At 45.1% G+C, this 72089-nt stretch overlaps 2 pseudogenes across 2 annotated transcripts; both read left to right on the top strand.

Annotated features, from left to right (window-relative positions):
- Positions 1–4896: 4896 nt before the first annotated feature.
- Positions 4897–58052, top strand: LOC308268462 (cytochrome P450 2A13-like; annotated as a pseudogene). The gene is made up of 14 exons: positions 4897–4935; positions 5268–5450; positions 20479–20585; positions 24864–24948; positions 44793–44958; positions 47023–47233; positions 47506–47668; positions 53139–53290; positions 53542–53701; positions 54737–54913; positions 55780–55915; positions 56305–56482; positions 57096–57237; positions 57871–58052. The product of its transcript is annotated as a cytochrome P450 2A13-like (transcript).
- On the top strand, positions 48705–49319 carry LOC308269332 (rRNA-processing protein FCF1 homolog; annotated as a pseudogene). The gene has a single exon. The product of its transcript is annotated as an rRNA-processing protein FCF1 homolog (transcript).
- Positions 58053–72089: the final 14037 nt, after the last annotated feature.

Below are 72089 nucleotides of genomic sequence, written 5' to 3' on the forward strand. Positions count from 1 at the left end.
TGATAATGGAACTCGAAGACAAGCATGAGTAGCAACTATGATATCAGACAAGTTAGACTTCAAACCCAAACTTATTAGAAGAGACAAAGAAGGTCACATTTTACTTGTAAAAGGAATAATCCAGCAAAAGGAAATAACAATAATCAACATCTATGCCCGAAACATAGGGCCAGCTACTTTCATAAATCAAACTCTTTGTGACATGAAGTCACACATAAATCCCAACACAATAATACTGGGAGACTTCAACACACCTCTCACAACACTAGACCGATCTTCTAGACAAAGGGTCAGTAAAGATGCCTCAGAACTAAAGAACACCATTAACCAAATGGACCTGTTGGACACACATAGAATATTTCACCCAACTACAGCGGAGTTTACATTTTTCTCAGCTGCTCATTGAACCTTCTCCAAAATAGTTCACATCCTGGGACACAAAATGAGCACTAGCAAATTCAAAAAATGTTACATACTTCCCTGTGTCATTTCAGACTATAATGGAATGAAACTAGAAATCAACTCTAAGAAGACCCAGAGAAACAACATAAACATGTGGAGACTGAACACCACACTTCTGAATAAAGAATGGGTATCATAGAAGATGTTAGAGGATAAATCAAGACATTTCTAGAAACAAATGAAAATAAAGATACAACATATCAAGACCTCTGGGACACTTTGAAGGCAGTATTAAGAGGAAAATTTATAGCACTGAGTGCTCATATAAGAAAAACAAAAAAATCTACAAATAAAGAACCTATCGACACACCTCAAAGCCCTTGAAAAGCAGGAACAATTGAACCCCAAAGCCAGCAGAAGACAGGAAATTATTAAAATTAGAGCAGAAATTAATGAAATAGAGAATAAAAAACAATACAGAAAATCAACAAAACCAAAAGCTGGTTTCATGAAAAAAATTAACAAGATAGATAAACCACTAGCCAACCAAACTTGAAAAAAGAGAGAGAATCAATCCAAATTATGAATATAAGGGATGAAAAAGGAGAAATTACTACTGAGTGTAGAAATTCAGAGGATTATCAGAAACTACTTTAAAAAACTATACTCCAACAAAATGGAAAATCTGGAAGAAATTGACAACTTCCTACATAAATACAACCTTCCTAAATTGAGTCAAGAAGATATAGAACACTTAAACCAACCAATAACAATCAAAGAAATTGAAATAGCAATAAAGAGCTTACCATCAGAGAAAAGCCCAGGACCAGATGGTTTCCCATGTGAATTCTATAAAATCTTTATAGAAGAGCTAACACCAATACTCCTCAAACATTTTCACGAAATAGAAAAAACTGGGACTCTCCCAAATACATTCTATGAAGCCAACATCACACTAATACCCAACCCAAATAAAGACAGTTCAAGGAAGGAAAACTACAGGCCTATATCTCTGATGAACTTGGAGGAAGCAAAACTATTAAACAAAATAATAGCAACACACATTCAAAACCACATCAAGAAAATCATACACCATGACTAGGTAGGGTTCATCCCAGAGATGCAAGGCTTGTTCAATATACAAAAAAAAACATGTAATTCATCATATAAACAGAATCAAAGATAAAAATCACATGATCATTTCAATAGATGCTGAAAAAGCATTTGATAAAATTCAACATCCGTTTATGATAAAAAAAAACACTGCAGAGAATTGGAATAGAAGGAACATATCTCAATATTATTAAGGCAATCTACAATAGGCCTACCACCAACATCATATTAAATGGGGAAAATCTTCAAGAATTCCCCCTAAATATGGGAATAAGACAAGGATGTCCATTATCACCACTTCTCTTCAATATAGTACTAGAGACTCTAGCCAGAGCAATAAGGCAAAAAAAAGGAAATCAAAGGAGTACAAATAGGAAAAGAAGTCAAACTTTCACTATTTGCAGATGACATGATACTATATTGAGAAAACCCAACAAATTCAACCAAAAGGCTTATAGAACTGATCAACAAATTCAGCAAAGTATCTGGATACAAAATCAATCTTAAAAAATCAGAAGCTTTCCTGTACACCAACCATAAATCCACTGAAAAAGAAATTCAGAAGACACGTCCACTCAGGATCTCCCACCAAAAAATAAAATACTTAGGAATAAACTTGACCAAGGAGGTAAAAGATCTCAACAAAGAAAATTATATAACACTGAAAAAAGAAATCGAAGAAGATCTTAGAAGATGGAAGGATCTTCCATGTTCATGGATTGGCAGAATAAATATCATTAAAATGACCATCCTTCCAAAAGTGATCTACAGATTTAACGCAATGCCCATTAAACTACCAAGATCATTCTTCACAAACAGAAAAATCAGTCCTTAAATTTATCTGGAATAACAAAAAGCCCAGAATAGCTAAGGTAGTTCTCAGCAACAAAAACCATGCAGGAGGAATCACAATACCTGACTTTAAACTATACTACAAAGCCATTGTAATAAAAACAACATGGTACTGGAAAAAAAACAGATACTTAGACCAATGGAGCAGAATAGAAGACCCAAAAACAAGTTCACACACTTTCAGCCAATTGATTTTTGACAAAGGGGCCAAAAACACATACTGGAAAAAAGATAGCCTCTTCAACAAATGCTGTTGGCAAAACTGGTTAACCATATGCAGAAAATTGGAAATTAATCCCACTTTCTCACCCTGTACAAAAGTCAACTCAAGATGGATCAAAGACTTGGAAATCAAACCAGAGACCTTGAAGCTCCTTGAAGAGGTCATAGGTCCAACACTGCAACACATAGGCACAGAAAAACACTTTCTCAACAAGACCCCAAAGGCACAACAAATTAAAAGGTGACTCAATACATGGGATTGCATGAAACTGAAGAGCTTCTGTTCAGCCAAGGAAACTGTCAAGAACCTCAATCAAGAGCCAACAGAATGTGAGAAGATTTTTGCCACCTACCCCTCCGATAGAGGACTAATATCTAGAATATACAGAGAACTCAGGAAACTCAACACTAAGAAGACAAAGCATCCAATAACAAAATGGTCAAGTGAACTAAATAGACACTTCACAAAAGAAGAAATTCAAATGGCCAATAAATGCATGAAAAAATGCTCAACATCATTGGCAATCAGAGAGATGCAAATCAAAACTACCCTGAGATTTCACCTAACTCCAACTAGAATGGCAATCATTCAAAACACAAACAACAACAGATGCTGGCGAGGATATGGAGAAGTGGAACTCTAAGACATTGTTGGTGGGATTGCAAATTAGTGCAACCACTTTGGAAAACAGTATGGAGAATCCTCAGAGGAATGGGAACAAATCTACCATTGATCCAGCAATACCACTTCTGGGTATCTATCCAAAAGAAAAGAAACCAAACTACCAAACTAATGCATGTGTATCTATCTTCATAGCTGCACGATTCACCATAGCCAAACTGTGGAACCAGCCAAGATGTCCATCAACAACTGAATGGATTACAAAACCGTGGGATATGTACACAATGGAATTTTACTCAGCCATTGAAAAAACTCAATTACATCATTTTCAGGGAAATGGATGGAACTGGAAGACATTATGCTAAGTGAGATTAGTCAGTCACAAAAATAAGAAAGCAGATGCTTTCCCTAATATGTGAGAGTTAGGGAGAAATAGGTCATAGCAGGAACTCTAGATAAAAAAGTAAATCCTACAGAGCAGCAAACAAGGCAACCTAAATGAGGAGAAAGAAGGGGGGAAGAGGAAAATCTCTAAAACACACAAAGTACTTAAACATATCTAAGTCAACCACTAAGCCAAGCAAGGGAAGGAGGGACAGGGAGGGAATGGGGTAAGAATGGGTAGGGGTTAAATCAGCGATGTGTACATGTTTGTACACACAAGTGTTTCACCACAATATGATGTATGAATATAATGCACCAATAAAAAATAAAAAATAAAAATAAACAGAAAAAATAAAGAATTTTATTAAAAAGATAGATATACAGAAGACATTAAAGCCCCATGCCATTCAGAAATGGCACAGGGGGCTATTCGAGCAAATTCACCAAAGGGACAAAACATGGACCCAGCTTAATAATCAGATAATTAATAATAATTATTAATATATAATATTTATATATAATATTAATATATAATAATCATCAGAGCTTTCTCAAATCTTCCTAAGCTATTACCAATACTAGTACACTTAGTCCTTTTTATTTTGAACCAGAGTCTTGCTGAGTTTTTGAGGCCTTTCTCAGTCTCTGAAATACTAGGATTATAGGCACCACACCTGGCTGTGAACATTTCATTTTCCTTTTTTGTTTTTTCTTGTAGTGCTTTCGCCTGGTCTGTGCTTTTTTGTGTGTTTTTGTGCGTGGTCATATGGCACATTTCTCAATAATTTTACTCTTGTTCCTCATTTTTGGAAGTTATCTGGCCTCTGATATCCCAGTTTGGTTAGCGACAAGACTCCTCCATCCAGTCCAGGACCTGGGATGAGCCAGCAGGGATCCCACTCCACCGCAGCCTACAGGATCAGGGAAGTGGGTTCCTTCCTAGTTCCTACCAGCTTCTCCTGTCCAGTTTTTCTCCTGCCTGATCTCCACCTTCCACAACTCCGGATTGGCTGTGGTGTCAATGCTTGACACCTGATCCCTCCAATCAGAGACTCGACAGTGCAGCCACGTTCCTATTGGTGGAGATTCAAATAAAACACACTAGTTGCCAAGAGCAACATTTGTGATAGCTGCTTTGACTCTGATTGGTCAAGGCCAAAACAGAGCCAACTGCAGAAGTTGTTTTTAGGAAGTCTTTTGAGAGAAAAAACGTCTGTATTTGAGCCAGAGAAAGCACAATAGTGCGATTGGGTGATAGTCTTAGGTCCCTGCCCAGGACTAGGCCACCTCCAGGAGCAAGTATGCTCCAGCGGCTTTGGAAAGGCAGCCGGAGGCTGTTGGTAAGTAGATCCCACCGGTCCTGCCCTAGGCTGGTGGTGCCTGGACTAAGGGTAAGAAGTTGGGGCGGGTTTGGGGTTTGTTCTGAGACTGAGAGGAGGCAGGGCATGAGAAGGCGTGGTTTTCAGTTTGACCTGACCTGAGTTTTCCTGTTGTACAGAATCTCTGTCCTGGGTCCTCTGTAGACAGACAGGAATCACTCTGTCTGTTTATCAGCTTTTGCTCTGTGTCAGGGAGTGCGCTCCTGCCAGGCACAGACTGGCTCCACTGCTGGAACCCCCATAGGGAATCTTCTTGACTTCTCCCATTGCCCCCCACCCCGTCCACCCATCAGCAAGTACACCAGTTCCACCCACCATATGTACCTGTAAGTGGTGCCCACCTGACCTCCAGCGTCTGGCTATGTGGCCTGCTCCCTAAAGAGCTCCTTGCTAGCTTCTCTGCCTTCACCCTTGCTCTCACTCGAGGTCCATTCTCTGCATGGCGTCAGTCATACCTAACATATGCCATGCCCTGGGTGGGATCCGCAGCACTATACCCCAGAAAAAGTTGGTAGAACCAAGTTGTAGGAGAGCAGTAGGGAGGTATCAGAGGATTAGGGACCAGGACCATTGAGAAAGAGAGAAAGACAGCAGGGGTGTTCAAAAGATGAGACGGGGAGTATGAGCACACAGCGACAGAGTGGCCTTGGGAAGATTTGCAGGGAAGCAAGGCAGGCAGAAGGAACAGAAAAGGGGAGGCCTGAGTGGAGCTGGTGGGGGAAGGGCGGGCAGTTGAGGGCACTGGGTTCTATGGAGGGCAGTGGCATGATCAGGCTTGCGTTTTATTTTTATTTCTTGTGTGTGTGTGTGTGTGTGTGTGTGTGTGCGCGCACGCACGCGCGCTACTGTGGTGGAACCCAGGGTCTTTTCTACCTCCAGGATACACTCCCAGACCTATTTTATACTTTATTTGGAAACAAGGACTAAGTTACTGAGAGCATCACTAAGCATCTGAGGCTGGCTTCGAACCTGTGCGATCCTCCTGTCTCTGCCTCCCAAGTGCTGGATTACAAGTCGGCACCAGCATGCCAGGCTCCAGGTTTGAGTTTTAAAATAATTATTTTGAGCCTGGGGTGGTGGCGCTGGCTTGTAATTCCAGCCTTTAGGAGGCTGAGACTGGAGGATCGCAGTTCGTGGATAGCCTCAGCTACTTAGGCCCTGGAGTAGCTTGGCACAATCAGTAATGTAGAACATATTGTCTTTTGGGAAAAAAATCTTGTGACCTCATTTTTTCATTCTTTGTTGGCAAATTAAAGATAATAATGAGCAACCAATAAGGTTAAGCATTAACTAATGTATGATAACGATCACGAACATAGTTTTTTTAAATTATTTTTTATTGATGCATTGTAATCATACATCACATTGGAATACAAGACTTGAGAGGATATACAAGCACACATCATCCAATTAGCCCTCATTTAATCCCCATCCCATTCCCTCTGCCTCCCTCGATCCCGTGCCCGATTGGTGATTATCTTTGATACATTTGTTTACGTACCTCCTGAGTTTTAAAGTGGTTTCATCCTCCCCCATCCCCTCCCCTCTGATTGGTCACCTTAATTGTTTCTATTTAGGGCCCTTTCTACAACTCGACCTCCTCCTGTTATCCCTTTCCTCCTAGTTTTAGCTAATTAGGGGAGGCATCTGAATTTTATTTTCTTTGGTATTTCTCTGTGCATCCCGCATTGCAAGTTCCGATCCCACTCTTGATGGCCCCAGTATTGGCCTGGCTACCCGGTGAACTCTGATCCCAGCCTTGCTGTCTCCAGCACCAGCCGTGCCTCATGGGAGGCCCTGATCCTGGCCTTGCTGGCACCCCCACCTGCTTAACCCCTCGATGGCTCTGATCCCGGCCTCGCTGGCCCTGGCACCAACCTTACCCCTCAGCAGGCTCCGATCCTGGCCTCGGAGGCCTTGGCACCAGCCTGGCCTCATGGCAGACTCCAATCCCAGCCTCGCTGGCCACGGCACAGTCTTAACCCCCAGGCAGGCTCCGATCCCGGCCTCGGAGGCCCCAGCACTGACCTATGCCTTCGGCAGGCTCCGATACTGGCCTCGCTGTCCTGGCCTCGCTGGCCCCGAAACCAGCCTTTCCCCTCAGTAGGCTCTGATTCCAGCCTCGAAGGCCTTAGTAGCAACCTTGCCTCACAGCAGGCTCCGATCCCAGCCTCACAGGCCATGGCACAGTCCTAACCCCTTGGCAGTCTCTGATCCCAGCCTCGGAGGACCCAGCACCAACCTTTCCCTTTGGCAGGGTTCGATACCGGCCTCGCTGGCCCTGCCACTGGTCTAACCCCTCAGCAGGCTCCAATCTCAGCCTTGGAGGCCCCAGCACTGGCCTTGCCTCACAGCAGGCTCCAATCCCGGCCTTGCTGACTCCAGCACCAGCCTAAACCCTTGGCAGGCTTCGATCCTGACTTCAGAGGCCTCAGTAGGAGCTTTGTCTCACAGCAGGCTCTGATCCCAGCCTCACTGGCCCTGGCTCCGGCCTAAACCCTCAGCAGTTCTAATCATGGCTTCTGAGTCCCCAGCAGAAGCCTTGCCTTACAGTAGGCTCCGATCCCGGCCTTGGAGGCTTCAGCACTGAACTTGCCTCACTGCAGGCTCCTATCCTGGCCATGCTGGCCCCGGCACCAGCCTTTCCCCTCAGCAGGCTCCGATCCCAGCCTCGAAGGCCTCAGTTGCAACCTTGACTCACAGCAGGCTCCGATCCCGGCCTCGCTGGCCGCAGCACAGTCCTATCCCCTTGGCAGGCTCCGATCCCAGCCTCGGAGGGCCCAGCACCAACCTATCACTTCCGCAGGCTCCGATACTGGCCTCGCTGGCTCTGAAATTGGCCTAACCCCTCGGCAGGCTCCGATCCCGGCCTTGCTGGCTCCGGCACTGGCCTAAACCCTCGACAGGCTCTGATCCAGGCTTCAGAGGCCTCAGTAAGGGCTTTGTCTCACGGCAGGCTCTGATCTCAGCCATGCTGGCCCTGAAACCGGCCTAACCCCTCATGAGTTCCAATCGTGGCCTCGGAGGCCCCAGCACCGGCCTTGCCTCACAGCAGCCACCAATCCCGGCCTTGGAGGCTTCAGCACTGAACTTGCCTCACTGCAGGCTCCAATCCCAGCCACGCTGGCCCAGCACCGGCCTTTCCTCTTGCAGAATCCGAAACCAGCCTCGAAGGCCTCAGTAGCAACCTTGCCTCATGGCAATCTCCGATCCTGGCCTCGCTGGCCACGGCACAGTCCTAACCCCTTGGCAGGCTCCGATCCTGGCCTTGGAGGCCCAGCACTGACCTATCCCTTTGGCAGGCTCCAATACCGGCCTCACTGGCTCCGCCACTGGTCTAACCCCTCGGCAGGCTCCGATCTCGGCCTCGGAGGCCCCAGCACCAGCCTTGCCTCACGGCAGGCTACAATCCCAGCCTCGCTGTCCCCAGCACCGGCCTAAACCCTCAGCAGGCTCCATTCCAGGCCTTCTGTAGAGGCTTTGTCTCACGGCAGGCTCCGATCCCAGTCACGCTGGCCCCGGCCCTGGCCTAAACCCTCAGCAGGCTCCAATCCCAGGCTCGGAGGCCCCAGCACAGGCCTTGCCTCACGGCAGACTCTGATCCCGGCCTTGCTGGCCCCACAACCAGCCTATCCACTCGGCTGGCTCCGATCTCAGTTTCAGAGGCCCCAGCACCGGACTTGCCTCACAGCAGGCTTTGATCCTGGCTTTGCTGGTCTTGGCACTGGCTTAACCCCTCGGCAGGCTCCGATCCCGGCTTCGAAGTCCCCTGCACCAGATTTGCCTCACTGCAGGCTCTGATCCCGGCCTAGCTGGCCCCGGCACCAGCCTAACCCCTCGGCAGGCTTTGTTCCCAGCCTCAGAGGCCTCAATAGCAACCTTGCCTCATGGCAGGCTCCGACCTTGGCCTCACTGGCCCCAGTACCAACCTAACCCCTCGGCAGGCTCCGATCCCAGCCTCAGAGGCCCCAGCACTGGCCTTGCCTCAGGGCAGGCTCCATTCCTGACCTCGCTGGCCCCGGCACCAGCCTAAACCCTCGGCAGGCACCAATCCAGGCTTCAGAGGCCTCAGCAGGGGCTTTGTCTCATGGCAGGCTCTGATCCCTGCTATGCTGGCCCTGAAACCAGCTTAACCCCTCATGAGTTCCAATTGTGGCTTCGGAGGCCCCAGCACCAGCCTTGCCTCACAGCAGGCTCCTATCCCGGCATCGCTGGCCGCAGCACAGACCTAACCCCTTGGCAGGCTCCGATCTCAGCCTCGGAGGCCCAATCACTGAACTTGCCTCACAGCAGGCTCCAATCCCACCCTTTCTGGCCCCAGCACCGGCCTAAACCCTCAGCAGGCGCCAATCCAGGCCTCCTGTAGGGGCTTTGTCTCATAGCAGGCTCAGATCCAGCCTCTCTGGCCCCAACACCAGCCTAACCCCTTGGCAGGCTCTGATCCCGCCTGGCTTCGGAGGGCCCAGCACCGGCCTTGCCTGATGGCAGGCTCCAATCCCAACCTCGCTGACTCTGGCACTGACCTCAATCCTCTGCAGGCTCCAAGCCAGGCCTCAGAAGCCTCAGTAGGGGCTTTGTCTCACGGCAGGCTCCGATCCTGGCCTCGCTGGCCCCAGCACCAGCCTAAACCCTGGGCAGGCACTGATCGAGGCCTCGGAGGACTCAGTAGCAGCCTTATCTCACGGCAGGCTCCGATCCTGGCCATGCTGGCCCCGCAACCAGCCTATCTGCTCGGCTGGCTCCAATCACGGACTCAGAGGCCCCAGCACTGGCCTTGCCTCTCGGCAGGCTCCGATCCCGGCCTTGCTGACACTGAGACGGTCCTAACCCCTCGGCATGCTCCAATCCCAGCTCGGAGGCTCCAGGCCTGGCCTTGCTTCACATCAGGCTCGGATCCCAGCCTCGCTGGCCCTGGCACCAGCCTAACACCTTGGCAGGCTCCAATCCCAACCGGCCTTGGAGGCCCCAGCACTGGCCTTGCCTCACGGCAGGCTCCGATTCCAGCCTCGGAGGACCCAGCACCAGCCTAAACCCTCAGCAGGCTCCGATTCAGGCCTCGGAGTTCCCAGCACCAGCCTTGCCTCACGGCAGGCTCTGATCCCAGCCTCACTGGCTCCAGCACTGGCCTAACTCCTCAGCAGGCTCTAATCCTGTCCTCTGAGGCTTCAGCACCATACTTGCCTCACTGCAGGCTCCGATCCTGGCCACGCTGGCCCCAGCACCGGCCTTCCCCCTCAGCAAGCTCCGATCCCGGCCTCGAAAGCCTCAGTATTAACCTTGTCTCACAACAAGCTCCAATCCTGGCCTCGGTGGCCGGGACACAGACCTAACCCCTCGGCAGGCTCCGATCCCAGCCTCAGAGGCCCCGGCACCAAACTATCCCTTTGGCAGGCTCCAATACCCACTTCGCTGGCCTCAGTAGGGGCTTTGTCTCATGGCAGGCTCCGATCCCAGCCTCGCTGGCCCTGGCACCAGCCTAACTCCTCGGCAGGCTCCAATCCCAGGCTAAGAGGCCCCAGGCCTGACCTTGATTAACAGCAGGCTCCAATCCCAGCCTCGCTGGCCATGCACCAGCCTAACCCCTTGGCAGGCTCTGATCCCCCCGGCCTCAGAGGCCCCAGCACCGACCTTGCCTCATGGCAGGCTCCAATCGCAGCCTCAATGGCCCTGGCACCAGCCTTTCCCCTCAGCAGGCTCCGATGCAGGCTTCAGAGGCCTCAGTAGGGGCTTTGTCTCATGGCAGGCTCCGATCCCGGCCATGCTGGACCTGAAACCAGCCTAACCCCTCAGCAGTTCCAATCGTGACCTCGGAGGCCCCAGCACTGGCCTTGCCTCACAGCAGGCTCCGATCCCAGCCTTGGAGGCTTCGGCACCGGACTTGCCTCACTGCAGGCTCCAATCCCGGCCACGCTGGCCCCGGCACCAGCCTTTCCCCTCAGCAGGCTCCGATCCGGCCTCGCTAGCTGCGGCACAGTCCTAACCCCTCGGCAGGCTCTGATTCCGGCCTTGGAGACCCCAGCACCGACCTATCCCTTCAGTAGGCTCATACAAGCCTAGGTGGCCCTGACACTGGACTAACCCCTCGGCAGGCTCCAATCTCGGCCTCAGAGGCCCCAGCACCGGCCTTGCCTCACAGCAGGCTCCAATCCCGACCTCGCTGGCCCTGGCACTGGCCTCAACCCTCGGCAGGCTCCGATCCAGGCCTCAGAGGCCTCAGTAGGGGCTTTGTCTCACGGCAGGCTCTGATCCAGCCTCGCTGGCCGCGGCACCAGTCTAAACCCTCAGCAGGCTCCGAATCAGGCCTCAGAGGCCTCAGTAGCAGGCTTGTCTCATGGCAGGCTCCGAACCCGGCCTCTGAGGCCCTGGCACTGGCCTTGCCTCACAGCAGGCTCTGATCCTGGCCTTGCTGGCCCCGGCACCAGCCTAAACCCTCGGCAGGCTCCGATCCAGGCTTCAGAGGCCTCAGTAGGGGCTTTGACTCATGGCAGGCTCCAATCCCAGCCATGCTGGCCCCAAAACTGGCCTAACCCCTCAGCAGTTCCAATCGTGGCCTCAGGGGCCCCAGCACAGGCCTTGCCTCACAGCAGGCTCCAATCCCGGCTTTGGGGATTCAGCACCAGACTTGCCTCACTGCAGGCTCCAATCCTGGCCACACTGGTCCCAGCAACGGCCTTACCCCTCGGCAGGCTCCGATCCTGTCCTCGAAGTCCCCAGCACCAGACTTGCCTCATTGCAGGCTCTGATTCCAGCCTAGCTGGCCCCGGCACTGGCCTAACCCCTTGGCAGGCTTTGATCCTGGCCTCAGAGTCCTTAGTAGCAACCTTGCCTCATGGCAGGCTCCGATCCCAGCCTCGCTGGCCCTGGCATGAACCTAACCCCTCGGCAGGCTCTGATCCTGGCCTCAGAGGCTTCAATAGCAACCTTGCCTCATGGCAGGCTCCGATCCCAACCTTGATGGCCCCGGCATTGACCTAACCCCTCGGCAGGCTCAATCCCAGCCTCGGAGGCCTCAGCACCGGTCTTGCCTCTGGTCAGGCTCCAATCCCGGCGTCGCTGGCCTTGCAACAGCCTTTCCCCTCGGCAGGCTCCGATCCTGGCTTCAGGCAAGGCCTGCTGCCATGCACCATGTCTTCCCGGGGGTAAACCAGGCCACCCATCCCCCACCCGGGGCACGGGGCTTTGCAGCCCAGGCCTCAGGACGGTCTGGGCTATTTTTTTATTTTTGAAACAGGGTCTCACTGAGTGGCAAAGGGCCTTCCTAAGTAGCTGGTTTCGAACCTGCATAATCCTGTCTCAGGCTCCTAAATGCTGGGATTACTAGTGTGTGCCACCATACCTGGCTTTCTTGAATTCATTTTAATATGAAGTCGGAGAACATGTCTCACATGGTTTTGTGTTCTCAGCTGAAATCATTTTAAACAGGTGGATGTTGAGAAGCAATGAAGACATTATTGAAGTATTTTTTTCAATAAATTGAACCCATGGAAACTACTAGAGAGTTATATCCCCATCCCTTTAAAAATTATTCATTATTATTGTTGCTGTTGTTATTGGTGTGTGTGTGTGTGTGTGTGTGTGTGTGTGTTTTACTGGGATTTGAACCCAGAGGCATTCAGCTTCAAGCTACACCCCAGCTCAGTATTATTTTTTATTTGAAAACAGGATCTTGCTGGGTTGATGCGAGTCTCACTACTTGCTGAGGCTGTCCTTGAACCTGTGATCCTCCTGTCTCAGCCTCCTAAGTACTGGACTTATAGGTGTATGCCACCATGCCTGGCTCCATTATTATTGTTGTTTTTATTATTTATTACTTAGTATGGTCCTGTAGATTGAAAACAGAGGCATTCTACCTCTGAGCTATACCCTCAGCCCTTTTTAAAATTATATGTTATTATGAAACAGAATCTCATTAAGTTGTTGAGGGCCTCGCTGAATTGTGAGGGTGGCCACAAACCTGTAATCCTCTGTGTCAGCCTTCCAAGTGCTGCAATTCTAGGCACGAGCCACTACACATGGCTGAGTTATTTAAAGTTCTGAGACAGGGTCTTCCTAAGTTCTTTAGTCCCCAAATTGTGATCTTCCTTTTTTGGCTTCGCAAGTACCTGGAATTACAGATATACATCCTCATGTCCAGCTTGATGTCTTTTTTATTTTGTTTGTTTTTCTGGTGATAGTAGGAATTGAACCCAGGGACATTCTACTTCTGATCTATACAAAAGGCATTTTATATTTTATTTATTTTTGTGTACTGGGGATTGAACCTAGGGGCAGTCTACCTCTGAGATACACTCCAAGCCCTATTTTTTATTCTTTATTTTGAAACAGGGTCTCACTAAGTTGCAAACGGCCTCACTAAGTAGCTGAGGCTGGCTTTGAACTTATGACCCTACTGTTTCAACTTCCTAAGTACTGGAATTATAGAAATGTGCCACCATACCTGGCTAGAAGCATAGTGTGTGTGTGTGTGTGTATGTGTGTGTGTGTGTGTGTGTGTGTGTGTGTGTGTATTACTGGGGATTTAACCCAGGAGTATTCTACCTCTGAACAACACCCCCAGCCCTATTTTATTTTATTTATATTATTATTATTATTATTATTATTATTATTATTATTATTGTTATTTGGTGGTACTAGGGTTTCTGGAAACCCCGGGCTACACCCCAAGACCTATTTTATATTTTTATTTGGAAACAGGGTCTATTAAGGCAACGAGGCTGGCTTCAAACCTGTGTGATCCTCCTGTCTCTGCCTCCCAATTGCAGGGATTACAAACATGCATCACTATGCCCAGGATTATTTTTTATTTTGAAACAGGGTATTGTTAAGTTTCTGAGGGCCTCACTAAGTACCTGAGGCTGGTCTCAAACCTGATCCTCCTGTTTCAGCTTCCGAGTACTGGGATTACAGACCTGTACCACTACACCCAGTTCTTTTTTTGTTTTATTTATTTATTTATTTATTTATTTATTTATTTTATTGGTGCACTATATTCATACATCATAGTGGAATACAAACTTGTGTAGACATACATGCACACATCGCCCAGTCAGCCCCCACCTAATCCCCACCCCATTCTCTCCCTATCCCTCCCTCCCATGCTTGGCTTAGTGGTTGACATCTAGTATTATAGCAATTTATCCAAAATTAAAAATTATAATCTCACATAACAGTTTCATTTGTCTGATACCAAGCTTTTGATGACTTAAAGATAACATTTCAATATTTATTTTTCCTTTCTTTCTTACCAGAGATTTTTTTTTCTATTTTTTTTAGGTGAAACTATCATATATTTATATATTTATTTTTCAGAAAAAAATCTATCCTAATATGGAATATGGACTCTAGATACCCAAAATGATCTTGAAAAAGAACAAAGCTAGAAGATATATATTTTCTGATTTCAAACCATATAAAGCTACAATAATTGAAACAGTGTAGTACTATTCTAAAGGCAGATATATAAACCATTGGAGTTAAATAAAAGCCTAGAGCTAAATTCTTCCCCATATTGTCAAGTTATTTTTGACAAGGTTTCCACGAACATTTGGTGGTGGAAGTAATAATCTTTTAAGTAAATATTGTTGAAAAATAATACTTACATGGAAAAGAATAAAATTGGACCCTTACCTAATCCCATATATAAATATTAACTCAAAATAGACAAAAGACCTAAATATAAATCTTAAGACTATAAACTTTTAGGAGAAAATCTGGGTCATAAAACCTCACAACATTGAAATTGGCAGTGATTTCTTGGATATGATTTCAATGGCACAGGCAACAGAAGAGTATACAAAATCCCTAAAAAAATAAAAAAATATTGTATGTCCAAAGACAATGTAAACAGAGTTAAAAGTTACTAATGGAATGGGATAAAATATTTCCAAATGCTGTATCTGAAGGTATATTAATATTCCAACTAGAAATCCTAAAAATTAACAACAATAAAGGCAAACAATACAATCTAGAGATACGTAAAAGACTAACATAAATAATGAATCTCCACAGATAACCAATCTTAGTTGTCTGTTGGATGGAAAATCTTGTTTCTCTGGTTCTGGTGTGTGTTAGCTATTTCTTCTTTGTAGTTAATCTCTTTGAGTCTTTTCTCTAGTGCTGGTTTTGAAGACATACATTCCTTCAGTTTCTGTTTGTCATGGAAGCTTCTTATTTCTCCATCTAATTTGATAGAAAGTTTTGCTGGGTAGAAAATTTTTGGCTGGAAGTTGTTTTCTTTCAGAGTTTGGAATATGTTACTCCAAGCCCTTCTGGCTCTCATAACTTGGTTTGGGAAGTCTGGAGTGATTCTAATTGGTTTGCCTCTGAATGTCACTTGGCCCTTTGTTTTTGTTGCCTTTAAGATTCTCTGCTTGGCTTCCACATTGGTCATTTTGACAATTATGTGGCATGGGGATCCTCTTCTCCGATCCTGTCTAAAGGGAGTTCTATAAGTTTCCTGGACCTGTGTATCAACCTCTTGCTCTATGTTTGAAAAATTTTCTGCTATTACTTCCTTGAAGAGATTGTTGATCCCTTTGGTATCACTTTCTTTTCCCTCCTCTATTCCAATTATTCTTAGGTTAGCTCTCTTAAAATGGGCCCATATTTTTTCAATATCAGATTCCTGCTGTTGGATATTTTTTTCTAGATTAGAAACTATTCGTTCATTTTTAGAATGATCATCTTCTAAGAGCGAGATTCTGTTCTCCATGTGGTCCTATCGGTTGTTTGTGCTTTGAATTGAGGCCTTTACTTCATTAATTGCATCCATTTATTGCTCCAGTATTATTCCTCTTTCCCATGATTTCAGATGTTTGTGCCTTCTCTGGGTTCTTCCCTTGGGTCGCTATGTCTTCACTTAAGGTGTTCTGGATCTCGAGTTAGTAGTATCTCAGACCCCACTACTCCTTTACTGGGTTGTATCACAGAGTCTCCGACCCAGAGAGTCGATAGAGGCTGCTTTAGACTGTGGGGGGTGCCAGGTTGCACGTTCTCCTATGGTGTGATATCTCTGCCACTGCCACTCCCCCACTGGGTCAAGTCCCAGGGAGTACAGTACTAGGATTTCTCCTCTGTGGCCCGCAATTTGACTCACTGTTCTTGAGTACGCAGATGTAGCTGTACTGGACTCGGTGAATTCGCTGCTGCTGCCGCCGGTGGCAATATGGCGCCGCTGCTACGCCCTCGGCCGTGAGGCTGGCATATTTCTTCTTGGTTTTGAGTTCCACTCTGAATCCCTGCAGCGTGTGCTGAGCTCAGCCACTGGGAGCTTTAGATGCTCTGTGCGCCGAGAAATCCCGCCTGGCTGTTCCACAGCGGCTCACCTCGGCTTGCTGTAGCCGTCCGGTGAATTTGCCGCTGCCGCCGGCAGTAAGGCGCTGCTGCTGCATCCTCAGGTGTGAGGCCGGTGTATCTGCTCTGTGGCTCTGAGCTCTGTTCTCAGTCCGCTTTCTCTCTGGAGCCTAGTGATTTTTTTGTTTCTCTGCTGATGGTGTTTTCTGGCTATGAAAGGCACTGATTTTGTGGTAATGGTGATTGTTTGATAGCGGGGCTCTTAAGCCCCGCTTTTCTCAGTTGCCATCTTCCCGGAAGTCCTACACCCAGTTCTTGATGAATATTTTTGAATTAGAAATTATCAATTCAACTGGGTGTGATGGCTTATGCCTGTAATCTTGTTGAGAAACTATGTAAAGAGGTTTTCCATTCCAGGATGGTCTTAGCAATGTAGTGAGAGCCTGTGTCAGCATAAAAAAATTTTTAAAGGGCTACAAGGCATAGCTCAGTGGTAGAATGCCCCTGGGTGCAATATCCAATACAAAAAGTTACATATATAGATAGATATAGATGATAGATAGATATAGATATAGATATATAGAGATGTATTTGTGGTACTGAGGATGGAAACCATGGGCATTCTACCTCTGAGCTATATATTTGTGGTACTGGGTATGGAAACCAGGGGCATTCTACCTTTCAGCTACATCTTCAGCCCTATATTTTAATTTTAATTTTTTTTTGGGGGGGGTACTTGGGATGGAACCCAGGGCTATTCTACTTCCAAGCTACACTCCCTGCACTATATTTTAATCGTTATTTTGAAATAGGGTCTCACTGAATTGCACAGGGCCTCACTAACTAGTAGCTGAGGCTGTCTGCAAACTTCAATCCTCCTGTCTTAGCCTCCCAAATGCTGGGATTACAAGCTTGTGCCACCACACCTAGCAATGAGAATTTTACAAATGGAAATATCATGTTAATGAGTTTTTATTCAAAGCATTAACATTTACAGCAGTTTCCACTGTTCAGATATACACAGCTGATGGACAGCCTATGGCTGCACTGTCTTGAAGTTAGACAGATCCATCAATAATTCTATCCATAATGGTAAAACAAGAACTTCTGTAGAAGTTTGTATCCTGGAAGAGGGAAAATAAAGTCAGCCTAGAGAGTTGGCCTGGGTCCTCCTTAAAGGAGTGTGGAGAGCACATTCCAGGTGGAGAAGATTACATATAAGAAGGACTAAAAAAGAATGTACTATTTAGCAGGGCATGGCAGTCCATGCCTGTCACCTCAGTGCATGGGAGGCTGAAAGAGGAAGATCACAAATTCAGGGACAAGAACTAAGAATCTGTCTCAAACTATAAATAACTCAGTCAGGTGTGGTGGCCCATGCCTGTAATCCCAATATTTGGGAGGCTAAGACAAGAAGATCGCAGATTCATGGCCAGCTTCAGCAATTTAGTGAGACCCTGTTGCAGCAGACTGGCTCAACCGGGCACTGAATATGGGCACTGAGTCCATTCAGGACCAAGTTTCTCAAAAAGGTGGGCAAAGGTTTCGGTTGCAGTTCTGCAGCCACTTATCTGCAGCGATTTTTTCCCTTTTTATGAAATAAACTCCTTTAAGTTCCGGTTCACCGCGCTAAAAGTGGAGATTTCTCTCCGGGAAAAAAATCTGACATGGACAAATGCCTCTTGTGCAATTGACACTTTATTACAAGAACCCAGGAAAATTTATATCATTCACCAGTGAGATTAATAGTAAAAAAAAAAGAAGAAGAAGAAGAAGAAGAAGAAGAAGAAGAAGAAGAAGAAGAAGAAGAAGAAGAAGAAGAAGAAGAAGAAGAAGAAGAAGTGTAATCACCACAAAACAATAGTGAAGGACAGGTAAACAAAGTAAAAGGACAGTAGTCTGGCATTCAAGATTAGCTCCGGATCTTGTGACCAATCCAGCCCCCTGCCCTTGAGTCCCCTGCCCTTGCAGACAGGTAGCTCCAAAGGGCAAATTCCAGAAGGTACAGGCACGCCCAGGGCTTGGAGAATACGGCCTCTCATGGAATCTCCTTTAACTTTTCGGAACTTTCCGTTCCTAGGGCTTAGTCCATATGGCTGGCATGGGGAGATATGGCGATCCAAGGGCCTGTGATGGAGGTCTCCCAGGTTTCGTCTGCATTGCCATCCAAAGTCTGAAAGATTAAACAAGCTCACAACACAGTTTAGTAGATAAACACCAAAAAGTAACATGATGTTTTAGATTTAGTTGTCAGATGTACTTCTCTAGCTGCTGAGCACTTTCCCTCAAATGATAGGCTTATTAAAAGCCTATTCCTCTTTTAATAATCCATTTTCCTATCACAAACCCTCTGCAACTTCCTTTTACTCTTTTATGATTACTCTGATTCTCTCCCATTTGGGACAATCTTAGGATAAACTCTTCTTCATACAAAAATGCTTTCTTACTCTTACAGTATTTCCTTTATTCATACTTACACATTTATTATATCTGTCCTTTGTTCTGACATATTCATTTCTTAACCACATGGCGCCTGCCTGTCTTGGGCAGCGCACATACTGGGTGTAAAGGTCAAGAATCTTCCTAGCCTTTCGGCTCTTTTGTATTGGGCAGTATTGGCTGCTCATCAACTAGGCTGCTTTGAAGTCACACACAAAGTTTATCTTCTCTGTATCTAGGCTGGATCACAAGGAGAGGGGGTAAGCAGAGGCACCGGTTGACTCCCTTGCAAGTTTTTAGGCTAATGACTTCAGCTGACTCTTAAGGCTTTTACTATAGGTTAATGATTAGAATGAAGGTCAGAGATAGAGAGGAATTCTGCATTTGTAATTGCTGTAGCTGGAATGCTTCCACAGCATCTGAATTCTGACTAGATTTACATCTTTGAGCAAAGCCGAGGGTGTTTAGAGGCTTAGACAAATTACTAGAAAATTTATTTTCCACGGACTCAGTTTCTCTCACAGTCCTGATCTTACATCACTGGAGCAATTCATGTGGAAAGTTAAAAGAATCATTACCAAAAGAATAATAGATAGGAAAGAATATCTAAGATTGGGGGAGTACTTTGGCCAGAGACAACACTTTCCCTCGGGACACTGCTTTCTTTAAGCAATCAGCACCAATTCCACCCACCATATGTACCTGTAAGTGGTGCCCACCTGAGCCCCAGCGTCTGGCTGCCTGGCCTGCTCCCTAAACAGCTCCTCGCTAGCTTCTCTGCCTTCACCCTTGCTCTCACTCGAGGTCTATTCTCTGCATGGCGTCAGTCATGCCTAACATGTGCCATGCCTGGGTGGTGTCCGCAGCACTATACCCCCAGAAAAAGTTGGTAGAATCAAGTTGTAGGAGAGCAGTAGGGAGGTATCAGAGGATTAGGGACCAGGACCCTTGAGGAAGCAAGAAAGGCAGCAGGGGTGTTCAGAGGATGAGACGGGGAGTATGAGCACACAGCGACACAGTGGCCATGGGAAGATTTGGAGGGAAGCAAGGCAGGCAGAAGGAACAGAAAAGGGGAGGCCGGAGTGGAGCTGGTGGAGGAGGGACGGGCGGTTAAGGGCACTGGGTTCTAAAGAGGGCAGTGGCATTATCAGGCTTGCGTATTATTATTTCTTTTTGTGTGTGTTTTGTACAGGGGGTGGATCCCAGGGGCTTTTCTACCTCCAGGCTATCCTCCCAGACCTATTTTATATTTTATTTGGAAACAGGGTCTCACTAAGTTGCTGAGAGCCTCACTAAGTAGTTGAGGCTGGCTTCGAACTTGTGCAATCCTCCTGTCTCAGCCTCCCAAGTGCAGTGATTGTAAGCGTCCACCACCCCGCCCGGCAATGATAATTTTACTAATTCAAATTAGCATGTTATTGAGTTTTTATCCAAAGCATTAACATTCAGAACAGTTTCTACTGTGTGCAGATATACACAACTGATTGACAGCCTATGGTTGCACTGTCTAGAAGTTAGACAGGTGACTGGCAAGGCCAGGGCAGCTGCTCTGGGAAGGACCACAGGGCCCCATAGTGGGCAGGTGCAGTGGTGACCCCTGGTGGATGCACTGTCTGGCATATGGGGCTTGGGAATGGGAAGGCAGAGTGGGGCTCCTGGTGGGCTGGATCCCTGGTGGCCAGTACAGGTTTCCCTCCAACGTGGTGATGGTGACGGCGACAGGACCAGGTGATTCCCACCCCCATGCCAGTGACCTGTGTTTTGTTTGTGCAGAAAAACATCTTCCCCTGTGTCTGGCCGGCAGCTGACATCGATCCCAAGCCAGCTGTGCCCTGCACACCTGCTCCCTGCAGCCCTAGCCAGTCTTCAGAGAGACCAAGGTGAGTCTCAGATGGCCAGGCACTGAGGTTATCCCTGGCTCAGCACCAGGTCCTGGATCCTGGAACTGTTCAAAGTGGCCAGAAAAATCACAAGACTTATCCTTAGAAACATTTACCAAGGTGCTGTGGTGCTGCACCTAATCTGGCTTCTCTGAGGGCTCATGGACTTGGGGATCTAGTCAAGTAAAGTGCATGATGTTCTCACATTTCAGGATTGGATGCAATTAGTATATTTTGAAATATAAGCATTAAAGTCCATATGCTTGGGTTAATACTACTTATTTTATTTTGTATTATTTGTGCTAGAGATGGAACCCAGGGCATTCTGCATGCTAAGCATGCTGTACCACGTAGCTACGCCCTCTCCACCCCTTTTATTCCTGAGACTTTTTTCTGTGCCCTCCAAGATTTTAGATAGAGTTTTGAACTTTTTTTTTCTGTACTGGGGATGGAACCCATGGTCCTTCTACCTCTGAGCTATATTTTTATTCTTTATTTTGAAACAAGGTCTCACTAAGTTGCAGAGGGCCTCACCAAGTGAGACTTTCTGTGAACTTGAGATTCTCCTGTCTCAGCCTCCCCAGTACTGTGATTACAAATGTGTACCACCACACAGGGCTTGGAATATTTTTTCCATTTTTTCTTTCCCTCTTTTTTTCTTTTCTTCTTTTTTTAAAATGAGGATTGAACCCAAGGACAATCCACCAGCCCTTTTTTTATTATTTTTTATTTTGAGACAGGGTCTCACTAAGTTGCTGAGGTTAGCCCTTAACTTGTGATTCTTGTGTCTTAGCTTCCCAAGTACTGAGATTACAGGTAAGTGACACCACATTGTTTTGGGACTATTCCCAAATACATTGACTTGGAGCCAGAGATGGTGGTGCATGCCCGTAATCCCAGTACTAGGGATGCTGAGGCTGTCTTCAAACCTGCAATCTTCCTATGTCAACCTCCCAAGTACTAGGATTATAGGCATGGGCCACCATGCTGGGCTAGAATCCCTAATAGTTATGAAGTTCAGTTTATCAAGTTTCTTTACTGGATCATACCAAAGGAATCTTTGCCTAATCCAAGGTCACAAAGATTTTCTCCTATGTCTTCTTCTACAAGGTTTAGACCTGGGCTTCACATTTAAATTCATGTTTTGTTTGATTTATTTATTTTTAATTTTAATATTTGTAGTACTGTGGATTGAATCCAGGGGCATTCTACCTCTGAGCCACACCCCTAGTCCTATTTTGTCTTCTTTATTTGAAACAAGTTCTCACTAAGTTGCAGAGGACTTCACTAAGTAGCTGACGCTAGCTGTGAACCTGTGATCTTTCTGTCTCAGCCTCCCAAGTACTGGGATTACAAGTGTGCGCCACCACACGTGGCTTGATTTATTTTGTTTTGTTTTGTGGCACTGGGGATAGAACCCAGAGGCAGTCTGCCTGCAGGCTACATCCCAGTCCTGTTTTATTATGTGTTTGGAAACAGAGTCTAGCTGGGTTGATGAGAAATTTGCTACTTGCTGAGGCTGGCTCTGAACCTGCATTCCTCTGGCCTCAGCCTCTCAAATACTGGGATTACAGGCATGTACTATTATGCCTGGCTTATTTGATTTAAATTTTATATATAGCATGTAATATATAAATCCAAGTTATTCATTTATTTACTTTTACATATGGATAATCATTTTTCCAGCAGCATTTGATGAAAAGCCTAAAGCCTGGTGTGAGGTGCACAGCTGTAATCCCAGTATTTGTGAGGCTGAAACAGGAGGATCACAGGTTCAAAGGTAGCTTCAGCAATGTAGGAAGACCATGTTTTCAATTTAAAAAGGCCAGGGATGTAGCTTGGAAGTAGAATGCCTCTGGGTTTAATCCTCAATAACACATAAATAAATAAGTAACTATGTAAGTAAACACACACAAGTGTGTACTTTGTGTGTGTGAGTGTGTGTGTGTGTGTGTGTGTGTGTGTGTGTGTGTGTGTGTTTTACTGAGTTGTGGAACCCAGGAACTTTCTACCTCTGGGCCACACACCCCAGCCCTAGTTTTTATAATTTCTTTGGAAACAGTCTCACTAAGTTGCTGAGAGCCTCACTAAATAGCTGAGGCTGGCTTAGAACCTGTGCGATCCTCTTGTCTCAGCCTCCCAAACACTGGAATTATAAGTGTGTGCCACCACACCCGACGAAGTCTGTACTTTATTACTTATATATTGCTATGTAACAAATTGCACCAAAATTTAGTGGTTCAAACATCAAACGACAGTAATTTTTATCTCACATTTTACTTTTTTTCCCCTTGGGTACATGGGCATTGAACCTTTGAACTACAACTTCAGTCCTATTTAGTGTTTTTTCTTCTTCTTCTTCTTTTTTTTTTTTTTTTTTTTTTTTTTTTTTTTTTTTTTTTTGGTGGTGGTATTGGGGTTCCTGGAAATCCTTCTGTCTCTGGGCTACACTTCCAGAAAAATTTGGAATCAGGGTCTCTTAAGCCAGCAAGGCTGGCTTTGAACCTGAGTGATCCTCCTGTCTCTACCTTCCAAGCAGGGGATTACAAGCGTGTGCCACCATGCCCATACTTTTATACTTTATTTTGAAACAAGATCGCAGTAAGTTGCAGAGGTCCTCACTAAGTAGCTGAGGCTGGCTGCAGACCTGTGATTCTCCTGTCTCAGTCTCGCAAGCACTGGGGTTACAAGCGTGGGCCACCGTGCCAGGCAAAAAGTGAATTTCAAATTGGAATGGACATAACAGAAGCAAACGAAAGGACATAGTTCACAACAGAGGAATTATGACTCCACACAAATAAGTGGAAAACATTCAGTAATCTCAATAAGAAATGTTTACGTAGAGAATGAGATTTAAAGTTTTTGGCAAATTTTAGACAAGTACTCATACATGTGGTTGCAGGTTGAAGAAATGATTTGTGAAATAATTTCATGCTGTATCATGTAGGCACAAAATATTAATTTCATTTGTCTCGGCAACATATGGTGTGGTGGTTTGTTGTATAGAATTAACACTTAGTAGAGAAGAGGTTATCTGTACATAGATCTTCATTACAGGCTTATTTATAGCAGTGAAAAGCTGAGAATAAAATCAAAGGCCACTGTAGAGGGGAAATGCTGACTGAATTGGTATATCTACTTGACTCTTCCCTTTGTGTGCATGTGTGCAGTAGGAGTCAAACACAGGGCTTTATGCATGCTAAGCACATGCTCCACCACTGAGCTATGCCCACATCCTTTTTCCTAATTTTTTTTTTTTTTGGTTTTGTTTTGGTGGTACTGAGGTTCCTGGTAACTCTTCTATGGGCTACACTCCCAGACCTCTTTTATATTTTTATTTGAAAACAGGGTCTCTTAAGGCCAGTGAGGCTGGCTTCAAACCTGCGCGATCCTCCTGTCTCTGCCTCCCAAGCACGGGGATTACTAAGCGTGCGCCACCACGCCTGGCCTTTTTCCTAATATTAAAATATTGGCTGTAAGCCGCACATGGTGGCACACACCTATAATCCCAGTACTTGGGATGCAGAGACAGGAAGGTCACAGCTTTGCAGCCAGCCTCAGCTGCTTAGGGAGGCCCTCCATAATTTACTGAGGCACTGCTTCAAAATAAACAATGAGCCAGGCATGGTGGCGCAGGCTTGTTATCCCCGCGCTCGGGAGGCTGAGACAGGAGGATAGCACAGATTCGAAGCTGGCCTCAGCTACTTAGTAAGACTCTCAGCAACTTGGTGAGACCCTGTTTCCAAATAAAATATGAAATAGGTCTGGGAGCATAGCCTGGAGGTAGAGAGCCCCTGGGTTCCATCCCCAGGACCACCAACAAAACGAAACAAAACAAAATAAAAAACCCAAATAAAGAAAAAATATAACTGGGGGTGTAGCTTGGAGGTAGAATGCTACTGGGTTTGATTCCCTCTTTCACAAAAAATAAATTAATAAGTTAATTAATTAAATAGGCCTGGGCAGTTTGGAAGTAGAATGTCCCTGGGATCAATCACCAGCACCACAAAAAGGAAAAAAATGGCTATAAGAACTTATTGTACACAAGACAAATTGTATATGTGTGTAGTGGAAACTATAAAAATAGGAAGAAAACTAAAAAATCCTAAGAGAGTACAAAGGGATGGATTAGTGGGAAATTTCATCTTTAGCTGACATGTATTATGTGATATGACACTTTTCTGTTGGGGGCCTGGAGGCAGCACCATTAATATGTGTATATGTCAATGCCAAGTGTTATGTTGCATGTTTATTTTACTCTTTAATGTTTTAATACAGACTGTGTGGGCAGAGTGAGAAGAGAAGACCGTTACGGTTTCTGGAAACGTTGAGCTCTGGGGAAGAAGCTGATGTTAAATCACAGGTGAGGGACATTTCAGTGATACTGTGGATGCTGTATCATCCAGGACTCAGGTGATTGCAATGTTCCGGAGTTTCTTCCTCAAAGTTAATGTAGGGCAAACTGTACAGTGTATAGGAGCAAGCATTTTGTTTTGTATGTGGTAGTGGAGATTGAATGCAGGGGCGATCTACCTCTGCACTATTGTCCCAGCCTTATAATTTTTTTTTATTTTGGGTTCTGGGGATGGAACCGAGGGACATTATTCTACCTCTGAACTACACCCCAGGCCTATATTTATTTTATTCTTTATTTTGAAACAGAGTTTCACTGAGTTCTAAAGGGCCTCACTAAGTAGCTGAGACTGTCCTTGAAACATATCCTCCTGTCTCAGCCTCCCAAGTGCTGAGATTCCACGCGTGTGCCACCAAGCCCGGCTTTATATTTCATTTTGAGATAGGGTCTCACTAAGTTGCTGAGACCGATCTTAAACGGCAATTCTCCTTTCTCAACCTCCCTAGTACTGGGATTACAGGTGTGCACTACTGCACCTCTCTGACTAAGTATTTTCCTTCTGCATTTGATAGATTTTGCTTTAAGGTTTATAATTTTAATGTGTTTATCTGGTTAGCTAACATTTAACCTCTTTCCTGTCTTTCAAAGTCAAGTCGTTTAAAGACAACAGCTTCACATGCTAAATGTTGATTTCTATCAAAGATGAATAATGCGGCTCTTTCCTCTGACCCTGAGCTAATTTTCCTGTCACTCCTTTAGTACCAGGCTACACATTATAGCCTTTCTTCAAATTCACACTCAGCTTTCTTACTATTTTCTTAGGGTTTCTAATGCTTTGCTTTAATTTCCGAATACAGAAGACTTTTGACTTTACAAATTGGTTTTGTTAGGTTTGGAGACTTTATGTGCATTAAATTATGGAACACATATTTCTGCATATGATTCCATTGCTCTATATGTGTAGAAATGTAAAATTATGTCTTCCAGAGACTGAGACAGGAGGATCACACAGGTTCGAAGCCAGCCTCAGCTACTTAGTGAGACCCTGTTTCCAAATAAAATATAAAATAGATCTGTATAGCCCAGAGGTAGGAAGCCTCTGGGTTCTACCCCCAGTACCACACCAAAAAATGTCCATTCTACTCAAAGTGATTTAAAGATTAAATTCAAATACCAATGACCTTCATCATGAAACTAGAAAAAAACAATTCTGAGATTTATATAAAACCACAAAAAAGGTCGCGCGCGGGGCACGCCAGACCCCTGGAGAAACCGGGCCCAGTAAAACGCTGGGTTCTGGGCGGGGGTCTCGCACGGGGCACGCCAGCCGGGGCGGGGTCGTGGGACTCTGGGCCCGGGGCCAAAATGCTTGTAACACGCCAGACCCATGGAGAAACCGGGCCCAGTACCCTGGGACCCGGGCGAGGGTCAGGCTGGGAACGCCAGCCAGGGCCCGGGTCGCGAGACTCTGGGCCCCAGGCCGAAATGCGCGTAACACGCCAGACCCCTGGAGAAACCGGGCTCAGTACCCTGGGTTCCGGGCAGGGGTCGCACGGAGCATGCCAGCTGGGGCCCGGGTCATGGGACCCTGGGCCCCAAGCGGAGTAGGGCAGATCACTCTGGACCCATGGGGAAACAGACAGGGTTACAGTGCTACTGAGTGCCTGATCCCACTACCTCCTCAAACCACATATACTGTCTTCTCTCATTAAAATAAAAAAATTTTAAAAAAGGAACAGAAAAAGAAAAAGAAAAATATTGGAGAGGAGCTAAGAAAGCCGCTATGGATGCCAGGACACTGGAGATGAAGACAAAACTTATCTAAATACACTGGAACTTATGGAAAAATTCCCCGTGAAAGAGGATTGCTATTTCTGTATATTGTTAAGAATCTCGGACATCACCTGTAAGGAGAGAGTTTAGCGGAAACCAAGGAGAAAGGTGGTGTTGAAAGAGTTCTCCGCGATGGTGGAGGAGACTTGTATTCAGGAGAAGCAGAAATCGGAATCTACCAACTTTATTTTTTTGGAATTACACCAAATGTTGAATGCTACCATCACGCATGCATAGGAACACTGGACAACATTCAGAGTGGAAAAAGAGCCTGGGAAGGATTTGAAATGGTGAAGGCAGTGGCAATGCCAGTGGCCAGTACTCAGGGGAGGCAGAGATCTGATATATTACACCTGGAACCTTTGAAATAATAACCACAGAGACAGTGATCGGAACCTGCTGAGGGGTTAGGCGGGCGCAGGGGCCAGTAGCCGACATCGGAGCTTGCTGTGAGGCAAGGCCACTACTGAGGCCTCCGTGGCTGGGATTGGAGCCTGCCGAGGGGTTAGACCGATGCTGGGGCCAGCGAGGCCAGCATTGGAGCCTGCCATGAGGCAAAGCTGGTGCTGGGGCCTCCGAGGCCGGGATAAGAGCCTGCTGAGGGGTTAGGCCGGTGCTGGGGCCAGAGAGGCCAGCATCGGAGCCTACCGTGAGGCAAGACCGGTTCTGGGGCCTCCAAGGTCAGGATAAGAGCCTGCCGAAGGGTTAGGCCGGTGCAGGGTCCAGCAAGGCCGGCACCGGAGCCTGCCATGAGGCAAGGACGGTACTGGGGCCTCCGAGGCCAGGATTAGACCCTGCTGAAGGGTTAGACCAAAGCTGGGGCTAGTGAGACCGGCATCGGAGCCTGCCATGAGGCAAGGCCAGTACTGGGGCCTCCTAGGCCGGGATCGGAGCCTGCCTTGAGGCAAGGCCGGTACTGGGGCCTCCGAGGCCAGGATAAGAGCCTGCCGAGGGGTTAGGCCGGTGCTGGGGCCAGTGAGGACGGCATCGCAGCCTGCCATGAGGCATGACCAGTGCTGGGGCCTCCAAGGCCGGGATCGGAGCTTGCTGAGGGGTTAGGCTGGTGCTGGGGTCAGCGAGGCCGGCATAGGAGCCTGCCTTGAGGCAAGGCCGGTACTGAGGCCTCCAAGGCCAGGATAAGAGCCTGCCGAGGGGTTAGGCCGGTGCTGGGGCCAGAGAGGCCGGCATCGGAGCCTGCCATGAGGCAAGGCCAATACTGGGGTCTCCAAGGCCAGGATAAGAGCCTGCCGAGGGGTTAGGCCAGTGCTGGAGCCAGTGAGGCCGGCATCGCAGCCTGCCTTGAGGCATCGCCGGTGCTGGGGCCTCCGAGGCCAGGATCGGAGCCTGCCGAGGGGTCAGGCCGGTGCTGGGGCCAGTGAGGCAGGCATCGAAGCCTGCCGTAAGGCAAGGCTGGTACTGGGGCCTCCAAAGCCAGGATAAGAGCCTGCCGAGGGGTTAGGCCGGTGCTGGGGCCAGCGAGGCCGGCATCGGAGCCTGCCGAGAGGCATGGCCGGTGCTGGGGCCTCCGAGGCCAGGATCGGAGCCTGCTGAGGGGTTAGGCCGGTGCTGGGGCCAGTGAGGCTGGCACCGGAGCCTGCCATGAAGCAAGGCCAGTACTGGGGCCTCCGAGGCTGGGATTGGAGCCTGCCAAGGGGTTAGGCCAGAGCTGGGGCCAGCGAGGCCGGCATCAGAGCCTGCCTTGAGGCAAGGCCGGTGCTGAGGCCTCCGAGGCCAGGATCAGAGCCTGCCTTGAGGCAAGGCCAGTACTGGGGCCTCTGAGGCCAGGATAACAGCCTGCCGAAGGGTTAGACCAGTGCTGGGGCCAGCGAGGCTGGCATCGAAGCCTGCCATGAGGCGAGGCCAGCATCAGAGCCTGCCGTGAGGCATGGCCAGTGCTGGGGCCTCCTAGGCCGGGAACGGAACCTTTTCGGGGTTAGGCCGGTACTGGGGCCAACGAGGCCGGCATTGGAGCCTGCCGTGAGGCTAGGCCGGTGCTGGGGCCTCCGAGGCCGAGATTGGAATCCTACCAAGGAGTTAGGGCGGTGCAGGGGCCAATGGCCAGCATCGGAGCCTGCTGTGAGGCAAGGCCACTCCTGCGGCCTCCAAGGCTGGGACCAAATCAGCTTAGGGGTTAGACTGGTGCAGGGGCCAGCGAGACCGAAACTGGGGCCTCCCATGAGGCAAGGCTGCTGCTTGAGCCAGCGAGGTCTGGATCAGTCCACTGAGTAGCCAGGCCACTACTGGGGCCATCAAGAGTGGGATCGGTACTTGCAACGCAGCATGCACAGAGAAATATCGCAGAAAATATAAATCAGACGCTTCTCCTAATCAGCAATAACTAGGAGGAAAGGGGCAACAGGAAGAGGTTGAGCTATAGAAAGGGCCCTATAGTGAAGCAACTAATGTGACCAATCAGAGGGTATGTAATACTGGAGGACGGAGCCTCTTTAAAATGCAGGAGGTACATAAACAAATGTATCAAAGTAAATCACCAAAGAAGCGTGGGATGGAGGGAGGGGGAGGGAATGGGATGGGGGCTGGAGGAAGGCTAACTGGATGATGTGTGCTTGTATATCCTCTCAAGTCTTGTACTCCAATGTGATTGATATATGACTACAATGCACCAATTTAAAAAATTAATTAATTTTAAAAAATAAATTAAAAATAAAACCACGAAAAAAAAAAAACCCTGAATATCCAAATCAATCTTGAGCAAAAAGAACCAAATATCTTCTTTGTTACTTGTTGCACAGCAATAGAAAACTAATACACACAATCACAATGGGTTTATGTAGCCAGTTCTAGAGTGACTGTTGGCAAAGGTTCGATACTATATACTTGCTTAGTTATTTCATCAACTTAGTTGTTCAGTACTTCTTTTTGTTTTTGTTTTCTTTTGTTTTGTTGTACTTTTATTGATGCATTATAATTATGCATCAAACTGAGGTGTAGAGTAACAGAAACATAATACACATAACTCTTGGGGCATTTCCCTCTGACTCTCAGCTCCTCCTCCCCTCCCCTATATATGTCTTTGGGACTGGCATTAGAAACTTAATATGCTTATATAGCATTGTGTCAACTTCTTTATGTCTCTATCCTCCCTCTTCCCTTTCTAGTGATTCTTTTTTTTTGTATTTTTATTTTTATTTTTATTTTTATTTTTTGTGGTACTGGGGTTCCTGGAAGCCCTTCTACCTCCGGGCTGCACTCCCAGACCTATTTTATATTTTTGGTATTTTTTGTTTTTTTTCATATTTATTTTTAATTGGTGCACTGTATTCATACATCATAGTGGGATACATACTTTTGTAGACATACATGCACACATTGCCCAGTCAGCCCCCACCCGATCCCCACCCCGTTCTCTCCCTATCCCCCCCTCCTATGCTTGGCTTAGTAGTTGACATCTAGTATTATAGCAATTTATCCAAAATTAAAAATGATAATCTCTCATAACAGTTTCATTTGTCTGATACCAAGCTTTTGATGACTTAAAGATAACATTTCAATGTTTCTTTTTGCTTTCTTTCTTACCAGAGAATCTATTTTTTTCTATTTTTTAGGTGAAACTATCATATATTTATATATTTATTTTTCAGAAAAAAAATCTATCCTAATATGGAATATGGACTCTAGGTACCCACATCGATCTTGAAAAAGAACAAAGCTAGAAGATATATATTTTCTGATTTCAAACCATATAAAGCTACAATAATTGAAACAGTGTAGTACTATTCTAAAGGCAGATATATAAACCATTGGAGTTAAATAAAAGCCTAGAGCTAAATTCTTCCCTATATTGTCAAGTTATTTTTGACAAGGTTTCCACGAACATTTGGTGGTGGTAATAATAATCTTTTAACTAAATATTGTTGAAACATAATAATTACATGGAAAAGAATAAAATTGGACCCTTACCTAATCCCATATACAAGTATTAACTCAAAATAGATAAAAGACCTAAATATAAATCTTAAGACTATAAACTTTTAGGAGAAAATCTGGGTCATAAAACCTCACAACATTGAAATTGGCAGTGTTTTCTTGGTTATAATTTCAATGGCACAGGCAACAGAAGAGTATACAAACTCCCTAAAAAATAAAAAACATATTGTATATCCAAAAACAATGTAACCAGAGTTAAGAGTTACTAATAGAATGGGATAAAATATTTCCAAATGCTATATCTGAAGGTATATTAATATTCCAATTAGAAATCCTAAGAATTAACAACAATAAAGGCAAACAATACCCTTTAGAGATAGGTAACAGACTAACATAAATAATGAATCTCCACAGATAACCAATCTTAGTTGTCTGTTGGATGGAAAATCTTGTTTCTCTAGTTCTGATGTGTGTTACCTATTTCTTCTTTGTAGTTAATCTCTTTGAGTATTTTCTCTAGTGCTGGTTTTGAAGACATAAATTCTTTCAGTTTCTGTTTGTCATGGAAGCTTCTTATTTCTCCATCTAATTTGATAGAGAGTTTTGCTGGGTAGGAAATTTTTGGCTGGAAGTTGTTTTCTTTCAAAATTGGGAATATGTTACTCCAAGCCCTTCTGGCTCTCATGACTTGGTTTGGGAAGTCTGGAGTGATTCTAATTGGTTTGCCTCTGAATGTCACTTGGCCCTTTGCTTTTGTTGCCTTTAAGATTCTCTGCTTGGCTTCCACATTGGTCATTTTGACAATTATGTGGCGTGGGGATCCTCTTCTCCGATCCTGTCTAAAGGTAGTTCTATACGTTTCCTGGACCTGCGTATCGACCTCTTGCTCTATGTTTGGAAAATTTTCTGCTATTACTTCCTTGAAGAGATTGTTGATCCCTTTAGTTTCACTTTCTTTTCCCTCCTCTATTCCAATTATTCTTAGGTTAGCTCTCTTAAAATGGGCCCATATTTCTTCAATATCAGATTCCTGCTGTTGGATATTTTTTCCTAGATTAGAAACTATGCGTTCATTTTTGGAATGATCATCTTCTAAGAGCGAGATTCTGTTCTCCATGTGTTCTAATCGGTTGTTTGTGCTTTGAATTGAGGCCTTTACTTCATTAATTGCATCCTTTATCTCTTTTTGGCTCTCTCTGAGTTCTTTTCGAAGCACCTCTATTATTTCTACAGTTATTTTCCTGATTTGATCTTCTAGAAATCTCTGATTTTCTGTTTTATTGGGTTCTGATGTTGTGGGGTTGTGAGCATTAATTGCTCCAGTATTATTCCTCTTTCCCATGATTTCGGAAGTTTGTGCCTTCTCTGGGTTCTTCCCTTGGGTCACTATGACTTCACTTAAGGTGCTCTGGATCTCGAGTCAGTAGTATCTCAGACCCCACTACTCCTTTACTGGGTTTTATCACAGAGTCTCTGACCCAGAGAGTCGATAGAGGCTGCTTTAGACCGTGGGGGGTGCCAGGTTGCACGTTCTCCTATGGTGTGATATCACTGCCACCGCCCCTCTCCCACTGGGTCAAGTCCCAGTGAGTACAGTACTGGGTTTTCTCCGCTGTGGCCCGCAATTTGACTCACTGTTCTTGAGTACGCAGATGTAGCTGTAGTGAGTTCCGTGCTGCTGCCGCTGGTGGCAATATGGCGCCGCTGCTACGCCCTCGGCTGTTGGGCTGGAGTTTTTTTTTTTTTTTTTTTTTTCTTGATTTTGATTTCCACTCTGAATCCCTGCAGCGTGTGCTGAGCTCAGACACTGGGAGCTTTAGATGTCCTCTGCGCCGAGAAATCCCGCCTGGCTGTTCCGCAGCGGCTCCCCTCGGCTTGCTGTGGCCGTCCCGTGAATTCGCCGGCAGTATGGCGCTGCTGCCGCGTCTGCCGCGTCCTCGGGCGTGAGGATATCCTCTGTGGCTCTGTTCTCAGTCCGCTTTCTCTCTGGAGCCTGGTGATTTTTTTTGTTTGTTTGTTTCTCTGGTGATGTTGTTTTCTGGCTATGAAAGGCGCTGATTTTGTGGTAATGGATATTTGTTGTTAGCGGGGCTCTTAAGCCCCGCTTTTCTCGGTCGCCATCTTCCCGGAAGTCCTCCTAGTGGTTCTTTAGAGTGGATATTTTATGAGATTTCTGGGAGGTGTTTATGTTTGACTCAAGTCTTCACACTTCTTGCCCCTCCATGTCCCATCACGTGCTTCTACCCCAGAACTCTTTGGTTCTAAACATCTAGTCTTTTATTGTTCTTTACCTCAGCCCAACAGACCAACATTGGTCAGGGAAATTCTACCTTTTATCTACACCCCAGACCTATTTTTAATTTTTTTTTTTTGTTTTGAAACAGGGTCTTACTAGGTTGCTAAGAATCTCACTAAGTTGCTAAGGCTGTCCTCAAACCTGTGATCTTCCTGTCTCAACCTCCCAAGTTCTGGAATTACAGGCATGCACCATGGTACCTGGCTCACAGGAATTTCAATATATACTTCTCTCAGGTCACAGCTCATTCCACACAAACTTGATGACCAGGCCCACTGCTCAGAGCTCTGCACATTGGGAAGGTTTTCTCTCTCTGCTATATTTACAGATGACCCCTGAGCATGGCTATAATACTCCTCCAACTACTTTCAGCTTGCAACCACAACTCAAGCATCCTTCTCTATCAGCAACACACAGCATTTCACATATGAACTCAAGTATAAGCTGTGAAAGGGATGCCAGTGCAGCTATGGTGGTGATGCAGGGGCCTGGGTTACCTGCTCGTGCAGCTTACTCCTGTCCTCTGGTCCCACTCTGGCTCAATCCCAGATATACCCTTTCCATCTCACATGGAATGGTTCCAGACCCTAGAACCATTAGTCCTGACTAAGACTTGGTAAGTCTAACAGAACCCAGCTCATTATGGGTAGGTTTATAGTCATATTCACTTACTTCCCCATGGCCAAATAATTTTTTTAACCAGGCTCCTGTAATATACCAGGAGAAATTTCTCAAAAGGCACCAAGTTCTCTGCTGAGGATTGTGTGGTCTTACTTCAGGAAACCAGGAAAATGTGCTGTGATTGTTCTTTCAGGGCCTCCCATGAGCTCCAGACTTTTCCCATCCTTGATACTCCTAACACTAAACACCTACTGGCCCAAACCTTGGGTTCAGTGCACCTTGACATGCTGCAGAACTCTTTCCTATTCTAGACCCCACTCAAGTTGGCACCCATTCATATCCCTGGCTATATGGCCATAACACTTTTCCCAGCTGTGGGATATGTTGCCTCCAGAAACCAATAGAGAGTGTGCTTCCTTGTTATGTTGAGAATACAAGATGCGGTCAGTTTCTTTTGCTTTGGAGATGTCTCAGCACACTCCTAAGCATGATACCCCTAAAAACTTTAGTGAATGTTGGCCCTTACTTCATAGCATTTACCTTCCACTCTCTCAAGCCTATGTGTCTTATTATGGCCTCCAGGTTTATAGCCATCTCATAATCTTTTCTGATCAGCATGATAATGTTAATATAATGGATTACTGTGATATTCTGTGGGTATCCAGATAGTTTGTATTTAGGGGGATAATACTGCAATATCAAGAGACTCAACAAAATCCTGAGGAAAACTTGTAAATAAATGTTTTTGTTTATTCCTCATGACTGAAAACTTTTCTGACCATAGATTCCAATTCAAATAGAAGACAATGTGTTAGTCAAATAGACATCTCTAGGTACCTACATCTGAAGTCTTACTAGTCTGCTTAGCATAAATACCCTATTTTGCAGAGCAGCTGCAATCAGGGTTATTACTTGGCTGATTTAATGGTGCATTAAAATCATTCTACAGGATTCAAATCCGATGATGAAAGAAAACAAAATAGAATCTATGATTGGCTACAGTGTTTTATTTTTATTTTATTTTTTGGTGGTACTGGGGGTGGAACCCAGGGGCTTTCTACCTCTGGGCTATAATCCCAGACCTATTTTTATATTTTATTTGGAAACAGGGTCTCACTAAGTTGCTGAGAGCCTCACTAAGTAGCTGAGGCTGGCTTTGAACCCGTGCGATCCTCCTGTCTCAGCCTCCCAAGTACGGTGATTATAAGCGTGCACCACCACGCCTGGCTTACTACAGTCTTTAAGCCATTAGTCATGACACCAATACCTACCATTGCCCTGAGATTGGATTGTACTATATTTACTCTTTTATGTGGCACATCCACACAATGAAACTATTCAGCAATTAAAACAAATAAATTACTGATCACACAGGAATTTGGGTGGATTCCAAAGGCATAGTGCTAGAAACAACAATCTCTAAAGGTTATGTTCATACGATTCTATTTACATGACATTCTGGAAAACATAAAAATACTGAAGCAGAAAAACACATCTTTGGCTGCCAAGAGTTCAAAGTTCAGAGGATCTGAACACAGAGAACAGCACAAGGTAATTTTTTGAGGTATTCCAATCTTCAGTACCCAGCTTGTGTTGACAGAACCTCTGCATTTGGATAACACCACAGAACCTTTGGCCAAAATTGGTATATCTCACTGCATTGTGATATATAAGTAATATGATAATATGAATACACAGATTTAACACTACTAAAACATACACTAAAAATGGTTGCAATGGTGGCCTTTGATTTTTTTTTAGCACATTACAAACTTTAAATTGTCAGGCACATTCCAGTTCTTGGAAGGCTAAGACAGGAGGATCACATGTCCAAGGACAGCATCTAGAGCTGTGCTTCAAGTTTCTCATCTGCATATCTGGGCTAAGCTCGGAGTGCCCAGTAGCTGGGCATGGTGGCACACACCTGTAATTCCAGTATTTGAGAGGCTGAGACAGGAGGATCAAAGGTTCTCGGCCAGCCTCAGCTACATAATGAGGCCCTCTGCAACTTAGTGAGACCCTGTTTTAAAATAAAGAATAAAAAAAATAGGGCTGGGGGTGTAGCTCAGAGGAAGAATACCCCTGGGCTCCATCCCTGGTAACACACAAACACACACAAAAAAGAAGACATATTTTCCATGATTCATATCCATTTAAATTTACTGAAGTTTTCCATTTTTAATATGCTCCACATAAAAATAAAAAATAAATTAAGAAAACTAAAAATTAAAAGTAAAAACTTAAAAAGTAAATTTACCGAAGTTTTTACTGTTCTCTTATTGGTGCAACGCAATTATCCATGATAGTGGGATTCAGTGATACAGTCATATATGCATACAATATTACTTAATCTGTTTCCATGCCCACACCTCTCACCTCTCCCCCATGTGTGATAATGGGATTCATGGTGATACATTCATATATGTACAAAACACCATTTGGCCTCTTTCCTTCCTCTGCTTCCCCTTTGCTTCCCCTCCTCCCTCCAGCATACGCACCCCCACTGCTCTACTGACCTGCCTCCTGGTTCTCATAAAGTTCCTTCTCTCTCTCCAGCTTTCACATATGAGTGAAAATATGTGGCCCTTGACTTTCTTTCTTTCTTTCTTTCTTTCCTTCTTTCTTTCTTTCTTTTTTTTTTTTTTTTTGCAGTATTGGGGATAGAACCCAGGGGCATTCTACCTCTGAGTTACACCCCCCAGACCTATTTTTTATTCTTTATTCTGAAGCAATGTCTCACTGAGTTGCAAAAAGCCTCACTAAATAGCTGAGGCCATATGCAAACCACAATCCTCCGGTCTCAGCCTCCTGAATGCTGGGATTACAAGCATGTGCCACCATGCCCGGCTTGATTTTCTGAGTCTACCTCATCCCACTTTACATGATGTTCTCCAGTTCCATCCATTTTTCTAGAAATGGCATAATTTTGTTTCTTTTTCTAATTTTTTATTGGTGCATTGTAGCTATTCATTCATAAAGAAAAATACAATTACATCATTTACAGGGAAATGGATGGAACTGAAGGACATTATGCTAAGTGAGATTAGACAGTCATAAAAAATAGGAAATTAGATGATTTCCCTAATATGTGAAAGCTAGGGAGAAAACAGGTCATAGGAGGAACTCTAGATGAAGGAGATTCCATACATGAGCAAATAAGGTGACCTAACTGAGAGGATGAGAGGAAGAAAGAGGAAAATTCTCTAATGTACATGATGTACTTTAACAAACATCAATGTCAATCACTAGCCTAAACATGAAAAGAAGGGAGGGGGAGGGAATGGGTGAGAACTTGGAAAGGACTAAATGGGTGATGTATGCATTTATGTCCCCACTATCTTGCATCCCATTAAGATGTATGAATACAATGCACCAATGGAAAAAAAATTTTAAATACCCAACCAATAAGCAAGCAATTGAATTCAATACACATTTTGCAAAAGAAGAAATACAAATATTCAACAATATATAAAAACTGTTCAACATCATTAGCAATCATGGGAGTGCACATCAAAATGACACTAAAATTTCATCTTACTTTAGTTAGAATGGTAATCATCAAGAATACAAACAACTTCCGGGAAGAAGGCGACCGAGAAAAGCGAGGCTTAAGAGCCCCACTAACAACCAATCTCCATTACCACAAAATCAGTGCCTTTCATAGCCAGAAAACACCATCACCAGAGAAACAAAAAAAATCACCAGGCTCCAGAGAGAAAGCGGACTGAGAACAGAGCTCAGAGCCACAGAGCAGATACACCGGCCTCACGCCCGAGGACGCGACAGCAGCGCCATACTGCCAGAGGCAGGGGCGGGTTCACCGGACAGCTACAGCAAGCCGAGGTGAGCCGCTGCAGAACAGCCAGGCGGGATTTCTCAGCGCAGGGAGCATCTAAAGCTCCCAGTAGCTGAGCTCAGCACACGCTGCAGGGACTCAGAGTGGAACTCAAAACCAAGAAGAAATAAGCCAGCCTCACGGCCGAGGGTATAGCAGTGGCGCCATATTGCCACATGCGGCAGCAGCAGCAAATTCACCGAGTCCAGTACAGCTACATCTGCGTACTCAAGAACAGTGAGTCAAATTGTGTGCCACAGAGGAGAAATCCCAGTACTGTACTCCCTGGGACTTGACCCAGTGGGGGAGTGGCAGTGGCAGAGATATCACACCATAGGAGAACATGCAATCTGGCACCCCGCATAGTTTAAAGCAGCCTCTATCGATTCCCTGGGTCGGAGACTCTGTGATACAACCCAGTAAGGGAGTAGTGGGGTCTGAGATACTACAGACTCGAGATCCAGAGCACCTTAAGTGAAGTCATAATGACCCAAGGGAAGAACCCAGAGAAGGCACAAACCTCCGAAATCATGGGAAAGAGGAATAACACTGGAGCAATAAATGCTCACAACCCCACAACATCAGAACCCGATAAAACAGAAAATCAGAGATTTCTAGAAGATCAAATCAGGAAAATAACTGTAGAAATAATAGAGGTGCTTTGAAAAGAACTCAGAGAGAGCCAAAAAGAGATAAAGGATACAATTAATGAAGTAAAGGCCTCAATTCAAAGCACAAACAACCGATTAGACCAAATGGAGAACAGAATCTCGTTCTTAGAAGATGATCATTCCAAAAATGAATGCATAGTTTCTAATCTAGAAAAAAATATTCGACAGCAGGAATCTGACATTGAAGAAATATGGGCCCATTTTAAGAGAGCTAACCTAAGAATAATTGGAATAGAGGAGGGAAAAGAAAGTGAAACTAAAGGGATCAACAATCTCTTCAAGGAAGTAATAGCAGAAAATTTTCCAAACATAGAGCAAGAGGTTGATACACAGATCCAGGAAACTTATAGAACTACCTTTAGACAGGATCGGAGAAGAGGATCCCCACTCCACATAATTGTCAAAATGACCAATGTGGAAGCCAAGCAGAGAATCTTAAAGGCACAAAAGCAAAGGGCCAAGTGACATTCAGAGGCAAACCAATTAGAATCACTCCAGACTTCCCAAACCAAGTCATGAGAGCCAGACGGGCTTGGAGTAACATATTCCAAACTCTGAAAGAAAACAACTTCCAGCCAAAAATTTCCTACCCAGCAAAACTTTCTATCAAATTAGATGGGGAAATAAGAAGCTTCCACGACAAACAGAAACTGAAGGAATTTATGTCTTCAAAACCAGCGCTAGAGAAAATACTCAAAGAGATTAACTACAAAGAAGAAATAGGTAACACACACCAGAACCAGAGAAACAAGATTTTCCATCCAACAGACAACTAAGATTGGTTATCTGTGGAGATTCATTATTTATGTTAGTCTTTTACCTATCTCTAAATGGTATTGTTTGCCTTTATTGTTGTTAATTTTTAGGATTTCTAGTTGGAATATTAATATACCTTCAGATACAGCAATTGGAAATATTTTATCCAATTCTATTAGTAACTTTTAACTCTGTTTACATTGTCTTTGGATATACAATATTTTTTTAGGGAGTTTGTATACTCCTCTGTTGCCTGTGACATTGAAATCATATCCAAGAAGTCACTGCAAATTTCAATGTTGTGAGGTTTTATGACCCAGATTTTCTCCTAAAAGTTTATAGTCTTAAGATTTATATTTAGGTCTTTTGTCTATTTTGAGTTAATACTTGTATATGGGATTAGGTAAGGGTCCAATTTTATTCTTTTCCATGTAAGTATTATTTTTCAACAATATTTACTTAAAAGATTATTACTTCCACCACCAAATATTCGTGGAAACCTTGTCAAAAATAACTTGACAATATAGGGAAGAATTTAGCTCTAGGCTTGTATTTAACTCCAATGGTTTATATATCTGCCTTTAGAACAGTACTACACTGTTTCAATTATTGTAGCTTTATATGGTTTGAAATCAGAAAATATATATCTTCTAGCTTTGTTCTTTTTCAAGATCATTTTTGGTATCTGGAATCCATATTCCATATTAGGATAGATTTTTTTCTGAAAAATAAATATATAAATATATGATAGTTTCACCTAAAAAATAGAAAAAAAAATATTCTCTGGTAAGAAAGAAAGCAAAAAGAAATATTGAAATGTTATCTTTAAGTCATCAAAAGCTTGGTATCAGACAAATGAAACTGTTATGTGAGATTATCATTTTTAATTTTGGATAATTTGCTATAATACTAGATGTCAACCACTAAGCCAAGCATGGGAAGGAGGGATGGGGAGAGAATGGAGTGGGGATCGAGTGGGGACTGACTGGGTGATGTGTGCATGTATGTCTACAAAAGTTTGTATCCCACTATGATGTATGAATACAGTGCACCAATAAAATACATTAAAAAATAAAAAAAATAAAAATTAAGTTTTTAAAACAAAAAAAAGATTCTCTCCTTGGCTTCTACATTGGTCATTTTGACTATTATGTGGTGTGGAGAATCTTTAATCTTGTCTAAAGGGGGTTTTATAAGTGTCCTGTACCTGTATGTCAGTCTCTTGCTCTATGTGTGGAAATTTTTCTGCTATTACTTCCTTGAAAATATTGTTGAGCCCCTTGGTTTTACTTGATTTTCCCTCCTCTATGCCAATAATTCTTAGGTTGGCTCTTTTAAAATATACCCATATTTCTTCAATGTCTAATTCCTGCTGCCAAATTGTCTTTTCTATGTTATAAACTATGTGTTCATTTTTGGAGTGATCATCTTCTAGAAGCAAGATTCTACTTTCCACGTGGTCTAAGCGATTGTTTATTGTTTGAATAGATGTCTTTACTTCAATTATTACATCCTTTATTTCTTTCAAACTCTCTCTAAATTCTTTTCCAAATTCCTGTATTAATTCTACAGTTACATTTCTGATTTGACCTTCTGGAGATCTCTGCAGTTCTGTGTTATCAGGTTCTGTAAATGTGGAGTTGTGGGAGCTCATTGCTCCTTTGCTGTTCCTCCTTTTCATGATTTCAGATGCTTGTTTCTGTTGCTTTTGGTAAATTATCTGTTTCTAGATGTCAGCTGGTATATCTAATGGGAGTTTGCATTGTAATCAATAGTGAATGTTGAGGAAGGAGAGAAATGCAGGAGTAAATGGGAGAATAGGGTAAATCTCAGATAGAGTCTAATAGAATGAAAGTATGAGTTTTGTAGAGCAGTATATACTAGGGATTAGAGATAGTAAGAATAAAGTATTCTGAACCAATGTAGAGTTTGTGGAGTAATGATATGGAGTGGGTTTGATACAAGACAAGAAAGAGATAAAAAGCAGACGCAAGATAGGAAAGGGATAGTGAGAAGAGAGTTGGTATGTACAAAGGAAAAAGCTTGGGAGAAGGTTTGGGAATAGGTTAAAAATAAAAAAATAAATAAAAACAACAATAAAACCAATCAGGTATACAAGGTCATATACCAAAAAAGAGCAAAAAAAAAAAAAGAAAAACCTCACCTACAAATTAATGCAAATCTACAATTAAATATCTATTTAGCTGATAGGTCTGCTGCAGTCTCTCTCTGTGCAGATACCAAGTAACACGTAACCCCATCCTACTATGGCGTTGGTTCTCTGCAATTTTCTCAGTCTATGTAGATGGCCGATACCATTTGGGCTGAGTTAAGTATTAAGCACAGGTCACCCTCATGCTTTCCACCAGTTTGGAGACTAGATCTCTCCCTGCCACCACTGGTGACGTATGCCTCTGGGACCAAACTCAATGTAGGAGTCTCTGTTCACCACAGCTAGGGCTGGTCTGGTCTTATTTCTCCACATTCACTCCAGTTGGGAGGTCTGTGGTAATCCCCGAGCTTCTATTAGTTGGGTCTAGCTAGAATTTCCCACACACACATCTTCTGCTGATCAAAACCTGAGTCTGTCAGAGCTTCTGTTATGTCCAAAAGCAGCCCCCTCTCCCACTTTCTCCAGGCTGTATCGGGAAGTCACAGACCTGGAGTTTTTATTGTGGCTGCACGAGTCCCTAATGCCAAGGCGCTGAACAGTCCCTTTTAGAATGCAGATCACTTATGCTGTAGGTGCTCCCTGGGCTGGGACTCTGGTGGGGCAGGGGGGCTGGGCTGTCCCTGGGTTGATGGCATCATGTTGGTGTGCCACAAGAGTGGCAGATTTTATTTTGGTGCTGAGCTCTGCTCTGGTTCTCTGGATGGCATGTTTAGCTTCTTGGAAGTTGTAGGAGGTCTTTGCACACACTGAATTACAATCTGTGAGTCTGCCGTTTCTCCCTTTAAACCCTTGTCTCTGGCGTGTGGTGCTATGCAAGAAAGCTGTGCTGCCAGTGGCACCTGGGGATGTTTATCTTTGTTCTTTTTCTTTCTTTCCCTCTGGTCAATCTTTTTTTTTCAGTCTCTTGTGTTTATTATTCTTATTCCTCTGCTAAAAGTAATATCTGGTTTTGTGGTGCTCTGTTTTGGGGACAATGGTGGCCGAGTGTTAGCAAGATTTGTATGCACTGCTGCTCTCAGTCGCCATCTTCCCTCTCCTCCATATCCACACATTTTTAATTTTGCAGATCTCTTTCTATTAGTGATGTCTAGTTTCATTTCATAATGTTCTGAAAAATGCCTTGTATGGTTTCAATATTTTTTAATTTTGAGGTTTATTTTCTGACCTAACATATGATCTACCCCGGAGACTCTTTGGTACACACTTCAGAAGACTGTGTATTCTGCCGGGCGTGGTGGCACATGCTTGTAATCCCTGTGCTTGGGAGGCAGAGACAGGAGGATCGCGCAAGTTCAATGCCAGCCACGCACACTGGTTTAGGAGACCCTGTTTCCAAATAAAAATGCAAAAATAGGTCTGGGAGTGTATCCTGGAGATAGCAGGGCTTCCAGGAACCCCAGTACGACCAGAAAAAAAAAGAAGACTGTGTATTCTCCTGTTGGTGTTCTCTATGTATTTATTGGGTCCAGCTACTTTGTCCATTTACAGTCCTCTACTTACTGACTGATCTTCTGTCTTCATTTTCTATTCATTATCAAAAGTGGTACAAGGAAGTCTCCAAATGCAATTACAGAACTGTGTATTTCTCCCATAATTCTATTGGTGTTGGCATCATATAATTGGGGCTCTGTTGCTTGGCTCATATATTTATAATCATTAACCAAAATTAAATATTTATTAATGTTACCAGTATATATTGTTATTTTGTATAACTTGCAACCATTGTTTACTGAAATTTTATTTTGTCTGATGAGAGTGTAGCCACATACACTCTTTTTCATTTGCAAATTATCTAAACACTCCTTACCCATGAGTTTTTACATAGTAGTTGTTTTATTGTTTGTTTCTTTCTTCAGATTTCAAGTGGGAGGGTATTTTTGGTTTCTGCTTTATTAAACAATGTATAAATCTTTTTCAAATTCTCATTAAAACAACTCTTGCAAAATAATGAAAAATTAGTATTAATTTAATAACAGTCTTTAGGGCGTGTGTGTGTGTGTGTGTGTGTGTGTGTGTGTGTGTTATTGGAGATGAACCCAGGAGCATTCAACCTCTGAGCCACACTCTCAGCCCTATTCTATTTTTTATTTTGAAACAGGTTCTCCCTATGTTGCTGAAGGTCTTGTCAAATTGTTGAGACTGACCTCAAACCTGTGATATTTTTGTTTTATTCTTCCATGTATTGGGATTACAGGTGTGGGCCATCATGCACAAATTAGGTTATATTTTTACAGAATAGTCTGACTTTTGCAAATACCTGGCTAAATATTTACAGCTGAAACATGAACTTTGAGAGTATTTCAAGATAATATAATAAAAAGAAGGGCTAAATATATAAATTTTTAAAGTGGCATGGTCTGAAATGTGCTAAAACTGTAAAATAAACACATGGGATACCATCAAACTATTCTCATGTGACAAAATTTTTCAAAGTGATAAAGTAAAAATTATTCTATTCACCTTCTACCTTATAGCCTAAGCAGTCATTATTTCATGAATACTTTTCAACGTGCACTAAGATTATTTGGTTTCTTATTCACAAATTGAAGAATCATTTGCTAAATGCCAATAGAGTCTAGGCAATAGGACATTCAAAAACTAAAATATAGACCAAAATCCCCAGCCTTCATGAAAACTTATATTCTAGTGGACAGTCCAAATAATGCTATGGTACATATATAAATTTATCAATACCAATTTCAATAACATGTATGGGAAAGGGGTATGTTGGGTGGGATCCAGAGGGAAACATATAAAGTGCTATGTGCATATATATTTCTATCACCCTGAACCTCACTATGACATATAGTTACAATGCACCAATAGTTCTACAATTCTAAAATAGACTGTATTTTTGTATCTAAGGATAAATTACTCTCGTTCTGTTACCCATAAAAAATGGTTCTGTGAGTCTATTCTGAGCATTTCTCCAACTCTCACATCACTACAGCTCAGGGGCTATGAGGAAGAGATAAACACCCTGCCTCAGAGCTGTTCCCCCTGGTGTCCTCATCTTGCCCTCAAGCTCCACCGCTAGCTCATTCTATAAACCAATCCCAAGACCCTGCCCACTGTCACAAGTCCTTCTCATGTAACTTCAGACATGAATCCCTTGGTTCATCTTCCAAAGAAATCAACAAGAGGAAACACGCTGGGCCCCTCTGTCTTCTCAACCACTTCTCCCATTCTGAGGCTCCTCATCCCCTCCCTGGATGGCCTCTGGGAGCCTATGGAAACACTCAGAGCCCTTCCTTTGTAGAAGGAACCGCCTACATTGTAACTTTATAGATAATTCCTCCAAACTTCTCTCTCCTTCCCATTCAAAAAGAAACAAAACAGGGCATAGTGTCATATGCCTGTAATTCCAGTACTTGAGAGATTGTGACAGGAAGATTGCAGGTTCAAGGCCAGTCTCAGCAATTTAGTAAGATTTTGTTTCAAAATTTAAAAATAAATAAAAGGGCTGAGAGCGTAGCTCAGTGAAAGAGGAGGAGGAGGAGGAGGAAGAGGAAGAGGAGGAGGAGGAGGAAGAGGAGGAGGAAGAGGAAGAGGAGGAGGAAGAGGAGGAGGAGGAAGAGGAGGAGGAAGAGGAAGAGGAATGAGGATTTAAGAATAATAAATGACTGGGGATAGCCCATGTGCAGGTTGGTGAATGGCATTTGGTGAACTGATATCTTTCAAGCCTAAGTTAATGTTTCTCCCTACTTCTTTCCTCTCCAATAGCCACACAAAAAAAATTTCTCTCTCCTCTTTGTTATCTGCCATTTTCCCTCCCCACAGATCTCAGAGTTCAGCAGCCTAGAACACGTTGAACAACAACCTAGCACTACAAGTGCCAACCTCACCCACCTCCTCTTGTCCAGAGTTAGAGGTTCAGAGGCAGTTAGTAACTCTGGATGGCTCAACCACCAAATCCTGCCCAGTAGCCACCTGGGGCCCATCCCAGGTGAGCTGAATCCAACTTCAAGCCCCCAGATGGCCAATCTCACATCCTACCTAATGCTAATGTCAGAACCTGCTAGGACCGACCTCAGAGCCTGAAAACCTCCCTTACTCCCTTATACCTCCCTAAAGTCCACCCAGGCCCGCTTTCAGATCCCTCTTGGCCTCAGAGGTAGCTCTACTACCCTCCTCTTGGTGTCCATTTCAGTCCCAACCTCTTCCCTGCCCTAGTGCACATCTGGAGGCACTCTCAATGCCAACCTGACACTTCTTCCTCAAGGGTCTGCCAGACACTAATATCTCATGCCAGTATCAGCACCTCCCTGCTGCTAACATGGTCCCCCATTGGCCTCCAGTGTGGGATGGCCAGGCAATGAAAGGAGAAGGTAAGAGAGTGCAACTCCCAGCCTTCCTACTTCATTGACCACAATGAGGTTGATGAGGAATTGGCCTCATTGCTACAAAGATTTGAAAGATCATGTACACACAGACTTAATCTTCCTGGAGAAAAACCACCTCATCCAAGAGCAACTGTCTTTATTATTAAAGAAGAACTGCAATGAGGGAAGGACAGTAGGACTACTCATCCTGTCTCTGCTGCTACTCTCGGCATCCCAGAGTCCACCTCTGTCCCCCACACTGGGGTTTACCCAAATGTCTCCTGCTACAGTCCCCCCTCCTGCTAATAACAGCCCCTGACAAAATAGGAATTGCCCTAATGGAGACATAACATACCCTCAAATTTGACTCCCGTTTCCCAAAGGCACCCCATCTACTTGTGGGGAAACAAAGCCCAGAAAGGTGAAACTTAGAACACAAGTTAGGACAGACAGGAGTGTAAGGCCTTTGATCTAAGGGCTTCTCATGTATGTGCCCCCTAGCTCCCTCTGTGTCCTGTTCTTAGTACACTCAGATGTAAAATGGGAAACATTAGTAACCATGACAGTAATACAAATGATGCAATGGATCTAGTCAGCTTCCCTAAGGATCTAGGGAGGAATCCAGTGGGGCTCACTATAAGTCAGAACCCTTGGAACCGTAGGTATTTCCCCCCATATTGGTTGATATTACTATTTCCCAAGGCAATGCCAGTCATTCTGTCAAGTGTGACCTGACATTAGTCTCTAGTTCTGTGCAAGGTTTCACTGAAAGTGATTCTGGTCTCCTACCCTTTCCCAACTATGCATGGCCATGCAGGGTCTAAGTTCTGGGGCCCATATCTTGGCCTCACTGTGAGGCTCCCTTGAGGCATCAAGAGATAGCATGGAGTCAAGACCAAGCAAGTCCACATCTGGGCTCATGCCAAGATCCTGCTGAGCTTTCCATAGATTTCTCCTCCCAGAAAGTTCACATCCACAAGTCTGGGTCCTCCTCAGCCCATGACACTCAAATCTCCTGGACTTTAGCCAGGCATAGTGGTTCACACATGTAATCTCAGTACTTGGGAGACTGACACAGAAGGACCATATATTCAAGGCCAGCCACAAAAACTTAGCAAGAATCTCAGCAACTTGGTAAGATCCTTTTTCACATTATTGAGGCATAGTTCAGAGGTGGAATTCCCCCAGATTTAATTCCTAGTACCACAAAATCATCATCATCATCATCATCATCATCATCTCCTGAAATCTCACCACTTAAATCTGCATTCCCCCTCACCAAAAGACTCATCCTGTCCCATCTGAATAAAATCTACACCTTAGGGTTCTATTGTACATTCCAAAATCCACATCTGTGAGATCCTTTCTCAATCTGAGATCCCAAATCCAGAACTCAGGGGTTCCCTTTTGCAAACTTTGCAAAATGTTGAGTCCTGAAGCTTATCAACACCAACACCACATCCACAGCCTGGGATACTTCCCCTTGCCATGCCAAAAATTCAGCTGGAGAAGTGCAGCCACTACAGTGGGTCAGACCAGAGGTTCCCCTCCTCCTATCTGACTTTAGGTGTTGCAACCCAGGCATAGTGCATTTTAGACGTGTGGTCAAGATATATAATGAAACAGTTATTTAAACAGGACCAAAACTGGTCCAACACAAAGGACCAAAGATCACCCTTTGATTCCAGGTAGTATAAAGGCAAGCCATCCCAGCCATTACCACCATGTCCCCCTTGCTGCCACCATGCTGCTCTTGGTGGCTCTGCTGACCTGCTTGAGTGTCATAATACTGAAGTCTGTCTGAAATCAGGGGAAGCTTCCTCCAGGACCCACCCCACTACCCTCATTGGGAACTCCCTGCAGCTAGACACAAAGCAGTTGTACAACTGCTTCATGAAGGTGCCACTGAGCAGTGGGTGGCGTGGGGTGGTCATGAGGGCTGCCTGCTTTTGCTGGGGTGTTTGTACAAGGGACGGACCATGATGAGCTGGAGTCTTCAGATGAGGGGCTTTGAACATTCAACAGCCAGGTCCTATCCAGGGAAGACCAGCTCTCAGTGTGTGCAGCCACTTGAGTGTCAAAGCCCAGGAGAGAGACTTTCTGGCACCTGAATTCAGGCTCTGGGCCAGTTCATGGAAAAGCCCTCTAACCACTGCCTCTCACCCCATCAGATGAGCGAGCGCTATGGCCCCGTGTTCGCTGTCCACATGGGGCCTCGCCGGGTCGTGGTGCTGTGTGGTTATGACGCAGTGAAGGAGGCTTTGCTGGATCAGGCTGAGGAGTTCAGTGGGCGAGGCAAGCAGACCACCTTCGACTGGCTCTTCAAAGACTATGGTGAGGGGGACAGGGCATGGGGGAATGTAGCTGGGTACACTTGGTGGCCTCAGTTTTCCCAGCCTTTCATCTTCACTTACCTGCTCACTCAACACTGTGCAGAGCCCCTTGCCTGCTCTCCCTTCTCATCCCTGTTCATCCTTGCCTCTCCCTGTGTGTCACTTGTCTTAGACTTACTGTGCCTGCCTTCTCTGCCTCTCTCTGCCACTCTCTCTGTTCTCTCTCACTGGGAATCTCTTTATCCTGATTTCTCCATCTCTTAGAGACTACTGGCTCTTATTTCTATTTAGAAATCCTTCTCCCCTAACTTTACCTGGACTTTTTGTCTGTCATCCTGCTTCTGCCCTTCCCCCATGATTTTCTTCTTTATCTGTCAGAAACCCATAAAATTTCTGCTTCAAAAGTCCCCATGCCTTTATCTCCTGAAAACAATCTCTCATCTATGAAGACCTTCTCTATTTTGTGTGTGTGTGTGGTACTGGGGTTCCTGGAAGCCCTTCTACCTCCAGGCTACACTCCCAGACCTATTTTATATTTTTTTATTTTTGAAAACAGGGTCTCTTAAGCCAGCACAGCTGGCTTCGAAACTGCGTGATCCTCCTGTCTCTGCCTCCCAAGTGAGGAGATTACAAGCGTGTGCCACCACGCCCGGCTTATTTTTTTAATATACTTTTATTGATGCATCACGAGTATGTATCATAACACAATTCAGAGTGGTAGAAGAATGCACACGGCGCTTGGTGCTTTACTCTGATCCCACCACACGTCTTCCCCTTCTTTGTACATGTTCCTGAGATTGATGTACATAGCATTATTTGAACTTTTCCCTTCAAGTCTCCTACCTCCCTCTTTCCTCTCCCAATTCCCCTCCATTGCTCTATTTGGAATCTCTCCCCCTTTTTCTGAAGTCCCTTTTGTTACCCAGTGTCTTCCTAGCTTCCACAAAAGAGAGAAAACATACAACCATTTGCTCTCTGAGACTGGCTAATCTCATTTAGCATAATATTCAGGGAACCGACAGGAGCTCAGAGCGATGATGAGGAAACAAAAGAAAACAAGGAAGAATGCGACCATGGAGCAAATGCTTAGTCTCAGAGATGAGAGACTTAAAGAAAGGGATAGATTAAAACCAAAAAAAGAAACCAAAGAAAGATCCCAGTGTACTGAAAGGAAGAGAATTCCTCCAACACCCTTCCTTCTTATTCTTCCAATATAACACTCAGTTGAGCCCACCTTACCACATTCTGGTTGATACCAACTTTATCATCTTTTTCATTAAAGCCAAATTGGATTTAGTGCAATCAATGATGCATTGTCTATATGTCAAGTGTACCCCTTGTATAATTAATTGTGTAATGGCTGAAACTGGAAAAACTGGGGCAGAAATATCGAGGGCTTTAAGAATCACCAAGGACCCACAGTTTGAACAATTACCATGCACATACAAAGGAACCTATGCAGATGACTGCTTAGTACAAAGAGTAACTCAGCCCAACTGTTACACCATGGCCACAGTTACACCGTGGCCAGAGTTGACCGGGATCTTAAATGATGAATCCGGAAGATCCCTGGAGTTCCTATCATGTACATTTCTAACCATAGGTACAACGTTGAGCAGATGCCAGATGATTATGGAGCCCCTCGGTTCTAATTCTTACAACAAAGTTCCTCTGCCTGCTTTCAACCAACTTTCTCTGCTTCAATTCACTAAACATGCTATATAGCATGAATTATTCTTCTTGTCACCCGTTTGCGCTATTATTAGCTGACTTTGATTGAACATACTTTTTATGCTTTTTGAAAATAATAATAATAATAATAATAATAATAATAATATTCTCTAGTTCCATCCATTTTTCTTCAAAGGACATAATTATGTTCTTTATAGCTGAGTAAAACTCCATTGTGTGTGTGTATACCAGTTTTGTAATTCATTCATCTCTTGACAGACACCTAGGCTGGTTCTATAATTTGGCTATTGTGAATTGTGCTTCTAGAAACATAGATATGCATGTATAGCTATAATATCCTGGCTTTGATTCCTTTGAAAAGATACTCAAGAATGATAGTTGTTTCATAAGGTGGTCCCATTCCCATTCTTCTGAGGAACCTCCACACTGATCTCCATAACAACTGTGATAATTTGCAATCCCACCAACAGTGTATAAGAGACCCACTCTATTTTTTTCTTTCCCTGTTTATCTCCTGCTTCAGACTACTTCACAATTTTCATATCCATCTTCCAGTCTCCTCAAACTCAACTGTGCCTCTCTCCTTCCTTTTTTCCTTACCTCCATCTGATTTTTTTCTGTGGACCCCTGTTTCTCTGTAACTTCTTCCCACTCATTCTCTATCTCTTCTTTTTTTTTTATTATTAATGAGAGTTTATTGAATGAATGATTAACATGTAAATGAGAACTATAATAAGAGAATTAAGACCACTAGCAGAGTTTTTCTCAATTAAAAAAAAATTTTTTTAGTATTATGTATTTTTTAATTTATTTTTATTGGTGCATTGTAATCATACATCACATTGGAATACAAGACTTGAGAGGATATACAAGCACACATCATCCAATTAGCCCTCATCCACTCCCCATCCCATTCCCTCCCCCTCCCTTGATCCCATGCTTGTTTGGTGATTAACTTTGATACATATGTTTATGTACCTCCTGCTTTTTAAAGACGCTCCATCCTCCCCTATTCCATATCCTCTGATTGGTCACCTTAATTGCTTCACTATAGGGCCCTTTCTATAGCTCGACCACTTCCTGTTGTCCCTTTCCTCCTAGTTATTGCTGATTAGGGGAAGCATCTGGTTTTAATTTTCTGCAATATTTCTCTGTGCATGCCACGTTGCAAATACCGATCCCACTCTTGACGGCCCCAGTTGTGGCCTGGCTACCCGGTAGACTGATCCAGACCTCGCTGGCTCAAGCAGCGGCCTTGCCTCAGGGGAGGCCCCAATTCTGGACTCGCTAGCCCCGACACTGGCCTAACCCCTCAGCTGGTTCCTATCCCAGCCTCGGAGGCCCCAGCACCGGCCTTGTCTCACGGCAGGCTCCGATGTCGGCCTCTCTAGCTCCAGCACCGGCCTAACCCCTCGTCAGGCTCCGATCCCGGCCTCAGAGGCCTCAATAGCGGCCTTGCCTCATGGAAAGCTCCAATGCCAGCCTCGCTAGCTCCAGCACTGGCCTAACTCCTCAGCAGGCTCCGATCCCGGCCTTGGAGGCCTCAATAGCGGCCTTGCCTCATGGAAGGCTCCTATGCCGGCCGCTGACCACGGTACCGGCCTAACCCCTCAGCAGGCTCTGATCCCGGCCTTGGAGGCCACACACCAGCCTTGCCTCACAGCTGGCTCCGATCCTGGCCACGCTGGCCCTGGCACTGGCCTTGCCTCATGGAAGGCTCCTATGCCGGCCGCTGACCACGGTACCGGCCTAACCCCTCAGCAGGCTCTGATCCCGGCCTTGGAGGCCACACACCAGCCTTGCCTCACAGCTGGCTCCGATCCTGGCCACGCTGGCCCTGGCACTGGCCTTGCCTCATGGCAGGCTCCAATCCCGGCCTCACTGGCCCCAGCACTGGCCTAACCCCTCGGCAGGCTCAGATCCTGGACTCGGAGGCCTCAATAGCGATTTTGCCTCACGGAAGGCTCCGATGCCGGCCGCTGACCCCGACACCGGCCTAACCCCTCAGCAGGCTCTGATCCCGGCCTCGGAGGCCCCACACCGGCCTTGCCTCACGGCAGGCTCCAATCCCAGCCTCGCTGGCCCCAGTACCGGCCTAACCCCTCGGCAGGCTCTGATCCTGGCCTCGGAGGCCTCAATAGCGACCTTGCCTCACGGCTGGCTCCAATCCCGGCCACGCTGGCCCTGGCACTGGCCTGACCCCTCAGCAGGCTCCGATCCCGGCCTCGAAGGCCCCAGCACCAGCCTTGCCTCATGGCAGGCTTTGATCCCGGCCTCGCTGGCCCCAGCACCGGCCTAACCCCTCAGCAGGCTCCGATCCCAGCCTCGGAGGCCTCAATAGCGGCCTTGCCTCATGGAAGGCTCCGATGCTGGCCGCTGGCCCCGGCACCAGCCTAACCCCTCAGCAGCTCTGATCCCGGCCTCAGAGGCCCCACACTAGCCTTGCCTCACAGAAGGCTCCAATGCCGGCCGCTGGCCCCGGCACCGGACTAACCCCTCAGCAGGCTCTGATCCCGGCCTCAGAGGCCCCAGCACTGGCCTTGCCACACGGCAGGCTCCGATCCCAGCCACGCTGGCCCTGGCACTGGCCTGACCCCTCGGCAGGCTCCGATCCCACCCTCGGAGGCCCCAGCACCGGCCTTGCCTCATGGCAGGCTCTGATGCCGGTCGTTGGCCCCGGCACCAGCCTAACCCCTCGGCAGGCTCTGATCCTGGCCTCGGAGGCTCCAGCACCGGCCTTGCCTCATGGCAGGCTCCAATCCCAGCTTTGCTGTGTCTGTCGCTGGCCTCACCCCTCAGCAGGCTCTAATCCGAGCACCCTCTTCGCCCAACCATTTGTCCCACATTCTCGAGGGTGTGTGGTGGTAGCATTCTGCCTCTGGGGTCATTACTTCAAAGGTTCCAGGTGTAATGCATCAGATCTCTGCCTCCCCTGAGTACTGGCCACTGCCATTGCCACTGCCTCCACCATTTCAAATCTTTCCCAAGCTCTTTCTCCACTCTGAATATTGTCCAGTGTTCCTGAGCATGCGCGATGGTAGCATTCGACCTTTGGTGTAATTTCTCAAAAAAAAAAAAAAAATAAGGTTGGTAGGATCCGATTTCTGCTTCTCCTGAATACAAGTCTCAACCGCCAACACGGAGATCGCTTTCAGCACTGCCTTTCTCCTTGGTCTCTGCTAAAGTCTCTCTCCTTACAGGTGATGTCCAAGATTCTTAACAATGTAGAGAAGAAGTAGTCCTCCTTAGCAGGGAATTTTTCCAATAATTCCAGTTCATTTGGACAAGTTTTATCTGCATCTCCCAGTATCCTGGCATCTGCCACGGCCTCCTTGACCCCTGTCCGATATTTTCTTTTTTTCTTTTTCTTTTCCTTTTTTACAGGGTCCTTCCAGGTGGAAAGGGGGTCGCCAAAGGGTGCCCCGCCAGCACCTGCCCACCCTCCCAGTGTCGGGGCCAGAGGCCTGGACCACAGGGTCCTCCCGGGTGGAAACGGGGTCACCTAGGGGTGCCCCACCAGCACCTGCCCACCTGCCCAGGGTCGGAGCCAGAGGCCTGGACCATTCTTTATCTCTTCTGATATGTTTCTGACACCCACTCTGTTTGGGTCTCTGCCAAGTTCTCTACTCTCTAACTCTTTCACTCTCTGTGCCAGTTTCTCCGTCACTCCCTCACCCTCTGCTCACCTCTACCACCTCTGGAGCCCACAGCCAGGTATGGTCTGTGGTCCGCCTCTGCCCCTTTCTGATCTTGCTCTAACTCCTGCATCAACTCCCCAGGTGTACCATTCAGCAACGGGGACACCCAAGCAGCTGAGGTGCTTTACCATCACCACACTGCGGGACTTTGGTGTGGGCAAGCATGGCATTGAAGAGCGCATCCAGGAAGAGGCCGGCTTCCTCATCCAGGCCTTGAAGGACACACATGGTGAGTGTAATGTGGGACTCCGGGGTGCATGGGAAGGAGAAGGGAAATATCCAATGGGAAGGAACTGAGCACTGTGGCACAGGATGAGGACTAGACTGGGCAAACGCCTCCTCACTCCCAGCACTCTAGTGCTGGGACTCTGGCCTATCTCTGTAGCACCCTCCTGGAATTCTCAGACTGGCATCAGATTACCCAGATGTCTGACACCCACCCCCACCAGTTACATCTCCCCCCAACTCTATCCCACCTCACAAGTGCCTTCATTGACCCCACCTTCTACCTGAGTGTGAGAGTCTCCAATGTCATTAGCTCCATTGTCTTTGGGGACCGCTTTGATTATGAGGACAAAGAGTTCCTGTCACTGTTGAGTATGATGCTGGGAAGCTTCCAGTTCACAGCTACTTCCACGGGACAAGTGAGTTCTTCCAGCCTGGTCTCCAACCCCTACCAAATCTTTCCAACTGCACCCCATGTTACCACCATTCCAGTGACCCCGCACTCCAATCCCCCTCAAAAACAGCCCCACTCCTGGACAACTAAACAGTTGCAAAGAACCCAGAACAGGTGCTCAGTACTCAGTCTCCAAGGACACCTGGAGACTGATGCCCCTAAGACAGAGCCAGGGCAGGTGTTCCCATCCAAACTAACCTTAATCTCTAACACATGCTCTCTACACAATGTCTAAGTGACCATCTCAGATCCCACCTGCATATTATTTGGTGCTGCACAATCCAGCCCACTACAGTTATGTGCCCAAGTACAGGTGTTCCACACCAGTCAACTGTAAGATCTAGACAAGTACACCCAACTCAGTCCACTTCAGTACATGCGTGTCTATATAGATAGGCTAACCAAGACTCCAAAGACATCTGTACAGATTGTCTCCAAACACCCTAATAAGTGCCCTCCAGCCAGCCAATGCAATACACCTTATAGGGGCACACCATAACATCCATTTTAATACCTAAATTGCTAGCCCAGCATATCACCCCCAGCTTAAAACTAAAACTGAGCCCCATTTAATACCTCAACTCATGTATGGCAGTCACTAATTCAAATCCAAAAGCACCTTGATAGTGCTCTCCAACCCAGCTCCTCAATGTCTAACCACCTATATAGGTTATCCTCCCATAATAGCCCCAAATGTGTACCTCAAAACATCTTCCTAACCAACCTCGCTTGAATCTGCAAACACCTACATCTCTGCCCCTCTCTATCCCGCATATCTGAAGATGAGGTGTGTACCCCAATCCATCTTACCTGAATTCTTACACTATGGTACTCACACATAACTCACATGAAAGCATGAAGATATTTTCTCTTCCAAGTCCCACTAAAGCCCTAAATACCTTCATGCCCTAAAGCAGTGACTCTCTTACACAGGGCCCACTCCTCCTGGGTCCTGACCAGTGACCACTGTCCTTCCATTCCATCCTCTGTTTGGCTCCAGCTCCATGAGATGTTCTACTCCGTGATACAGCACTTGCCTGGACCACAGCAACAGGCCTTCAAGGAGCTGGAGGGACTTGAGGACTTCATAGCCAGGAAAGTGGATCAGAACCGGCACACCCTGGATCCCAGCTCCCCACGGAACTTCATCGACTCCTTCCTCAATCGCATGCAGGAGGTGTACCCAGCAGCCAGGGTGGGGAGGGGATGCACAGGTGCCGGGCATGCAAACCTTAACAGGGGCCACCTCCACAGCACAGCCACGTGCCAAGCACTATTGTGCCTGTTTAGCATCCACAACAAGGCTCTAGGATGACCCCAATTTTACAAATGAGCAGACTGCAGCCCAGAGGCCTGACAGAGGCCACATGGCAAGGAAGCAGTTGCCCCAGCTCACCTGTGTCTCCAACTAAAGTCCAGTGCTCAGGCACATGCTGTTTAGCCTTTTCTACCATAGATATGAGCGACTCCTGTGCAGACAGGGGACCTGGCTTTACCCCATGGCATTGGAATCCCTCTACTCCCATCCTTACCTCAGTCTCCCAAGGGTACAGAAAGGAGCTGAGGCTTATGGAGTCTGAAGAGCAAAGGGCAAAGGGCAAAGAGAAGTGATTCCCTCCCTAGGACACTTCAAAGTGAGGAAGGAATGGGATGCTCTTGATTAAAATTCTATGTGTATATCTCAGAAAATGTATCTCAAACTCTCATCAGTTCACTCCATTTTGACATCTCTCGGTCTCTAGCCCTCTCTAAATCTTCCTACCATTCAAAAAGTGAGATCAAAGCTAACAATTTAAGGGCAGATAGTCAGAGCTAAGCCGGTCACCAAAGGACAGCTGGTCAGCTATGCAAAGAGTGTAAGAAGAGCATCTGGGGCAGTCCACAGCCTGGGCAAAGGCCGGAGTCTGGAGAGAGCCTGGCATATGTAGGGTTCCTCTTCCCACCTTAGGTCTGGAACTGAGAGGGGTGCATCCAAGGAAAAAACCCCAGATTGTCCCCAAGGGCACGGGGAGTGGGCTTGGCCTCACACTGCTCTCCCTGCAGGAGAATAACACCAACACGGAATTCTACATGAAAAACATAGTGTTGACCACGCTGAACATCTTTGCAGGCACAGAGACTGTCAGCACGACCCTGCGCTATGGCTTCCTGCTGCTGATGAAGCACCCAGATGTGGAGGGTATAGCTGGAGGGGAACGGAAGTGAGGCTCACAGACCCTCAGCCTACTGCAGTGACCACACCTCTCTCAGGTTCCCGGCCCTCAGAGAGGCCCTGCTATGGAGTAATCGATAGGGATTAATTATCGATAGACAACAATGCATTCTAAACTGCAGAATTTCCACCGCCTACATAATGGGGCATTTCTCTATCACTCCTTTCTTGTGGCTTCCACATTTGTCTGGCACAGCTGGGTTAACAGAACCCTACTCCAACAATGTGTATAGCTAACATCTCTTTTGAGCAATCTACATATATATCATACATAGTTCTATGCCATGAATCCATTTTTACATATTTGAACTATCACCCCTGCTCTGGGACCCAAGTACATTCTTCTTTTCCCACAGCCAAAATCAATGAAGAGATCGACCAGGTGATTGGCAGAACAGGCAGCCCAAGTTCGAGAACCGGGCCAAGATGCCCTACACAGAGGCAGTGATCCAAAGATTTGGAGACATGATTCCCATGGGCCTTGCTCACAGGGTCATCAAGGACACCAAGTTTCGGGACTTCCTCCTGCCCAAGGTTCTGCCCCGCCCACCCCTTGGGACCTCAGCACCCCATCCCTATCAGAAGTTTTCCAGTCTCCGTCCCACTCCCTTAATCAAAGAATTCCTCAACCACAATGACCCCTAAACTTTCTGTTTCAGAGGAACAACTTCCTGTCTCAAGAGACATGAGGCCCGTTTCACTAGAACTTATTGGTGGTGTTGACCAACCTCAAACTTCCAGTCTCAAGGGACATGAAGCCTCTTTCACTAGAACTTGCTCCTTACGGATAGAAATCTCATGTCTCCCAAATATCCTGTCTAGGGAGGCATAAGCCCTAAATTTCCCCAAGTTTCTGTTTGGAGATGTGAAGCTCCAAGTCCCCAACCTCCTTAGAGATATGACCTGCATATTCTGCAACCACTTATCCACAGAGGCAGAGATCCTGTCTCATTCAACTTCCTTTCTCAGAGAACATGAACCTCAATATCCCACAGACTTTCCATCTCAGGAACAATAACCTCATGTCCCTCCAAGTTTCTCCCTTGGAAGACCCCCTTCCATACTTCCCATCTCTCTGCACCTCCATTCTTCCAGCACGCTCATCTCCAAGCCTGATTAAGCAAATCTCTCTTCTTCCTCCTGACAGGGCACTGAAGTGTTCCCTATGCTGGGCTCTGTGTTGAAAGACCCCAAGTTCTTTGCCCAACCCCAAGATTTCAACCCTCAACACTTCCTGGATGACAAGGGGAAGTTTAAGAAGAATGAAGCATTTGTGCCCTTCTCCATGGGTAAGAGACCACCACGGCTTGCTGCCAGGCCGCTGTTCACAACAGACAGGCAGGTCCTGCCAGCTCCACTCCCTGAGGCACAGCCTAGCACCTTTCTCCAGCTGGAAAGTTCCTCTTGGAATCTACTCTCCAGACAACCAGATACAATTTCCATAACTACTAAGCACCAATATCTGCACAAAGGCCAAAAGAAAGGGATGCACGCCGTTAGGGATGGGGAAATCAAGGCTCAGAGCGAGTCACATTTCTCCTAAGAGAGACAACCAATTCTTAATGTTCTTAGACAGGAGATGAAAGCTCAGCCTCCACATCTGAGAGCAAATTTGGGGGGAGGGACATCTAAATATCCCATTGCTATAGCATGTCACACGTCACCCCGCCTCGTGTACAAGGGACACTGGGGCTCAGGGAGGATTTAGAGTCTTCCCTGAAGGTCTCTCAGGCCACAGTGCTCCACTCTCCTCTCTGGGAGAACTCAGCCCGGCATTCGGTGTTGGGACCGCAATGAGAGGTGGCTTCACCTCCACCCCACCCCATCCTACCTCCTCTCCCCTCTCCTCCCCTCCCCTCCCCTCCCCTCCCCTCCTCTCCCCTCCCCTCCCCTCCTCTTCTCTCCTCTCCTCTCCTCTCCAGGAAAGCGGAACTGTTTTGGAGAAGGCCTGGCAAGAATGGAGCTCTTCGTGTTCCTCACCACCATCCTGCAGAACTTCTGCTTCAAGTCCCCACAGGCGCCCCAGGACATAGACGTGTCCCCGAAACACGTGGGCTTTGCCACCATCCCAAGGAACTACACCATGAGCTTCCAGCCCCGCTGAGCCAGGGTGGGGCTGGGGGGGGGGCAAGATGGGGACCGGAGGCGTGGCCATGTGGAGAGAGGGGCGGGGTGGGTGGTGCTGAGGCGGGTCCAGGGAAAGGGGCGGGGCTAATAAAATGAGCCAATGAAGGAAAATGAGAGAGCCAATTCCAAGGAAAAGGGCAAGATGGATGAGAGAGGGCTAAAGAAACAAAATAAGACTCAGGCCTTGTTAGAAGTAGGTCCTTCCGCCGGGCGTGGTGGCGCACGCTTGTAATCCCTGGCTTGGGAGGCTGAGACAGGAGGATTGCACAGGTTCGAAGCCAGCCTCAGCTATTTAGTGAGACCCTGTTTCCAAATAAAATATAAAATAGGTCTGGAAGTATAGTCTGGAAGTAGAAAGCCCCTAGGTTCCACCCCCAGGACCACCAAGAAAGAAAGAAAGAATGAAAGAAAGAAAGAAAGATAGATAGATCTTCAAAGCTGGAAGAGAGGAGAAACCTTACACTTGGCAGCATTAATAGTAACGACAATAATAACATTAATAACAACAGATGTTATTTATTGAGCAAGTCTTGTGTGTCAGCCAAGTGCTAAAATAATCACATGAAGCCTAGGGTGGTGGCACACGCTTGTAATCCCTGCGCTTGGGAGGCTGAGACAGGACGATCCTACAGGTTCAAAGCCAGTCTTAGCTATTTAGGCTCTAGCAACTTAGTGAGACCCTATTTCCAAATAAAATAGAAAATAGGTCTAGGAGTGTAGCCCGGAGGTAGAGAGCCCCTGGATTTCATCCCCCGCAACACAAAAGATTGATTGATTAATTAATTAGATAAATAAAATCATCACATCATCTCTTCGCTTAATGTTCATGAACCCGTCCATGCAAAAGACAACAGTGTCTGTGCCCATTGTATAGGTGACAAAACTAGGCTTAGAATGCTTGTCACTGTCTGGGGCCTCACAAAGTGCTCAGCAAGTACTAGAACTCAGTCCTTTGGGCTGATCCTAATGTCACCCCTGCCTCGAACGAAGTAACAACTTAGTATATTGTCACGAAAGCTGAACTCCCCTATGCAGGGACCTTTCCAGACCCCTGGAAGGGAGCTGACCTGGCTTCACCACACACTTGCCAGCACTTTCCTTACTTGTGCATCCCTTGAACACCAACATCATAGTCTGTGCCCCCACACACACCAGGTCAGGCCACTTGATACCAGTGGACTCCATTCAGCCTCTTCAACAGGAGCATGTGCATGGGTGACTTCATCGTATGCTCAGGTTCAGGGAGGCACCACCTTACACCACCACAATCAGAATCAGCCTTCCCCACCCCATCTCTAATGCCCATAAACCACTAATCTTATCCTCCCACCATGGTTTAAATATGGTTTGTCAACAATAAAACTCTTGTTGAAATTTAGTTGTCAACGTGGTGGTGAGAGGTGAGGCCTTGATGAGAGATTAATGTCTCTCTGTAAGTAGGCTGGCTTAGTTCTCACAGGAATGGATTAATTCTTCTGAACACAGGTTACTATAAAGCATCTGACCCCCTGGGTCCCATTCTCTGTTCTTTGGGGGCAGTAGGGTGGACTATTGAAGGCAGAATTTCTCAACTGTTTTCCCAACGGTCACGCCACAATTCTCAGAATGCTTTGAATGTGACAAGCAATACCCCTATAATTTATGCAAGGTTGCATGACACTATTGATAGGGATATTACCAGGGTGGGTCTGGCCTAATATCATGAGTTTTAAAAGCATACTATTAATCCTGGCTGATGGAAGAAGGGGTATCAGAAAAATTCAAAACACAAGAAGGATTCAGTATAACATTTCTGGCTTTGAAGATGGAGGGGCCATGTGGCAAAAAATGTAAATAACTTTTAGAAGCTAAAAGTGGCCTCCAGCTGAGAGCCAGCAGGCAAAAGCATATCTCGCTCTTACAGTTGCAGACCACTGTACCTGTAGGTGAATTCTTCCCGGCATCTACAGACAATAGCCCCATCAGCCAACACCATGACTACTTCATGAGATCCTAAGCAGAGGACACAGAGGAGTCATGCAAACTTTTTACCTACAGAACTATGAGCTACCATGTATGTGCTGCTGTAAGTTGTTCTATTTGTTCTACAACGCTGTGGTTTGGATATGGTCTGTTTCAGCCAGCATTCTTGCTGAAAACCTGACCACCCAACTTGAGGAAGGAAGATTTTGTTTGCTCACAGTTCTGGAGATTTCAGGAGTTTAGTCCATGCAGGCAACATCATGTCAGCAGAGCTCAGCGCATGAGAGTGGGAACAGAGGGAGAAAGAGAGAAAGGGCTCTGCTCTCACCTCATGGATCCAGAAGCAAGAGAGCAGGCAAGGGGATTCAAAGACACAAGCAGGGTCTCCAGAGCCACACCCCGAAACCACCGCCTCCACCCATCTGCCTAGGTTACACCATAAATACATCACAATGGATTTATTCACTGATGAGATTACAACCCTCATGATAACAACTCTGAACATCAATGCCTCAGCTCTTTCTGGGAATATCTTATATATAAACAATAACACGGTCTAATTGTGCCTCCTGCAAAAGGTTCATCTATTGGAGATTTGGTCCTCAGGATGATGGTATTGAAACCTATAATAGATGTGGCAGAGTGGAAAATCCTTAAGTCATTGGGGGCATATTCTCAAAATGTCATGTCCTGCAACCTACTGAGTTCTCATCAGAAGATTTATGTAAAAGGAGCAAGACTGGCCCCACTCAGGTTTTATTGTTCCTGGTTCATTATACAGCCACTTAGTTGGGTATGGTGGTACACGCTTATAATTCCAGTACTTGGGAAGCTGAGACAGGAGGATCACAGGTTCACGGCCAGCCTCAGCTACTTAGTAAGACCCTGTTTTAAAATAAAATAACAAAATAGGACTAGGGGTATAACTTGGAGGTATAATGGCCCTGAGTTCCATCCCTAGTGTGTGTGTGTGTGTGTGTGTGTGTGTGTGTGTGTGTGTGTGTGTGTGTATATATAGATTATCACTTATATATAGTCACTTGATAGATATACATTATATATATATGCGTGTGTGTGTATATATATGTTGTATATATAGAGATATAGATATATACAGTCACGTGATTTCTCCTGCACATGTTTTCACCATTACTAGCCACAGCATGGAGTGATTCAGCCAAGAAGCAGTCCTTGTTCACTATGCAGCACTATGCTCTTTGGATTTGGATTTTCAGCTTCAAAACCGCAAGCTAAATCAACCTCTTTGTCTTCATACAAAACCTACCTCAGCTGTCTCATCATTGCCGTGGAAAGCTGATTAAAACAAACACACGTAAGGGCCAAGTGTGAATAGACTGTGCTCATTCTCTAGGATCTATCCAAGTCCTACTGGGTTGGGAAATTAAGGAAGCTGTGATAGAGACCGTGGGCACTGCATCCTTTAGGATATTAATAATTATATGAATATCTCCCATCCTACCTAGGATAATATTTTATTTTACTTTCTGTCTTGGCCATACTGATACAATTGTAGAAGCCTTCATTTGGTATAATCCCACAGGCCAAGGACTCAAAGTAAGAGTTATTCCAAATGCCTACACTTATACATTTCAGGGATAAAAAAAATTACTTAGAGGTAGGTACTAGAAACTAGTGGGCCCAGTTAAAGAAGAACATGAGCTGTGATCTCATGTATTCATTATCCCTCTAAACTCTAAGTAACAAGGGTTCCATCTTAATGCTTCATACATTTGGATATTAATGACGACTCAGAGAGTATAACTAGCCAGGCATGGCGGTGTATGCTTATAATCCCAGTACTTGGGAGGCTGAGACAGGCAGATGGAAGATTCATAGCCAGCCTCAGCAACTTGTGAGACCCTCCGCAACTGAGACTGAGACCCTATTTCAAAAATAAAGAATACTTAATAAGATCCCCAAAGCACAAAAAACTAAAAGGCGGCTTAATACCTGGGATTGTATTAAACTGAAAAGCTTCTGTACATCAAAAAAAAACATCAAGAACCTCAACCGAGATCCAGCAGAATGGGGGATTTTTGCCACCTACTCCTCCAATAGAGGACTAATATATAGAATATACAGAGAACTCAAGAAACTCAGCACTAAGAAAACAAATAACACAATCAAAAATTGGGTAAGTGAACCAAATAGACACTTCATGAAGGAAGAAATTCAAATGTCCAATAAATGTATGGAAAACATGCTAAACATTATTGGCAATCAGAGAGATGCAAATCAAAACTACCCTGAGATTTTTACTAACTCCAAATAGAATGGCAATCATTCAGAATACAAACAACAAATGTTGGCAAGGATGTGGAGAAGTGGGAACTCTAATACATTATTGGTGAGATTGCAAATTAGTGCAACAACTTTAGAAAACAGTGTGGAAGACCCTCAGAAGAATGGGAACAACTGACCATATGATCTAGCAACACCAGTCTGGGTATCTACCCAAAAGAATGGAAACCAAACTACCAAACTAATGCATGCATATCTATGTTCATAGCTGCACAATTCACCATTGTCCAACTATGGAATGAGCCAAGATGTCCATCAATGAATGGATTACAAAACAACAGAATTTTACTCAGCCATAAAGAAAAACAAAATTATGTCATTTACAGGAAAATGGATAGAACTGGAGAACATTATACTAAGTGAAATTGGTCAGTCACAAAAAATAAGAAATTAGATGCTCTCCCTAATATTTGGAAGCTAGGGATAAAATGGGTCATAGGAATTCTAGACAAAGGAGGAGATACTATAGATGAGCAAATAAGGTGACCAAAGTGAGGGGGATATGAGGAGGAAGAGGGAAATTCCCTAATGTAAAAGATGTACATTAACAAACATGTCATAGTCAATCACTAAGCCAAACACGAGAAAGAAGGAGGGAGGCTGGGAATGGTGGCTCATGCGTGTAATCTCAGCATTCAGGAGGCAGAGACTGGAGGATCATGGTTAGGGGTTCATGGTTCACAGATAGCCTCAGCTACTTAGCAAGGCCCTTCCTGACTCAGTGAGACCCTGTTTCAAAAAATCCAGAGAGGAGGTGCGTCGGCCTCATGGCCTAGGACGCAGCAGCAGAGCCTTACTGCCGGCAGCAGCGGCGAGTTCACCAGACAGCATCACACCAACGCACTCAACCAGCCACCAGGAGCCAGAGAGAAGGGGTGGACAGTGAGCTGAGGTTAACAACTGCTGAACAGCCGGGCGCAGTCAGCAGTTTTTTCGGCGCAAGGAGCGTCTAAAGCTCCCAAGGGCCGGGTTCAGCACACCCCGCAGGGACTCAGCAGAACTCAAAAGCAGAGAAGAACTACACCAACCTCATGGCCAAAGACGCAGCAGCAATGCCTTACTGATGGTTGCAGCAGCGAGTTCACCAGACAGCTCAAGACCAACGCACTCGACCAGCCACCAGGCTCCAGAGAAGAGGGGTGAACAGCGAGCCAAGGTGAGCAGTTGTTGAACAGCAAGGAGGCAGTCAGCAGTTTTTTCAGCGCAGAGAACATCTAAAGCTCCCAAGGGCCGGGCTCAGCACACCTGGTAGGGTCTCAGAGCAGAGCTCAAACCAGAGAAGAAATATGCCAGCCTCAAGGCTGAGGGCATAACAGTAGTGCCATATTGCCAGCAGCGGCAGCTATGAATTCACCAAGTCCACTACAGCTCCATCAGCGCACTCAACAACTGTGAGTCAAATTGCAGCACCTAGGGGAGAAATCCCAGTACTGTACTCCCAGGGACTTGCGCAGATAGTCTCCCTGGGTCAGAGATTTTAGCAGTGCAACCCAGTGGGGGAGTGGCGGTGGCAGAGATATCACACCATAGTCACAACTCCCTGCTGGAGAACACCCAACCTGGCACCCCCAACAGTCTAAGCAGACTCGATTGACTCCCTGGGTCTGAGACTTTGCAATACAACCCAGTAAAGGAGTCGTGGTGACTGAGATACCACAGACTCGAGATCCAGAGCACCTTAAGTGAATGCGTAGTGACCCAGGGAGGAACCCAGAGAAGGCACAAACTTCCTAAATCATGGGAAAGAGAAATAACAATGGAGCTGTGAATGCCCACAACCCCACAACATCAGAACCTGATAACACAGAAATACAGAGATCTCTAGAAGATCAAATCAGGAAAATAACTGTAGAAATAATAGAGGACTTTCGAAAAAAATTCAGAGAGAGCCAAAAAGAGATAAAGGATGCATTCATTGAAGTAAAGGCCTCAATTCAAAGTATAAACAACAGATTAGACCACATGGAGAATAGAATCTCGCTTCTTGAAGATAATCACTCCAAAAATGAATGCATAGTTTCTAATTTAGAAAAAGAAAACCCGACAGCAGGATTCTGACATTAAAGAAATATGGGCCCATTTTAAGAAAACTAACCTAAGAATAATTGGAATAGAGGAGGGAAAAGAAGGTGAAACCAAAGGGATCAATAATCTCTTCAAGGAAGTAATAGCAGAAAATTTTCTAAACATAGAGCAAGAGGTCGATACACAGGCCCAGCAAACTTATAGAACTCCCTTTAGACAGGATCAGAGAAGAGGATCCCCACACCACATAATTGTCAAAATGACTAATGTGGAAGCCAAGCAGAGAATCTTAAAGGCAACAAAAACAAAAGGCCAAGTGACATTCAGAGGCAAACCAATGAGAATCACTCCAGACTTCCCAAACCAAGTCATGAGAGCCAAAAGAGCTTGAAGTAACATATTCCAAACTCTGAAAGAAAACAACTTCCAGCCAAAAATTTTCTACCCAGCAAAATTCTATCAAATTATATGGAGAAATACGAAGCTTCCATGACAAACAGAAACTGAAGGAATTTATGTCTTCAAAATGAGCGCTAGAGAAAATACTCAAGGAGATTAACTGCAAGAGTAAATGAGTAATACACACCAGAACCAAAGAAACAAGAATTCCCATCCAGCAGACAACTAAGCAAAGAAGAATAAACAGTAATCTCAAACAGAAATAAGATCTTAACATGTTGGGAATTAAAAATTATCTCTCTATAATCACACTGAATGTAAATGGCCTAAACTCCCCAATAAAAAGACATAAAGTGGCAAAATGGATTAAACGCCAGAATCCATCCATCTGCTGCTTACAAGAAACACACCTTTCAAGTAAATATAGGAACAAACTCAGGGTAAAGGGCTGGAGCAAGGTTATCCATGCTAATGGAACTCGAAGACAAGCAGGAATAGCAACTATGATATCAGACAAGTTAGACTTCAAACCCAAACTTATTAGAAGAGACAAAGAAGGTCACATTTTACTTGTAAAAGGAATAATCCAGCAAAAGGAAATAACAATAATCAACATCTATGCCCCAAACATAGGGGCAGCTACTTTCATAAATCAAACTCTTTGTGACATGAAGACACACATAAATCCCAACAAAATAATACTGGGAAACTTCAACACACCTCTAACAATACTAGACCGATCTTCCAGACAAAGGGTCAGTAAAGATGCCTCAGAACTAAAGAACACCATTAACCAAATGGACCTGTTGGACACATATAGAATATTTCACCCAACTACAGTGGAGTTTACATTTTTCTCAGCTGCTCACGGAACCTTCTCCAAAATAGATCACATCCTGGGACACAAAATGAGCACTAGCAAATTCAAAAAATGTTACATACTTCCCGGTGTCATTTCAGACCATAATGGAATGAAACTAGAAATCAACTATAAGAAGACCCAGAGAAACAACATAAACATGTGGAGACTGAACACCACACTTCTGAATGAAGAATGGGTCATAGAAGATGTAAGAGGTGAAATCAAGACATTTCTAGAAACAAATGAAAATAAAGATACAACATATCAAAACCTCTGGGAGACTTTGAAGGAAGTATTAAGAGGAAAATTTATAGCACTGAGTGCTCACATAAGAAAAACAGAAAATCTTCAAATAAATAACCTAACGACACACCTCAAAGCCCTTGAAAAGCAGGAACAATTGAACCCCAAAGCCAGCAGAAGACAGGAAATTATTAAAATTAGAGTAGAAATTAATGAAATAGAGAATAAAAAATACAGAAAATCAACAAAACCAAAAGCTGGTTTCTTGAAAAAATTAACAAGATTGATAAACCACTAGCCAACCTAACTAAAAAAAAGAGAGAATCAACCCAAATTATAAAGATAAGAGATGAAAAAGGAGAGATTACTACTGACAGTGTAGAAATCCAGAGGATTATCAGAAACTACTTTGAAAAACTATACTCCAACAAAATGGAAAATCTGGAGGAAATCGACAACTTCCTAGATAACTACAACCTTCCTAAACTGAGTCAAGAAGATAAAGAACACTTAAACCAACCAATAACAATCAAAGAGATTGAAACAGCAATAAGGAGCTTACCATCAATGAAAAGCCCAGGACCAGATGGTTTCCCAAGTGAATTCTATAAAACCTTTATAGAAGAGCTAACCCCAATACTACTCAAACTATTTCACGAAATAGAAAAAACCGGGACTCTCCCAAATACATTCTATGAAGCCAACATCACACTAATACCCAAACCGAATAAAGATAGTTCAAGGAAGGAAAACGACAGGCCTATATCTCTGATGAACTTGGATGCAAAACTACTAAACAAAATACTAGCAACATGCATTCAAAATCACATCAAGAAAATCATACACCATGACCAGGTAGGGTTCATCCCAGGGATACAAGGCTGGTTCAATATACGAAAATCAATCCATGTAATTCATCATATAAAAAGTATCAAAGATAAAAATCACATGATCATTTCAATAGACGCTGAAAAACATTACATAAAATTCAACATCCATTTATTGAGGCAATCTACAATAAGCCCACTGCCTACATCATATTAAATGGAGAAAAACTTCAGGAATTCCCCCTAAAAGCTAGAATGAGACAAGGATGTCCATTATCACCACTTCTCTTCAATATAGTACTAGAGACTCTAGCCAGAGCAATAAGGCAAGAAAAGGAAATCAAAGGAGTACAAATAGGAAAAGAAGAGCTCAAGATTTCACTATTTGCAGATGACATGATACTATATTTAGAAAACCCAAAAAACTCAACCAAAAGGCTTATAAAACTGATCAACAAATTCAGCAAAGTATCTGGATACAAAATCAATTTTAAAAAATCAGAAGCTTTCCTGTACACCAACCATAAATCCACTGAAAAAGAAATTCAGAAAACACTTCCACTCAGGATCTCCCACAGGAAAATAAAATACCTAGGAATAAACTTGACCAAGGAGGTAAAAGATCTCTATAAAGAAAATTATAAAACACTGAAAAAAGAAATCGAAGAAGATCTTAGAAGATGGAAGGACCTTCCATGTACATGAATTGGCAGAAAAAATATCATTAAAATGGCCATCCTCCCAAAAGTGATCTACAGATTCAACGCAATGCCCATTAAACTACCAAGATCATTCCTCACAGACATAGAAAAATCAGTCCTTAAATTTATCTGGAATAACAAAAAGCCCAGAATAGCCGAGATAGTTCTCAGCAACAAAAACCACACAGGAGGAATCACAATACCTGACTTTAAACTATACTACATGCCGGGCGTGGTGGCGCATGCTTGTAATCCCCGCGCTTGGGAGGCGGGGACAGGAGGATCGCGCAGGTTCGAAACCAGCCGCGCGCGCTGGCTTAGGAGACCCTGTTTCTAAATAAAAATATAAAAATAGGTCTGGGAGTGTAGCCCAGAGGTAGAAGGGCTTCCAGGAACCCCAGTACCACGAAAAAAAAAACTATACTACAAAGCCATTGTAATAAGAACAGCATGGTACTGGCAAAAAACAGATATATAGACCAATTGAGCAGAATAGAAGACCCAGAAACAAGTCCACACACTTTCAGCCAATTGATTTTTGACAAAGGAGCCAAAAACATACACTGGAAAAAAGATAGCCTCTTCAACAAATGGTGTTGACAAAACTGGTTAACTATATGCAGAAAATTGGAAATTAATCCCACTTTTTCACCCTGTACAAAAGTCAACTCACGATGGATCAAAGACTTGGAAATTAAACCAGAGACCTTGAAGCTCCTTGAAGAGGGCATAGGTCCAACACTACAACACATAGGCACACATAAACATTTTCTCAACAAGACCCCAAAGGCACAATAAATTAAAAGGATAATCAATATGCGGGATTGCATGAAACTTAAGAGTTCTATTCAGCAAAGGAAACTATCAAGAACCTCAATTGAGAGCTAACAGAATGGGAGATTTTTGCCACCTACACCACCGATAGAGGACTAATATCTAGAATATACAGAGAACTCAAGAAACTCAACACTAAGAAAACAAAGCATCCAAAAACAAAATGGGCAAATGAACAAATAGACACTTCACAAAAGAAGAAATTCAAATGGCCAGTAAATGCATGAAAAAATCCTCAACATCACTGGCAATCAGAGAGATGCAAATCAAAACTACCCTGAGATTCCACCTAACTCCAACTAGAATGGCAATCATTCAAAACACAAACAACAACAGATGCTGGCTAGGATGTGGAGAAGTGGGAACTCTAAGACATTGTTGGTGGGATTGCAAATTAGTGCAACCACTTTGGAAAACAGTATGGAGAATCCTCAGAAGAATGGGAACAAATCTACCATTTGATCCAGCAATACAACTTCTGGGTATCTACCCAAAAGATAGGAAGCCAAACTACCAAACTAATGCATGTGTATCTATGTTCATAGCTGCACAATTCACCATAGCCAAACTATGGAACCAGCCAAGATGTCCATCAACAGATGAATGGATTACTAAACTGTGGGAGATGTACACAATGGAATTTTACTCAGCCATTAAAAAAAAACTCAATTACATCATTTTCAGGGAAATGGATGGAACTGGAGGACATTATGCTAAGTGAGATTAGTCAGTCACAAAAAATAAGAAATCAGATGCTTTCCCTAATATGTGAGAGTTAGGGAGAAATGGGTCATAGGAGGAACTCCTGAAAAAGGAAATCCTATAGAGGAGCAAACAAGACAACCTAAAGGAGGAGAAAGGAGGGGGGAAGAGGAAAATCTCTAAAACACACAATGTACTTAAACATATCGAAGTCAACCACTAAGCCGAGCAAGGGAAGGAGGGACGGGGAGGGAATGGGGTGGGAATTGGGTAGGGGTTAAATCAGCAATGTGTACATGTTTGTACACACAAGTTTTTACCCCAATATGATGTTTGAATATAATGCACCAATAAAAAATTTTTAAAGGAAAAAAATACATATATATATAAATAATTTTAAAAATTGAGCAACCCGAATGTCTGCACATATTGTTCAGGGTCAGTGATATAACTACCAGGGTCCCTTTTAATTTCTTTAAGCTCAGCCAGTGAAAATGGCTTATGAACAGATTGAACTCCAAACTCCCCCCTCCCACTGCTGTCAGGGGAAACATTCCTTTTAGCCTTCTTGGAACTGGTCCTGGCTGCTGTCTTTTAGTTTGGGGTATCTCTCGAGCCCCCTGGTTGGAAGGGGCTGTGTCATGGTACAGAGGGGCCTGTTTAAGCACTGCTTCCCGGATGCTAAAAGGACCTCTACTGGTGCTCTAGAACGGCAGTCATCCTGCTTTGCTGGGGCTACCTGGTCTTTGGGTTTTGCCTCCACTGCTGCTGCTAAAATTGCTTCAGGCTTGCAATCTTTGAATGAGTCTGGGTGGCTCCTAAGATACTAAATATATATATATATATATATATATATATATATATATATATATATATATATATATATATCCTCTCATTGTACTTGCCCTCCCCCCCTACACAACAATTCTAACTGCAAGATATTATTAAAGTTTAAGTTTCCCTGTGGTAGCCAGACCTCCCCATCCCTCAGCAAGTACTATAGCCAGGCTTGAGTGCAAAAGAATATGAGAGATCATCTCTTTAAGATCTGAAAGTCTAACCTATCCCAGTGTCTGAGGATATTTCTGGGATCCCATCTAAAAGAGAGAGGTTGGGGTTTTACTGATTTGTCTGGACAAGGTCACCCCCCTTCCAAGCACATCCCAGCCTGAAACCAAGGAAGTGAAGTGAAGCCGGGGTGAGTCCGGCTAAGCACATGGTGTAAGCTTCATGACGGTAGCTCCCCACGACTCGCCAGGGTGGGCCTCTTAAGAGCATGAGCCTGAGCTGCCCCAGACCCTGTCTCTGTTTATCTCACCCTCTCCCTTCTCCCTCTGTATGAGGTCTCCTTTCTTTTCCTAAAGCTCAGATATCCTTGGTTGCTATCAGCTAATAAAATGCTGTATTTTCCAGAATATTCTCATCAGTGACCCACAGATAGATTGTAGCTAGCAGAGCTAGAATCTCAATGGTGGGAGGTTCCTGTCTCTCATTATTCTGCCTTAGACAGTTGTATTAGCTAGGTGGGGATAGAAGCCTAAAACTGGCAATGAATCAGAGATAGCCACAGACAGATTTTTTTCTAAATTTTGCACAGGGGACCATTAACAGCATATGCATGTTAGGTGACAGAAGAAAGGAGCTCAGAACATAGAGGACATTGGTCTCTGTAGGAATTGTATGGGCAGAGCAGATTGGAGGCTATTCTGGTGGCAATAGGGCCCTAGGAATCCCAGGCTGCTGGAGCTGCACCTAGAGCGCTCCAGCTCTCAGAACCAGAGATTAGACTCTAGCCATTCAGGCTCCTAAAAGCAAAGCTCAGGCTCCAGAGCTCAAGCCACTGGGAGTCTGAGGCCACTGGGGTGCACAAACTGCCAGCGTTCACAGGCCAACGGGTGCACACGGCCGCCCCATGGGTGGTTTGGGGCTATACCTGTCTACTGACTGTGGTTACTAATGGCAACTCTTGTGGGGTGCTGCAGCTTACCTGGCAGGCTTATCTCCCTATAGCCTGTCCTGCAGCAGGAGAGACTTGATGCTGTTTAGAAAGGGGTGGTGGAGCCGGGCGTGGTGGCGCACACTTGTAATCCCGCGCTTGGGAGGCAGAGACAGGAGGATCATGCAGGTTCGAAGCCAGCCGTACGCACTGGCTTAGGAGACCCTGTTTCCAAATAAAAAATGCAAAAATAGGTCTGGGAGTGTAGCCCAGAGGTAGAAGGGCTTCCAGGAACCCCAGGACCACCAAAAAAAAGAAAGGGGTGGTGGATGGCATCCCCTCTGTTTTGGGGTTCTCTGAAGGTGGGCTATGGGTATTTTGGGGATTTAACTTTTTACAGGGCTTTTTAAAGGAGTGCCCCATCTTTGATGGGGCAGAATGGACAGGCACTCATTGGGCCTTACAAGATAATAGTGGGTTTCCCCAGAACCCCAATATAGGTCTTGACACAGATCTAGCCTCACTTAAGAGAACATAAGGCAACATGAGCCATTAACTCAAAAGGCGTGAGGCTCCCAAGTCGCTGTTTCGTTGCCTATGAGGTCATATAATAAGCTTGAGGAGGGTCTGGAGTCCCTTCTGGTCTCCTACTCTAGTAAAGGGGAATTTTCCCTTCCCCTGGAGAGTCTGCCACAGCTAAGCCATGGCAGGGGGGGTCCCCACGATCACGGAGAGCCTGTTGGTGCTGGTTATCCACTCATCCGCCAGGATCAGATCACGTTTTGGAGAGGTGACTAACCTTCAAGATGCAGTGGCATTAGGCCACCGTCAGCTGGAGCCCCGCTGTTGGGCGCCAAAACTGTAGCTGTTTGAGATGTCGACATGGGTTCTTGTTCGTAGCGCGTTTAGAAAAAATAGCCAGAACTATACTGCTACAAGCTTAAGCAAATTTTATTATTACCAAGGTAGAAAGAAAGGACAGAATAATAAAGCACTGCATCAGAGGGACACAATGGAGCATCTTGAAAATAAGACACTCATGACTGCAGATTTTATGCTGCGTCACTGTCTGTCTATTGGACATCATGATCAACTAAGGTCTTGATCAATTAGGATGCTGATGGTCAAGATCTCCTGGCTGCCCCTCGGATCATTTTGGTCACTAAGTATTATGGTTTGGATACAGAATGTCCCTGGAAAC

This window comes from Muscardinus avellanarius (assembly GCF_963383645.1).
Source record: "Muscardinus avellanarius genome assembly, chromosome: 10".
Lineage (NCBI taxonomy): Eukaryota > Metazoa > Chordata > Mammalia > Rodentia > Gliridae > Muscardinus > Muscardinus avellanarius.